Genomic DNA, 63797 nt, shown 5'->3' on the forward strand with positions numbered 1-63797 from the left:
ATTCCTTTGAAGAAAGAAGAAAGTTCAGAAATCATCAGCAGCAGAGTTATGGCTCAGAACAGAGCAGAGTTGGGACTCACTAAAACATATAGCTAATCTGCAGAGCAATAAGACAAGAATTCTAGACCAAAGGAGAGTTTATAGTTCTGTCACTTTGAATCAACAAATTTTTAAAATTAGCTAATAAAAGTAGAATCCAGAAGCTATCTATTCTGGCACATATCCAAATCCAGATTAGGAACTTACAGAGTTCAGACCAGAGGATAACCATCAAACTTTGCACTGGATTATGCAACAGTGGGAGCATTGAAAGTTTACATGTTTCTAACCTATCCCTGAGATCCTAGAATAACATTCAAAATACCAAAAAGGCAGCAACAGAACCAGTTTCCCTCCAGAAGTATGGCAAATTATTTCTAATGTTAAGTCTGAAGTCAGGAAGTAGACTGGAAGAATGGGGAAGCAAACCAAGAGCAGCAGTAAAAACACTGACAACAAACAAAAAAACAAAAACCTACCATAAAGAGCTATTTGGGTGGCAGGGATGCTCAAGGCACAAAAGGAGAAGAGAATAATTCCAAAACAATTATAAACTATGTCTCAGAGAAAAAGACACAAACTCACACTAGAATTTTTAGAAGAGATGAAGTAAAAGTTTTGGGTTCTTTTTCTTTAAGATATATATGCATACATATATTTACATATACATTATATATACATACACACACGAGAAAAAAAAATGGAAAAAATTAAATTGTGAAAGAAAGAATTGGAAAGGGAATTAAGAGTTTGGCACAAGAAGTAAAATACTTTGCCCAACCAAAAAACTCCCTGAAAATTAAAATGGATCAAATAAAAATTAAAGATTTCATGAAGCAACAAGACTAGAAAATAAAATAGAAGACAATAAGATATCTCATGGCAATGACGATTGATTTGGAAAACAGATTGAAGAGAAAAAAAAAAAAGAACCACTGGATTATCTGAAAGCTGTAAGAAAGAGCTTAATCATATTTCATGATATTTTAAAACAATCCAAATTTCTTAGAACTATTACAAACATTATAATCAAAATTCAGAGCTTTCAGGCCAAAGAAAAAAAGACTGCAAAGTGGCAGAGGGAAAAAAAGAATGCAAATACTAGAAACCATAATCAGAATCACACACATGGTTTAGTAGCCACCACTTTAAAAAAAAAAAAAAAGAGAGACCCTCGAATATATTCCAGAAGACAAAATATAGAGTTTATTACAGAGGGAAAAAAAGTGAAACAGAAGACTTCCAAGTATCCTTATGAAAAGACCAGAGCTACTAGAAATTTTGAATTAAAAAAAAAAAAAAAAAAAAAAAAGGAATGTAGAAAAATATGGTAAAGAATTAAATAAGGATAAATTTCTTATAATATTGGAAGATGATACATGTATCACCTGGGAAGGCTGAGAATGACTTTGTTATGTCCTAATGATTTCAAGGAATGGAAAGAGAGAAAAGAATATGCTGAGGAGAATGGAAAATTATCTTTCATAATCTGGTTGTAGTAATAGACATCTAAACAAACAAGGAAGGAATAGAAGAAGCTTTTAACACTTGAACTTCAATCTCATTTGAACTATTTAATAAAAATTGGTCACAGAAATCCATTTCACTCAATAGAAAATAGGCTAGGAAGGGATTAAGAGGGAGGAAGAATTAGAGAGAAGATAAAGAAAAGGATTAATTCTAATCAAAGCAAATTCTTAAGGATACACAAAAGCATTTGTACCTCTTTTTTAGGGAGCAAAGAATGGGAATCTGAGAGAATGTCCATAAATTGGGAAATGAATGAACAGATTGTGATATTTAAATGTGACAGAATATTTTTGTGTTGATTTATATCAGACAACCAAGGTCTCACAATTTGGGAATAATCATAGCAGAATTTGGATTTAAGCCTTTCTGAATCTCAAATCTAGCACTCTATTATAGAGATTAATGTTATCCAACCTACATTAGAGACTGAGGCAGAACTCCCAGTCACCTTATTAAGGGGTCCATGATCCCCTCCAAATGATGTGAACCTTAGATCTTTCTCATGATCTGAGATGCCTCCTCCTTCCAGGGTCCTATTGTTATAGGACTAGATGTGCCCAGTCATTCTGGAACAGCTACACCAAATACAAAATCATTCCACTGAATAAGCAGATTTACAACTGGATAAAGCAAGATGGACAGGTTTCTCTTTAGGTTAGGTAGGAGGAAATGGTACAAGCTATCAATAACTTAAGTGGTCATAAAATGGTAATCTTTTCCTTTTGGACAAGGCATTGGTCTGGACATACAAATAAACTTTGGGGGACTTTCCATATAGTTGTCATCTCTGCCATATTGGGCTTAGTCATGGCAAAATAAAACAAGGATGAAGGGCCTTTAGCTAACTTCCTATAGTTAAGTAAGTGAATTTATAATCTGCATCTCACAGTTCTGGAACAGAACTTTAATATGATTTTATCAAATTGATTAATATTGATTGGAATAGAGTAGGGGTTCCAAATGAATTATTTCTCTCACTATCCAGAATGCCTGCTGTTGCATGATTCAGGGACTGCTATTTTTTTTTTTTTTTTTACTTTCGGGGTACTAATTTTAGAAGAAAAAATTCTTTTCTCTGGTTATTTTTTTTAGTCAAATTCTGATAATTTATTAATAACAGTCTCTGCAGTTTAATGTTGGCTAAGTGGAATTGCAATAGATCCCAGCAATTTTTTAGATTTGTTGTAGTTGTTTTTGTGAGTCATTTTCAGTCATGTTCAACTTTTTTTTTTTCTCCTGAGGCCATATTTGAACTCAAATCTTCCTGATTCCAGGCCTAGTGCTCTACTTATTCCACCACCTAGTTGTCCCAAGGTCTCATACTGCATCCAAGACCATCTCCAGTCATCTTAATCTATATCTAATGTCCACTGGACCCAGATGGCTCCAGAGGAGAAAGTGAGGCTAGTAACAAAAAAAAATAATAATAACATTTTATAGTAATCAAGACATAAAAAGCAAATTTCCACAGAAATATTTATACAAGATTACTAAACTTTGATAATGGTTTTTTATTTACAAAACAGAACCATAAAAATGCTCATGTTGGGCACACTCCTTGGAAAAATATCTTTCCCTTTCCCCTCCTTTTATTCCCTGTTTAACCACTGCCTGTAAATATTCTTCTTTCATTCTGGTCAAAGACCAGAATCAAACAATTAAACAAAGACACTTTCACTCTTTTTTTAGGTAAAGGGTGAGCAGATTACCTTCTAGATTTGGTTCTCAATAAACTGAACAATACTTCCTCTATGTAACAGAGGAACTTTCACTCTTTAATTTCAAGAAGCTGTTAAGATCTCTTCTTTGAACTTTAGGTTTTCTATTATAAATAATTTCTATTATTATATTGTGTTTTTTGATTTCAGTGAAACTAAGGATTTTAGATCAGGTCACTGTCATATTTTTTTCTCAATATTTTAAATCTTATGCCTTTCAAGTATTACATAACATAAAACTCAGTAAATGTTTGATTTGAAAATCTATTTTGTGTACCTATATACCTGAGGTCATATAAAAATTTCTCTGGCAAAAGGGGGTCATAAATGGAAAAAGTTTAAGAAGCTCTGCCCTATACCAATGAAATTAAAAGTTCAGTACTATTCTTAACATTTTACAGCACAAAAGAGATCTTAATGAATAATGATAGTCAAAAATTTAGATAACTTTAAGGCTTACAAAGAATTTATTTGATGCTCAAACAACCTTCCCTGTAGACTATGTGTTATTGTTAATACAATTTTACAGATATGAAAACTGAGCCTGAGAGAGATTGGTTGGCTTGCCCAGGGCCACACAGCTAATAAGTATAAGAGGAATGATTCAAGCTAAGGACTTCTTGACTTCTATCTAACTTTTCAGGCTATTTGCCATTATTCCCCTTTGGATACCCTCACCTGAAGCTAAAAAGGCCAACTGTCTCCTGAACAGAATTTTCACTTTTGTATACAACTCCTTTTTCCCCAGGAACAAAGTTCTTTCCCACTAGTTTAAATTCTATACATGCTTCAAGACCCAATTCAAATTCCATTTCCCAGAGAAGGACTTTTCTAAATAGACCTGCAAGGTTAACAGCTTCTTCAGTCTATCTCTCTTTGTCCTGAAAAACTATGCCATAAATGCATTGTTTCTTTTTTTTTTCTTTTCTACTTTAATATTTCCATTCATCATTTATTTAGCACATTGCATGATACTTGACTTGACTAACTAGCATTTCATCTGTTTATATTTTGTTTACTCATCTCCATTGGTATTCCCAGTTCCATTCAATATTTGAACCTTGAAAGCCATATTGTATTTAATACTTCTTAAAGCCCCCATAACGTTCTAAATACCATCCCTTGCAAATAGTAGGTGTTATGGAGGGTAAAAGATAAAATGACTGAGGAAAACAAAGGTTCCATTTTCTCTTACCTCTCTCTCTCTCTCTCTCTCTCTCTCTCTCTCTCTCTCTCTCTCTCTCTCTTTCTCTCTCTCTCTGTCTCTCTGTCTCTCTCTGTCTCTGTCTCTCTCTGTCTCTCTGTCTCTCTCTCTCTCTCTCTCTCTCTCTCTCTCTCTCTCTCTCTCTCTCTCTCTCCTTTCTCTCTCTCTCTGTCTCTCTCCTTTCTCTCTCTCTCTCTCTCTCTCTCTCTCTCTCTCTCTCTCTCTCTCTCTCTCTCTCTCTCTCTCTCTCTCTTTCCATGTATCTTATATACTTGTGGTTATGTAAACATTTCTCAAGTAAAAAAGGGGTCACAAATAGGAAAAGTTTAAGAAGCTCTGCTCTATACCAATGAAATTAAAAGTTTCTGTGTATACAGAGAGAGAAAGAGAGAGAGAAGGAGGGAAGCAGGAAGAGACAGATATTTTTGTAATAGGAAAGAGAATTAACTTTATGAAAGAAAAATCCATTTAGCAAAAATAATACTGAATATTCAATTTTCTTCAATTGAAGACATGAGAACCATTATTAGAGGTTGATAGATACTATAGATGCAATAGAGTATTAGATATGGAGTTCTTCCAAAGTGATATGATCTTAGGAGAAGTGTGTTTAGTACTCTTCTGGAATGTGAATGATCATTATCACTTTTTAAAAATTATTATAGCTCTTTATTTACAAATTATATGCATCAGTAATTTTTCCACATTGACCCTTGCAAAATCTTCTTTTCCAACTCTTCCCCTCTTTCCCTTCTGCCCCTAGATGGCAGGTAGTCCAATACATGTTAAATATGTTAAAGTATATGTGAAATCCAATATATGTATACATATTTCTTGCTGCACAAGAAAAATCGGATCTAGAAAGAAAGAAAAAAAACCCAGAAAAAAATCAAAAATGCAAGCAAACAATAACAGAAAAAGTGGAAATGCTATGTTGTGGTCCACACTCATTTCTCATAGTTCTCTCTCTGGCTGTAGCTGACCCTCTTCATTACTAAACAATTGAAACTAGTTTGAATCATCTCATTGTTGAAGAGAGCCACGTCCATCAGAATTGATCAGCATATATTATTGTTGTTGAAGTATATATAATGATCTCCTGGTTCTGCTCATTTCACTTAGCATCAATTCATGTAAGTCTCTCCAGGCCTCTCTGAAATCATCCTATTGGTCATTTTTTACAGAACAATAATGTTCCATAACATTCATATACCACAATTTATTCAGCCATTCTCCAATTAATGGGCATCCACTCAGTTTCCAGTTTCTAGTCACTATGAAAAGGGCTGCCACAGACATTTTTGCACATATGGATCCCTTTCCCTTCTTTAAGATCTCTTTGGAATATAAGTCCAGTAGTAACACTGCTGGGTCAAAGGGTATGCACAGTTTAATAACTTTTTGAGCATAGTTCCAAATTGATTGGATTCATTCACAATTCCATCAACAATATATCAGTGTCCCAATTTTCCCACATCCTCTCCAACATTCGTCATTATCTTTTCCGGTCTTCTTAGCCAATATGAGAGGTGCATAGTGGTATCTCACAGTGGTCTTAATTCACATTTCTCTGATCAATAGTTATTTGGAGCATCTTTTCATATGACATATTTTTCATCTGAAAATTGTCTGTTCATATCCTTTGATCTTTTATCAATTGGATAAATTGACTTCTTATTAATTTGAGTCAATTCTCTATATAATTTGGAAATGAGGTCTTTATCAGAACCTTTTAATATAAAAGTTTTCCCAATTTATTGCTTCCCTTCTAATCTTGTTTGCATTAGTTTTGTTTGTACAAAAACTTTTTAAGTTAATATAATAAAAATTATTGATTTTGTAATAAATAATGATCTATAGTTCTTTTTTGGTCACATATTCCTTCTTCTTCCTCAGATCTGAGAGGAAAACTATCCTATGTTCTTCTAATTTATTTATAATCTCATTCTTGATATTTAGATCATTAACCCATTTTGACCTTATCTTGGTATATGGTGTTAAGTGTGGGTCAGTGTCTTGTTTCTGCTATACTAATTTTCTATTTTCTTAGCAGTTTTTGTCAAATAGTGAGTTCTTATCCCAAAAGCTAGTGTCTTTGGGTTTGTCAAACACTAGATTCCTATAATTATTGACAATTTGTCCTGTGAACCTAACCTATTCCACTGATCAGCTAGTCTATTTCTTAGCTAGTACCAACTGGTTTTGATGACTGCTGCTTTATAATATAGTTTTAAATCTAGTACAACTAGGTCACCTTCATTTGATTTTTTTTTCATTAGTTCCCTTGAAATTCTTGACCTTTGGTTCTTCTAGATGAATTTTGTTGTTATTTTTCTAGGTCAGTAAAATAGTTTCTTGGGAGTTTGATTGGTATATCACTAAATAAATATATTGGTTTAGGTAGCATTGTCATCTTTATTATATTTGCTCAACCTATCCTGAGCACTTGATATTTTTCCACTTGTTTAGTTCTGACTTTATTTGTGTGGAAAGTGTTTTGTAGTTTTGCTCATATAGTTCCTGACTTTCTCTTGGAAGATAAATTCCCAAATATTTCATACTATCAATGGTTATTTTAAATGGAATTTCTCTTTGTATCTCTTGCTATTGGATTTGGTTAGTGATGTATAAAAATGCTGATGATTTATGTGGATTTATTTTGTATCCTGCAACTTTGCTAAAGTTGGGGATTATTTCTAATAGCTTTTAAGTTGATTCCCTGGCATTCTCTATGTATAGTATCATATCATCTGTAAAAGTGATAATTTGGTTTCCTCATTACTTACTCTAGTTCCTTTAATCTCTTTTTCATCTCTTATTGCCAAAGCTAGCATTTATAATACAATATTGAATAGCAATGGTGATAATGGGTGACCTTGTTTCACTCCTGATCTTACTGGGAGAGGTTCCAGTTTATCCTTATTACATATGATGCTTACTGATGGTTTTAAATGTATGCTACTGACTATTTTAAAGAACAGTCCATTTATTCCTATATTATCTAGTGTTTTTAATAGAAATGGGTTTTGAATTTTATCCAATGCTTTTTCTGCATCTATTGAGATGATCATGTGGTTTTTGTTAATTTGGTTATTGATATAGTCGATTATGCTAATAGTTTTCCTAATATTGAACCAGTCCTGCATGCCTAGGTATGTATTATCCTAGGGATGATTTTCTGTAATTTCTTTACTAATATTTTATTTAAAATTTTTGCATTAATATTCATTAGGGAGATTGATCTATAATTTTCTTTCTCTGTTTTCATCCTACCTGGTTTAGGTATCAGTACCCTGTCTGTGTCATAAAAGGAATTTGGTAGAAATCCTTCATTCCCTATTTTTTCAAATAGTTTATATAGTATTGGAGTTAATTGTTCTTTAAATGTTTGGTAGAATTCACATATAAATCCATCTGGTCCTGGGGATTTTTTTCTTAGGGAGTTGATTAATAGCTTGTTCTATTTTTTTTTTTCTTCTAAAATGGGGTTATTTAAGCTATTTACTTTCTCCTCTGTTAATCTGGGCAACCTATATTTTTGAAGGTATTGATCCATTTCACTTAGGTTATCAAATTTATTGACATAAAATTGGACAAAGTAACTCCTAATTATTGCTCTAATTTCCTTTTCATTATTAGTGGAAAGTTCTCCCTTTTTAATTTTTAAGACTAACAATTTGATTTTCCTCTTTCCTTTTCCAAATTAAATTTACCAAAGATTTATCTATTTTGTTGTTGTTGTTGTTGTTTTTTCATAAAACCAACTCTTAGTTTTATTTATCAATTCAATAGTTTTTTTTTTTTTTTTTTTTTTTACTTTCAATCTTATTAATCTCTCCTTTTAATTTTAGAATTTCACGTTTAGTATTTGATTGGGGATTTTAAATTTACTCTTTTTCTAGCTTTTTTAATTTCAAGCCCAATTCATTGATCTTCTTTTTCTCTGTTTTATGCAAGTAAGCCTCTAGAAATATAAAATTTCCCCTTATTACCGCTTTGGCTGCATCCCACAAATTTTGGTATGTTGTCTCATTATTGTCATTCTCTTGAATGAAATTATTGTGTCTATGATTTGCTGTTTCACTCATTCATCCTTTAGGATGTGATTATTTAGTTTCTAATTGCCTTTTGGTCTATTTTCCCCTGGCTTTTTATTGAATGTAGTTTTTATTGCATGGTCATCTGAAAAGAATGCATTTACTATTTCTGCCTTTCTGCCTTTGATTTTGAGGTCATTATGTCCTAATATATGGCCAATTTTTGTATAGATTCCATGAACGGCCAAGAAGAATATGTACTCCTTTCTGCTCCATTTGGTTTTCTCCAAAGATCTATCATACCTAACTTTTCTGGTATTCTATTCACCTCTTTAACTTCTTTCTTATTTATTTTGTGGTTTGATTTATCTAGTTCTGAGAGTGCAAGGTTGAGTTCTCCTACTATTTTTTCTGTCTATTTCTTCTTGCAACTCTCTTAAATTCTCCTTAAAAATTTCCATGGAATACCACTTGGTGCATACATTTGTTTCAAACAGCCTTCCCCCCTTTCTTACACTTTTTTCCAAGTATTATTATATTCCCCTCTATTTAGCCTTCTCCTTCCTTTTTTTCACTTTTCCCCTCCCACTTTTCAATAAGATGAGAGAATTTTCTCTATAAACCAAATTGTCTAATATTTTCTCTTTGAGCCAAATCTGATGAGAGTAAGATTTACACAATGTTCATCTTCCTCCCTCCTTTCCCTCAAATACAATAGGGATTTGTCTTTTGTTGACATGTAATTTCCCTTTTTTACCTCCACTTTTCCCTTTTTCTGGTACAATCCTCTTTCCATCTCTAGTTCCTTTTTATAACATTAAAATCAAAGTATACACTTTCTCTCTATGTATATCCATAACAGAAATATAGTTCTCAAGATTTCTTTTTACCTTTTTATGCTTCTCTGGAGTCCTGTGTTTGGAGGTCAAATTTTTAATTTAGCTCTGGATTTTTCCAGTAAATGGAATTCACCTGTTTCACTAAAAACCTATCTTCTTCCCTGGAAGAAAATGCTCAGTTTACCAAGGTAGTTTATTCTTGGCTGCATTCCAAGTTCCTTTGCCTTTTGGAATATCATATTCCAGGCACTTCGATCCTTTAATGTGGAAGCTGCTAAATCCTGAGTAATCTTTATTGTGGCTCCTTGGTATTTGAATTGTTTCTTTCTGACCGAATGTAATATTTTTTCCTTAGTCTGATAGTTCTGAAATTAGCCACAATATTCCTTGAAGTTTTAATTTTTGGGGTCTCTTTCAGGAGGTGTTCAGTGAATTCTTTCAATGGGTAGTTTACCTTCTGATTCTATGACATCTGGGAAGTTCTCTTGGTGTTTTCCTGAAAAATAGTATCTAGGCTCTTTTTTTCATTATGGTTTTCAGGGAGTCCTCAGATAATCCTCAGGTTCTCTCTCCTAGATCTGTTTTCCAGGTCTATCATTTTCCCAAGTTTAATTTTTAATTGAAGTTTTAATTTAACATTATTTTCTATTTTTTCTTTTTCTTTTTTCTTTTTTTGATTTTGCTTAACTGCTTCTTGATGTCTCATCTTCATTAATTTCCATTTGTTCAATTCTAATTTTTAATTATTTTCTTCATTTACTTTTTTTTTTTACTTCTTTTTATAGTTGTATAATTAAGTTTTTAAAGGACTTGTTTTGTTCTATGAATTTTTTTTTCCATTTCACAATTTTTTTTTTTTCCTAAGGAGTTTTCTTTTTCCAATTCACAAATTCTGTTTTCCTTTTCCATTTCACATATTTTGTTTTTCAGAGAGTTATTTCCTTTTTCCACTTTGTCTTTTAATGAGTTATATGCCTTTTCCAAATCCTCTTACAAAGTTTTCCTTTCCTTTCCCCATTCTTCTTCTAACTCTCTTTTAAGATACTTTTAAATTTCTTCTAGGAGAGCCTTGTGCTGAGGACCAGATCATATCCCTCTTTGGGGCTTTATCTGGAAACAATCTACTTTTAATCTCCTCAGGGTTTGAAATCTGTTCTTCTCTTTCACTATAGAAACTATCTATAATTAGAGTTTGCTTTGCCTTTTAATTCAAATTTGTTTAAAAATTTGGAATCTGCTTTTAGGGGAAGGAAGGCTTTCCAGGCCTCCTCTACAGGCACCAGGAAGTGGCAGTGGCTCTGTTGGGATTGCACTGAGTTAATCCAGGTGCTGGGTGGGTGTGGCCAGGTCCTGTGAGACTCTGATACTTTGGGGTTGTTCTTTACCTCTTGCATTTGTGTTGGAAGTTTTATAATTCCTCTGCTGATCTGCTGGCTTGCAACCAGGGCAGAGCAACCTTCACTATGATAGAGAGCTCCCCGTAGATTGTCAGCAGCATAGAGTCTGTATCATCCTATGGAGACTGCACCCCGTGGCCTGTGCTGGCCTCAATGCTCTGCCTCCCCTCAATGCTCCCTGGCCTCCTCCTTCATGTCACCAAAACAGACCTTTTTTGGCGATCTTCAAAATTATTTTCTGCTAGAAATTTGCTGCACTTCCAATATTCGTAGGTTCTGCCGGTCCAGCATTATTTCAGAGGCTGAATTTTGTACTTAGTGTGTGTCCTCTCTGCCATCTTGGCTCTGCCCCACCCTGAGCATTTTTTTTCTGCCCTGAAACTGTGAAGAGGGTCTCTGTTCCACTGTGACCACAATCTCTGGTGTTCTAGGGCTTCTTCTTACCCTGGACTGCATTCCAGGGCTGTGATCCAGATCCAAGTATGGGCCCCAGTTATAACAAAGAAATCCCTGTAATCTTCTCACCAGTTGTTCAATCCTTTTATTCTCTGTGGCTGAGATCTCTGGAAGAAACTACTGCTGCTGCCTAATTCAGTGGTCCTTAAGGTCCACTCTTGGTTTGCTGAGGCTAGGGCTGTGCTAGCTGAGCGTGTGGTGGAGATTCTCACTGAGGTGCAACAAGTCTTTGCTGTCAACCTTTTAAGTTGTTTTTGGCATCTTGGAGCTGAGAGGTCTGGAAACCATTACTGTTGCTGATGATTCAGGTGTCTCTAAGCTAAACACAGTTACACATTAGTCATGTTCTGAAAGAAGGATCAGAATAAAAGATAAAACCAATGAAAAAAAAAAAAAGTGAAAATATTATGCTTTGACCTGCATTCAGACTTCATAAGTCTTTCTCTGGATGTGGATAGCATTTTCTATCACAAGTCTTTAGGATTTTCTTGGATTTTTGTATTGTTAAAAAGACCTAAATTATTCACAGGTGATCATTGCACAGTTTTGCTGTTACTGTGTATATTGTTCTCCTGGTTCTACTGACTTCATTCAGCATAAGTTCATATAAATCCATTTGAAATTCATCTATTCATCATTTCTTTTTCATCTTTTTAATTTTTTTTCCTTTTTGCAGTTTTAATTTTTATTTACTACTTATCCAGCTTTAGTAGAAGATTGAGGCAACCTAGGATACATGTAGTAAACTAGCACCTGAATACTGTTTGCAGATTGTTTCTACATCTTCTGTTGGACAAGGTATAACATTTTTTAAAAATCAAAATTAAATGAAGAGAAGTCATCAATGGAAAAGCAGATTATCATTTCTTATTGTTTAATAGAAAGGAAGTTTTTTCTTTATGTCTAATTTAAATTTACTTCTTTCTACAACCTAAGATAATGGCCAGAGGCTATGGAATTATGTAAGTAATTTGAATGTCTTTTCAACAGTAGCTTAAGTAGAATATATTAATAACAATAATAAAAATAGCTATGAGAAATTAGGCAGCTAGTAGCACAGTGGAGAGAGAGCACTGGGCTCTCAGGAAAACTCATATCTTCCAGAATTTGAATCTGGCCTCAGTACTTACTGTGAGATTCTGAGTAAATCACTTAACCCTGTTCTTTTTCTGAAAATGAGCTAGAGAAGGAAATGGCAAACTGTTGTGGTATCTTTGCCAAGAAAATCCCTAAAAAGGATCACAAAGAGTTGGATATAACTGAAAAAATAAACAAAACAAAAACAAAAAAACTAAACCACAACATTTATATAGCATAGTATGATATAGTAAGCTATGTGTCTGGATCTATGCTAAACACTTAATAATTATTTTTGTATTTGACACTCATAATAACTTTGGGAGGTAGGTGCCATTTTGCAGATGAGCAAACTTAACCAAACAGAAGTTAAATGACTTGTTCAGTTTCACATAGCTAGCAACTGTCTAAGGCTGGGTTTGAACTAAGGTTTTCCTGACTCTAAGTTCAGTGCTCTATTCAATGCAACATCCAGCTGTCCCTGCTATATTATTTATTATTAAATAAAATAGTGGTAATGCTCATTTATTTATGAGAAAGCAATTTTTCATACCTCCTTCCATTTTTTAATATTAGACAAAGTCCCCAACCAACCTCCCCTTGATAATGTAATAGTGTTGAAAAGGACTCTGAGTAGGTCGAATTTATTTATGATTTGAGAGGTGCTGTCACCTAGCCCATAAATCTCACTCCCCAGCTTGTCAATATGAGTGAACTCTATGAGTAAAAATTTATGGGATAATTGAGCTCAGTCTTTCAGATTTCAACTTTTTCATTCTTCATTCACTAGCTGAGAGACCTTGTATAAGTTATCTAACCTATGCTCTAATATCCTCGCCTGTATTTGTATTATCTACCTTACAACACTGGGTAAGAAGAAGATCCTTTAAGGAAGCAAATGAGAGCTGTTATTAGTACGGTTGTAACCTCCTTAAAATTCAAATACTTCCTAGAAATTGAAATAGCAATGCCTTGCCATTATTAACTAATACCTCATCCAGCTTCGTTTATCAGCTCCTTGTAGTAGATTACTGAGAGACTATTGAAAGCAAAGCCAACAGAAACAGAGCATAAAGTAGTTTACAAGAACTGGAGGAAGAACAACCTACCATAGAAGTGAGTTGAAAAGGGTGATGAGAGGGGGTCTAAAAAGAAATTTCACTTTATTCACATCTCCTTGGAGCAACTCAGTGATTATGTGACTGTCAAGTACCTGATGGCCTTCCTCATCACCTTAAAACCCCCAAATCTAAACCCCTATTTCTGGTTGTTAAAGATGCTACAATGTCTATCTTAATGTCCAAATTCCATTTCTATTCAGTGGAACTGTATTTAGGTTTCAGGACTGCCATCTAATGGACATTACAATAACTGTGCAGTCTTGAGCAAAATAAAGAAAACTTTCCAAAATCTGCATGTATTCAAATCTATATTTGTTAGGTACCTAAAACAGACAAAATACTGTGCTTTGGGAGATATAAGAAGATCAAGTAAGATTAATTTTCTTCCCTAGTAGCTCTTACAGATTAGTAGGAATTGTAAGATATTAACAAACTTTTTTTTTTTCCCTTAGTAGAAGGAGATAAACTAAATTCCCACCTAAGTTGGGAATTCTTAGATGAAATTTATTTCAATGTCAAATTGCAGATATCCATCTCTTCTGCACCTTATAAATTTACAGTTGTCTGAGGCTTTGAACTACCTGGGATCACACAGCTAGTATGCATCTGGAGTTCTTGATCTTCTCTTCCTGATTTCAATAATTTTCAGTTTTGTCCAATTCTAAATGACCCTATTTGTAATACTTGCCAGAGATCCTGGAGCAGTTTGCCATTGTCTTCTCTGTATCATTTACAGATGAGGAAACTGAGGCAAACAAGGTTAAGTGACTTGCCCACGATCATAGTAAATGTCTGAGGCCAGATTTGGACTCAGGAAGATAAGTTTTCCTTACTCTAAGGGCAACCTAAGGCTGCCCCAGATTTCTTTTTTTTTTCTTTTTTTTTTTTTAATTTTTAAATGGCTTTTCATTAGCAAAATATATGCAAGAATAGTTTTCAACATTCTTGCAAAACCTTGTGTTCTGAATTTTTCTCCCTTCCTCCCCACCCCACCCCTAGACAGCAAGCAATCCAATATATGATTAACATTAATTTCTTTAAAAATTTGAGTCTCAGATTCTCTCCTTCCTTTCCTTGCCTCCACACTTCTTATTTTATTTTTTTTTATTTGGAATTTTTTTTCACAGTATATATGCATGAGTAATTTTTTTTTTAATAATATTATCCCTTGTATTCATTTTTCCAAATTATCCCCCCCTCCCTCTATTCCCTCCCCCCGATGACAGGCAATCCCATACATTTTACATGTGTTACAGTAAAACCTAGATACAATATATGTGTGTAAATACCATTTTCCTGTTGCACATTAAGTATTAGATTCCGAAGGTATAAGTAACCTGGGTAGATAGACAGTAGTGTTAACAATTTACATTCGTTTCCCAGTGTTCCATCTCTGGGTGTAGTTATTTCTGTCCATCATTGATCAACTGGAAGTGAGTTGAATCTTCTTTATGTTGAAAATATCCACTTCCATCATAATATATCTTCATACAGCATTGAAGTGTACAGCAATCTTCTGGTTCCATTCATTTCACTCAGCATCAGTTGATGTAAGTCTCTCCAAGCCTCTCTGTATTCCTCCTGCTGGTCATTTCTTACAGAACAATAGTATTCCATAACCTTCATATAACATAATTTACCCAACCATTCTCCAGTTGATGGGCTGCCCCAGATTTCAAATCTCACCATCTATTTATTTTGTGCCCTACCTTTTAAAAAAATGACTATACAGAAAATAAGGCGCTAGGCCTAAAAGACGTAGAAATCAAGTATTTATGAAGGAAATGTTTTCAATGACAGGTTAGATCAGGAAAAAAATTCATGGGAGACATAGGCTTTGAATTGGTCTTTAAATGATAAATGAAATATTGGAAGGAGGGAAAGGATGGCATCCCGTGCTTCACAAGTTCTCTTAATTCAGAATAGCTGATAGATGAACTTTTTCCTTGCTTATAGGGCATGATGTTTTTGCCCCTGGTTCCATCTACTTCTGGCTTGGATTAAACAGGTCAGTTCTAAGGTTTGGCTTTTCATAGGGTTTGGTTGCTAGAAAACTGCTGATTTTCCCAAAATTTAAAAACTCACAAAGTCATTTAATCTCCAGTACTCTACCTAACATAGGAGAGGATAAAAACAGCAAGAAAAAAAGAAACTTATAGGGCCAAGTGTTGACAAACACCATGGGAGGTTAGGCTACATCAAAGCTGAAGGCTTCTCTCCCCATCCTGTAATTTACAGTATGATGTCAAATTCAAATAGAAACAGATCCCTCTGAGCTACATATTGACTTGGAAAACCACAAAATATCATTATCCATGTTATATTATAGTTTTATTTATTTTGATAAATATTTTCTAATTACATTTTAATTTGCTTCTACTCTGCTCTTGGGAATGGGGTGGGAATTTGGCAACTTTGGTTTAAAGGTTTTCCCATAGATAGCCACTGTGAAAGAAAAAGAGAGAAAGCTCCTCAGAACTCTTTGTACTCATAGTTCTGGATTGGTAGACAATTCAAAAGCTTTTCTTTGCCCTGAAATAAGCAGGTATCAAATAGTCTAACAATCAGATAAGTGATCTAAATCAAGAAAAGTACACTTCCAAGTGGTTTGCAATTGGCAGAACCTTTTAAGAATATCAACCCAATAATGTCCCAATTAAATATAGAAAAACTAGTGATTTACATATGCTTATTTTGTGTCTCCCTACTTTTCCGAAATAATTAATTGTTTTGGTTAATTTCAGTTGAATTTCAAGAATCCTCTAAATAGACAAGTATTAGATACAAAAAATGTCTTGGAGTTCTTATTTCTTCTCTTAAAAAAGCCATAATTTGTTTTATATCTGTTCTCTCTCCTTTGCCTCCCCCCATCAATTCAGAAAGCAAGAAAATAAAACCTCAATTTAAAACATCTCTGATTTGTTGTTGTATTTGACTATAAAGTGTGTGTCATATTCAAAAAATACACTTCAAGGGACATAGTGAAACAGAAGTATCCTGAAAACCTTGAATTAGAAGGAATAAAAAAAAACCCAAGAAATGTTGGAAGTAGAGAAGCTAAAGTTTATCTAATCCAACTCATTCCAACCCCAAAAAGTGAAATAACTTACCTAAAGCCATAGTAAATTATCTGATGATAATTTTGAAGATCCCTAATCAAATTATCAGCAATTACTCAGTTTATTGAAGTAGAAGTTAGTTATGTATGTCAATGCTGTTAGGATAAAACCAAATAACCTCTTCTAGTATTAGTCATATTGATATTATGTATTATCATTGTAGATTATGTGATATCATCATAGATTATAAATATCATTGTAGATTACAGAATAAAATCATGTGGCTCTGTTTTAGGGTAGCAGAAGACATTTGATCCTGAAGCTCATTCTAGTAGCATCAACACCCTTTACTTTTTGAATCACCTATCATTGCTCCATTATAATCTTTCCTTTCATACCACTTCTTAACTTCTAGAACACAGTAGGCCAGAAAAGCAGGTGTTTTAATTCCTAGGAAAACTTTTACTGAGGTACCAAGTGGAATGCCTTTATTGAGAAAAACTCTGCAGTTAGGGATTCAAAAGTTTGTTGACAAAGTTGTTATGATTGATGGACTTGTCCCTCCACCAATAATATCAATTCCCCTCCCTCCTGCTTCTGGGGTTAATCAATTACGAAATTATACTATTATATTTTATTTTTAATGCTTTCCTAAATCTATTAAAGTATCTAACATCCCGTTGAGGAGGGAACCCTGATCATAAAGAAGACATTGGACCCAATTAATTAGAGACCCCTTGGACTCCCTATTAAATTAAAAATACTTGAAGTGCCTCAGTTTCCCTTTATTGCATATTGAATTGGAATTTGAAGGCCCTAGTTAGGAGGAAAGCTAAAATTAAATCCAGGATTTCCCCCATTAATCCTCCTTGAGAGTTAGGATTTTTGAAAATAACTTTTTTACATGTCTAGCATATCATAAGCTGTTGAGACCCTGCATATCTTAGAATCAGCTGGAGTCAGGATAAGCAAAAGTCTTTATTCTTGGTATTTTGGGGTTGCTGTGAGGGGATTAGATATAGGAATCTCCACACCTCCTTCCTCTCTCTTCACAGCCAAAGAATGATCCTGCTTGTCCTACTCCACCCTCTAGATCTTTCTTCCCCTTCTATGTCCACATCCACAGATTGAGCCAGCACAGAATAGTTAAGTAGGGTCATCCCCCAAGCATATATATGTTAATAGAGAATTGTCCAATTGGTAATTAGCCTTAAGTGCTAGGTTATCTTATGTTAAGTGCATCTGCTCAGTTTTAGCCCTTTACAATAAGCAATTAATAAATTCTTGTTGACAAACTGGGAAGCTATATAATTTTCCCAATATTCCTCAAGTCCTTTTTATGACTTACTTTGTCTTGGGAGTATGCTATTCAGATTCAAACTAATACAAAGTATCTTTCTTCTCAGATCTTACCCAGAATGCTAGATATGGGTTTGGATTTCAGAAGACTTTTCAGTTCAATAAATAAATATAATTGAGACCTCAGTCAAGTTATAATTACTCAGGATAGGAACTAGTTGTTAATAATGAACACCTGACAGGTCAAAAGAAAAAAGGCTTAAACAGAGTAGATGATTTTAATAAAGAGTAAGATAAAATTTTATCACAGATTCACCATGCAATTGATTATATTAGTATGCAAATAACTGGGCTTTATTTTTCTCCTATGCTTGCCAAATGAATGATTTGATAGATAGATATAGATGAAAAATCTATATTAATAACTGAATTAATGTGTTCCCTTTCTAAGTTTCATTCATTTCTTCATCCATTTTGGGGGGGAGATAGAAAACAAAATAGAAGAATGTGTTATTTTTTTGGGTTTTTTTTGTTGTTTGTTTTATTTTGTTTTAAATTTTAATAGTTTTTATTACCAGATATATGCATGGGTAATTTTACAACATTGACAATTGCCAAGCCTTTTGTTCTAATTTTTCCCCTCCTCTCCTCCCCCCAGATGGCAGGTTGACCAATAGATGTTAAATATGTTAGAGTATAAATTAAATACAATATATGTATACATGTCCAAACAGTTATTTTGCTGTACAAAAATAATCGGACTTTGAAATAGTGTACAATTAGCTTGTGAAGGAAACCCAAAATGCAGGCAGACAACATTAGAGGGATTGGGAATTCTATGTAGTGGTTCATAATCATCTCCTAGAGTTCTTTTGCTGGGTGTAGCTGGTTCAGTTCATTACTGCTCTATTGGAACTGATTTGGTTCATCTCATTGTTGAAAATAGCCACAGATTTGGTCATCATATAGTATTGTTGTTGAAGTATACAACAATTTCCTGGTCCTGCTCATTTCACTCAGCTTACATCATGTAAGTCTCTCCAGGTCTCTCTGAAATCATCCTGTTGGTCATTTCTTACAGAACAATAATATTCCATAATATTCATATACCACAATTTATTCAGCCAATCTCCAATTTATGGGCATCCATGTAGTTTCCAGTTTCTAGCCACCAAGAAGAATGTGTTTTGATATCATTTCAAGGTTTGATTATCATCATACCTCCAATAGCAAACCAGGAAAATTCTCATGATTAAAAACTCCACAGTAAATTTTCTGTGAAGAGCATCCCACAAAAGTTCCATTCAGATGAAGAAAATTCAGAAGGCACACTTGACAAATACTGTAGATATTGACAAATGCAATCATTTTGGGTAATGACACGGCTTCCATTAACCAAATTATTCCTTAACTCTGGTATCTGCTGGATTTCCATCAATAGTCTTATGTAATACATTTCACATTTTGATTGATTAAGTGAATAAATTCTTAAAGATAAAATAGCCCAAATTAAAAAGTCAGAAATCCAATTAGAGTCTTTTACACCATTAGAGAATGTTCAAATAAAAATAAAAGTTAAGAAATGAAATGTGCCTACTACAGTAGAAACCAAGGGTTATGTTAGAGAAAGGCAATTACAAAAATCTTTGTAACTTAAGTCATGTTGATGCACAATAAATCTAGACTTGACGAAGAGGAAGTCTCTCAAACTTCCTATGCCTACTTCTCCTTGACCCATATCCAAACTTCCACAAAGATTTTAAAACACAGACCAAATGATAATTGATAATTATAATATTTACAGCTATACCTGATAACTAGTATTTTAAAAAAAAAAACTTTTTATTGATGCCTTTTGTCTTTACATTCGTCAGTTCTTAAAAAAAATTCTACTTATTTGGAATCTTCCTTTTTGACAAAGAAAAGTAATTAAGTAAAACCATTTGAATCTGACAATAGATATACAGCAACTACTATAATAGCCATAGTGCCTGGCTTGTTCATCTTGATTAACTGTGCTTAATCATCTGCTCTGTGAGACCTCCATTGGTTCAGCTTGCTTAGGTGATCTTTTCATTTTATTGTTAGAGTCATTCTTTGGGCTGATTTTTTTTTTTTTTTATTAGTTTGTATATGTGTGTGTGTGTAATATATTTTTCTCTTTTTTTTCTAGTGTATTAGTGGAGGTAGTAGGGAGAGAAAACAAATTCTTATTAAATTAAAAATAAAAACAAAACAAGAGAAAAAGAGAAGCATCAAGGATGATATAAAATTACTTTAGATAAGTATTCTCATTCACCTTTGGGAAAGTCACTTAATTTCTCTGAGCCTAATTTTCCTCATCAGTAAGATGAATGAGTTGGATTAAATGGTCTCTAACATTTATTCTAATTCTAAATTCTATTATCTTTTTTTCTTGCTCTCATATATTGTTCCTACATAGGTTTTCTTTCTAGAATTATATTTTACCTTTTCACTGTGTTTTATTTGTTTAATTATTCTTTTATTTGCTGAGACAAGAGGACCAATAGATACCTTCCAATTGTCCTTCCCTTTTACTTTATTAGTCTTAATTCACTTCATAGACTGTGAAATCTATGTTTTAAAATAATTTTAAAAATGCATTAGGGCATATAATGAAACAATTCTTTTCAGCAAGCCTTAATTAAGAGTCTTCTAAGTGCAACAAATTACATTACATATCAATGATAATGAAATATGACTCTAATATTCAAAGAATTTACATTCCTTTAGAATAAACTTTTAATTAAGTACAGAAAAACAAAGAATTGTATTAAATACAGAGATCTATAATTTTTTAGGCATGTCTTTTTAAAAATGTATGATGATTCATATATCTGATCAAAATGGAATGTCCATTTTCTCTAAACTTAGTTTCCATGCTTTTCAAAGGTTCCTTCTGGTACTGGACTGACTACCTTTCCTATCTGGTACATTCAGATTATTACAACCTTCAGAATCTTGGGAAACTTTGACAGCTTCACAAATTAACAATGAGACTCAATATATTATTCTCTGTGGTCAAATCAGTCTTATTAGATAGTAATAGTCATTTTTTTTTGCTTTAAAGCAGAAATAAATACACACAGACAGAATATGAAGTTGTATTTTTATTGTTAAATTCAAGAAACATCTATAAAGCACTTACTCTGTGAAGGCACTCTGGTAAGTACAACTCTTTTCAAGTAAATATACCAAAAAACATCCAAAAACACAGTAAGGCAAGGGTAGCAAGATGAGAAAAAAAAAATTAAATAATACTACTATGACTGTTAGAAAAGCTGGGTGCTAGGTTTTTTTTTTTTGTTTGTTTGTTTGTTTTTGTTTTTGTTTTTGTTTTTGTTTTTGCTTTAAGTATTTGATTTTGAACAATTCATTCAAACTTTCTGGGCTCAATTGCCCAGGATTATAGGGATTAATTTTTTCTAAGATCATTTGATAATATAAAATGTTTTGATTTGATGACTTCTAAAATGTAAAAGTCAGCATAGTGCACTGAATAGAGAACTGAAAGTATAGTTAGGAAAATTTGGGTTCAAGTTCAATTTCTGAAACATGCTGGCTTTGCATATCTTTTCCTGCATATACTATGTGACACTGGGCAAATCATTTAACCTTTCAGTGTTCCAGGCATTTTTTAAAGATTAGGTTTCAAAGAAGGTGTTGGCCTGCATTAGTAGAAGGGGTTTGTTTTTCCAAGAGTTTTTACATCAATGTAGTCACTTAAATTATATGGAAGTTGTCTTTATGAATATTTCATGCTAAGGAATAGAAGCCATACCTCAGATATGCATATTATATATTTCTTAATAGAGCATTATACATATATAGACTCTCAAATATTTATCCATAAGGAATGCAGTATGGCTTAGTAGAAAGGATGCTAGATTGGATTTCAGAGAGGCTGGCTTCTTAAGCCATGGATCTTTGTTAAATGAAAAATAAAAAGTATCCCTCAAAGCCATCTAGTCCTACACCTTAATTTTACCAATGAGAAAACTGAGAGAAATTTAAATGACTTGTCCAATGTTCAAACAAAGTAAAATAGATTTGCTCTCAAGTCCTCTGACTCTGGAGCTAAACCTCTTTCTAACTTCCATTCTGCTAATTTTCTACTTATATGAACTTGAGCAAGTCACCTACCTTTTTTGAATCTGTTTTTTCCATCTATTAAATGAGAGGGTTGGAATAGATGATTAATAAGCTTTTTTGGACTCCAAATCTATGAATTCATATCCTGTTTTGTTTAAATGGACCTTAGATCTAACCTAGGGAAAAAAAATTTAGGATACTACAGATACTAGCAGAACTGCTGAGATATTAAATTATGGTGTTTCAATAAAATCTCTCTACCAATCTGTCATATGAATCTTCCCTGAAATAATTAAATTTATTGGATGCCAGTATGTCCTTCCTGACTTCCCCTCAAGGGTAAAATATGCAGTCATACTTACAGTTCTTACTCAGTAGCATGGTCATTTTGTGACAATTGTTTTATTGTTATCAGATGGAAGTCTGGAAAAGTTATTTAAAAAAAAAAGATCCAGAAAGATTCAAGTATTTCATTCTGTCTGCCAAAGTTTTTTCCTATAACATAAAGGTTTCATTTCCTTGTATCTAGAACCAAGGACGGTTACAAACTTTGCCTTAGACAGAAAGGTTTTTATCTTTAAAGTTAACTATAGAGAGATGGGGAAGGCAAGTGGAAGGAAGGAGACAAGTCACAAAATAACAGAAAGATGTATAGTAGTTGGTAATATACAGTGCTTAGTAGTTAAATAGTATACACTAGTATTCTATCATCCAAGGAATGTAGATTATGAAAGATGTGGGAAGGGAAGGGAAAGAAGAGAACCAACTTTTATTAAGTGCTTTCTGTTTGCCAGGCACAGACTTAGTTAAGTGCTAAATGCTTAACAAATTTAGCACTTGACCTTCATAATAATCCCCTGAGATAAGTGTTATTATTATCCCTATTTTATTGTTGAGGAAAGCTAGTCAGAGTCACACAACTAGTATCTGAGGTTAGATCTAAAATCCAATCTTCTTGATTCTACACTCAGCATTCTATTTACTGAAATTAGGAATTAACTCTTAGAGACAAAAAGGTGAGTCCCAATAAGATAAAGGAAATGGGAAAGTAAAGATTAATACATATAAAGCTGAGTCAAAAGTAATGGAAAGAAAAATATGGGGATTAATATAGGGAGGCCAAAGTGTTAAAGAGTTGTTAATAACCTGGATTATACCAAGTGAGCTGTAGCCAAATGTTTATATGTCAAGTCTTTTATTCTGAGATGTTAGCCTTTGTCATGCATGCTAAGAAAGGGCTGCTGACTCCCACATTAGCCTATCCATTAAAAGTAGAATATGGAATTGCCTGAACTGAATACCAGAATGGCAGACATATATACTTTTTTGGTAGCTTCTGAACTTTTAGTTACTTCCAAATGGGCCTGGGAAGAATTGAATCATGATCTTCTGATCCTTCATGTTTTATTTTGTGTTTCCCCCCCCCCCCCCTCCCCAGGACAACATTGGGACTCTCATACTTCCATTTCAATTCCTTCTTCCATTGCAGGAAAGGTAATATTGAATAGGTAGAAAAAGTAGAAAGAATATCAATTCTGCTTTAGGGATATATCTATCTAGGCAGATAAAGCTTTAGGCGTGAGGATAAGTCTATGAAAACGGCAAGGTAAAAAACGAGCATTAAGACTTTCAAGAAGACTTATTGATGCTGTGTTATCATCTAGGACATTGCCTTGACTTGGGAATCCTCGGCTTTGGAGTTTCCTGGCCAGTGTAATAGCCACCAGTCGGCTATAGCCTTTCCTACGGTGCTCTGGCAAGGTGTAACCATGAATCATTGTGGAAAATTGGTCTGTAAGACCCCAAGAAACTGGTTTTCCATTTTCATCTCGGACACACACACTAGGAAAGCAGTAGATGAGGTTCGCAAGGTACTGGTGACACTGTTCATTTCCACCCCGGGACCAAGTTCTGTTTAGCAGACCAGCTTCAGCAACACTCAGGTAAGATAATCGAGGTGAAGACGCCACTCTAAAGAAATACATGGCATGTTAGATAGAATTTAGTCATAGAATTAGAAATATTTCTATCTATTTCTGTCTTTCAGGTAAATTCATTTTTGACAAGAATAGTGTCAAGCTAGTGAAGTACTTAAATGATTTATAAATAGATTCCATACTTCTCTGTACCATCCCTTTAAGTAATTTAAAATATTCTGATTACCAGTAAGTTTGTCCTTATGTCTAATTGAAATCCTTTGTTCTTCAACATAATTGTATTTATTCTTTTTAAAATTAAATTAAATTTATTAAATGAAATAACATCTCATATAGCATAGTACACTAAAAAAGATAATTGTACATAAACAAAATCTACTATTTCCTTCAAACATAAAAGAAACTTATCATGCAAACTTCTTTTTCCTTTTCTATTCCCACCCTCCCACAGTCATCCCATGGCTGTTTTAGAGATGGCTTAGAGACAAATATATATATATATATATATATATATATATGTAAAATTGTTTTATATATACTTCTATTTATCAGTTCTTTCTCTGGATTCAAATATAGCCTTTCTTCACATACTATTTGCAGCTAATTTGGGAATTTAGAATTATGTATTTGCTCAAAGTTGTTCTTAAAACAATATTGCTATTAGTAATACAAATTAAGGACTACTCAGTATGGTATAAATAATAATCCTTTTTAAAGTTTTATCATGTAACATATAAACTTTAGCTAAAACTTTTATCAGTGGAGAAAGTTCCTATGCCAGGAATAGTCTATTCTGATAAAGTTAACAGATCTTCCTTGATTACATTTAGTATTTTTGCAAATTCTCTATATCTTATAACATTAAAATAGAGAAATAAAATAGAAAAAAAGAGAACTTACACCAAAAAGTTATAATAATTAGAATTAAGTGGAAGTGGACTATACCTAAATCCTGGATAAGAAGACTGTTTTGACAGAAGAACTTACAAAAAGAATAATATCAATAAAGTTATCATTTGCCATACTGTACTAGTAATAGACACCATTTAGATAGGGATGCATTTTCTAATTCAAATGTGTCTAGCTGTCCTGTGATTTTTTTATAGGTTTTTTTCTTATAGGTTTCAGATTGATAAGCATAAAGTCATCTTAGACAAAAAAAAATGACAATTGCCTTGTAAAGAAACAAATTCTATAGTTCTCTGTGGCATCCCTTTGGGGCACCTTAAAAACTTTTGACCATCAGTTAGTTTCAGTACTGAATTTACAGCTTTCTCCCTAGTGTTAAAATTGACTTTATCAGCCAGTTAGCTATTTAATTATGAAACAAGAAAACAATCTATCCTTTGGCTTAATTTAAAAGTCTTTGGCTTTAATTCATTCTTCAAAATTATAACCAAAAGAAACCAGAAGACATGAATTCCAATAATCTCAAAGTTGCCAATGGGGACATGGTAAACTACAGAAAATGTTCTGTAACTATAAAATGTTAAAAGATCAATTGATCCTCCAGGTAGCAGTAATTAAGTGGGATGCCATATCCCAGTTTTTGTTTCTTTTGCTTAGTGATTAGAACATTAAACAATTAATGGATGACTGGGGTCACTGGGCTGGTTACCATTGTTAACTGGTCTAACTCTTTTTCAGAAGACTTTACCTCCCAAGTCAATGTTTAGTGTAAGAGTAAAACAAGATTTTGATGAATAGGCCTTAGTGATTATTGTAATAATCATAATGATAATATTAATAATAATATATTCTGCTTAATTGAAATAAAAAATAAGAATGAGATAATGATTATAATGAGCACTACTCATATTTACAATTTAATTTTTATTTATAATTTTGTCTAAGTTATTGTTATACTAATGTCCAGAGCTGCTACCAGTATTTTTCATTCCTGGCAAGATTCAAAAAATACACTCTGGAAAGCAACATGAAATATACCCTCAATTCCAACTTTTTAAAAAGACAAATTGAGTGGAAGTTTTGCTGAATGGAGTCAGGGTAGGATAGCAACTTATCTGAGATACAGAAGCCTCAGGAAGGACATATCTGGCAGCATTTTATTTAAACCAATTATTCTTTTTTATTTGTTTAGTTTTTTTGTTTTGCTGAGGCAATTGGGGTTAAGTGATTTGTCCAGGATCACACAGCTAGAAAATATTAAGTGTCTGAGATCACATTCAAATTCAGGTCCTCCTCACTTCAGGGCTTGTGCTTTATCCACTACAACATCTAGCTGCTCCTAAATCAGTTATTCTTGCTAAATAAATGCTAACTTTCTTTAGTTGACTTACAAATTCTAAACTGGGTAAGGAGAATACAAATGTGATTTGAAGTTCACCACAGACAATGAAGAATCTATTCAGACTTATTATTTAGAGAAAAATGAAGAACTTCTTTATTGTATACTTTGTATGTATGTGTGGGTGTGGGGAAGAAATGCAATAGCCTTAATTTACTGACTTCAACTTCACTACTCCAAAAAAATGTCAAAATTGCATTTCAGTTCTAAGACCAATTTTAGTGCCTAATCATTAATTATTTGTGAAGAAAAGTTTGGATGTATTGATACTTACTGCATGTATATTCTTAATGTTAATCCTTCCCTAAACAAAGAAAATTGACTTAACCCACCCGGAATTGGCATCTGGCATAGGGAGGGGAGAAAATTCGACTGCCTTAAAAGATGTCAAATTTACATCCAACTGTTTCGAGTTTGCAACAGCCTTGGAAACTTCATATATCCCATCCTGGAGTCCTATGAAGAAATAATTTTTTTAAAAAGATAATGAAAATGAGTATTTTATTTGAGAAATAAAGGCAACTGTTCATTCATCATAGAATTGTTATAATAATTAGAGCATACACTAAATAATTATCAACATGTAGGATACAGCAGGAAGAAAACTTGGCTTAAAGCCCCCAAAAATTGTTTACCAGGATTTTGGGTGAGAGCAACTCTTTTCATATCTCAATTATGGCACTTATTAGCTTCATGACCTTATATAAGCCAGTTTATGTCTGTGTTGCAATTGCCTTATCTGAAAAACAAGAAATCCTTGACTTGTAAACTTTAAGATTTCTTCTTGTTCTACATCTGTGATTCTGTGACTGTAATTTCAAATTCTGGCTCAGTCATCTAGTAGGGGAGAGACCTCAAGTGTCAATTGATTTCTCTGAGGCTTTTCAAGATTTTCTTCATTGGCTAGTTGTGAGGAACAAATTAAGTAATGTATGAAAGTATACATAGTATATAGTAAAATTAAGTAGGAAATATTTTGCAGAAAAAAGAATAAAATAATACATTCTAATTTCTAATGTGATTTTGTGTGTGTGTGTGTGTGTGTGTGTGTGTGTGTGTGTGTGTGTATTATATTCCACATAAATGAGGGGAAGGAGGAGGAGCTACTCAATTACTTTTAAGGAACCTTGAAAGCAAAATGTTTGTGAATTGGTATCTTAAAGTAATAATTGAGTTCCTAGAACAAGAAATAGCAGGAGTCATGAAAATAATAAAAAGGACAACTAAATTCTGCCCTAATCATTTTGCTTTTGTTTTTAATACTGAATCTCCTTATTTCTCACAAGATAGAAAAGCAATAAAGATTGCTTTTGGAACAATATTACTATTGATCTATACAGAAACTTTGACCTATTCTGTTTCTGACCTGGGCTGGTTCACCCATCTTTAGGTAGTTTGGCTATTTTTCCTTCCTAAGAGCCCCTCATGTTGGTGTTGTATTTAATGTGAATACCCAATCATCTTTAGCTCTAGTGGTGCTCAGAACAGAAGACTCAGTTTCTCCCAGTGGCAGAGATTACAGGTACTTATAACCATGCCCTGCTTTAATTTTTTTTATTTATAAGTGATTTTTGATAAAGGGTTAAATAAATTAATTTCATTTTAATCTTATGTTTATTGATATATTTTGCTTCTTTCATTTACACATATTTATTTTTCTCCTCTAATAACTAGCAAGCCATACCTTATGAAAAAGTTTTTTTGGGAAAAAAGTCAGGGGGGGGACAGTTTGTAAAATCAACAAATCCATTGTATCTGGAAGTATATACAAATTCCACATATATTCTCCCACCTATGCAAGGGGAAAAAAAGACATGCAGTTTTTTTTTTTCCATTTTTATCCAAGGTCAAACTTAAGCATTATAATTACTTAGTATTCATGGTTTTTCTTCCCTTTATATTTATATTACACATATTCTTGTAGCCAATGTGTATAGTATTTTAATTGTTTATCCTATTTGTATCATTTCATGTGTCCTTTTACTCTTCTCCAAATTTATATTCATTATTTCTTGAAGTGTAATAATATTTCTTCATATCTATCCCTGTATCATAATTTGTTTAGTTATTTCCCAAGTCAATGAGTATATATTTCATTTTTATGCCTTTGTAACTTTGAAAAGTAATACTACTAATATTTCTGTGTACATGAAACCTTTTTCTGTCTTTGAGCTTTTAAGGATAATTTCCTAGCAATGTAATTTCTAGGATAAAGGGTAAGGATATTTTAGCCATCTATGCATCAATCAATCAGACTATCATCTATTATATAGAGCTATATATAATCTATTATCTGTTTTTACAATTTACACAATATTTGGACCAATTCATAGCTCCATAAACAACTAAATCTGATTATATGCCTTCAAGTAAATTATCATTCTGCTGATTAGGAATTAAGAACAAAAGGAGAGAAGGAAGATATGTTGGTAAATAAATATGAGTTGGGTCAATGTAAATATGGAGAACCAAAGGTTTCTCATAGATTTAATGATTTCTAAAAACAACTTATAAGGCAAATAATTTTAAAATGAACATCATTAAGATTATAATAATTTGTTCTACCATGTTTGTTTGGCATATATTTTTGTTGAAAGAAAAAAGGAGATTGTGACCACATAATAAAAGAATTGGAATGCTATTATTCTTTCTAGTTGTTTGCAGAATATAAAATTTCCCTCTATATCAATCTTATTTCAAAATACTGAGAAGAACTATAGTAGGATTATATATAGGAAAATGGAAAAGGAATAATACATATAGCCATCTTTTGAAAGCACCTCTGGAAATCTATAAGAGGTGTTATAAAAATTAAAATAAATTACAACAAAAAAGTCTTCTTTTAACTCTTCTTGAGTTAAATTTTCACATCACAAAGAAACATACTCATACTTTTGCTGAGGCAATTGGAGTTGTGACTTGCCCAGAGTCACACAGGTAGGGAGTGTTAAGTGTCTGAGATCAGATTTGAACTCACATCCTCCTTGACTTCAGGACTGGTGCTCTATCCACTGCACCACCTAACTGCTCCGAAGAAACATACTTTCAAAAATAAATATTAACCACAACCAAAATAAAAACAAGCAAACAAAACAAAACAAGAGAGCCATGAATAAAATTAGGGGGGAGTCCATAGCTACCTTGTATCTGAAAGACTTGCTTCCAGTTAATAACATCAGGCTCCTCTAGAAGCTTATGATAAGCCCTGAAATCCTTATAGAAGACTGCATAGGCATTGGTATAATGGTCCAGGTCATCTGTCTTAGCCTAGAAAGAAGTATATGGTCATGGAATTAACAAAAACCTATATATGGGAGATCCAAATGTTGAAGGTCTGTGTCCTGACCTGCTCAACTATAAATTCTTAAAGAGAATGTATCCTTTATAGCAGTTATTTCCAAAATATATTACGATTTTTGAATGTGTATAAATGTATTTATGATGGCTACACTCATTTTCCTGAGTTTCAATTTAACTTTAGATACTTTCTAGCTGTATAACTATGGACAAGTCATTTAATTCTGCTTACTTTATCTGCCTCAATTCCTCATCTGAAAAAAATTAAGCTGGAGAAGGGAATAGCAAAGCATTTCAGTATTTTTGGCAAGAAAACCTCAAAAAGGATTATAAGAAGTCAGACATTATTGAAAAACAACTGAACTGAATTCAGATAATATATGTGCATATTTTGACATTTATAAATGTATATATAGGTGCATGTATGCATTGATACACATATGTTTCTCTCCTTATTCTCATGGCAATCTGCCCTGAAATCATGTGCTATTTTGACTTAAGCCATTACAACTACACTGAAATGCCCCATTATCCATGAAGAAGCAGATGGACACCTCAACAATGATTCAGACTTAAGTTGATTAAGGATTAAAATGATTCTTCATTACTGGATACAGAAGAATAGTACTTCTATTTCATAGTTAGTCAGGCACTGAGATTTTGGTCTCTACCCTTCCACATGCAACCTTGAATATACTGTTCCTAAAGTGTTGGTTTCTTGAAGACTATACTTAATTCTGTTCTGTATCATCACAACAATATCCATGTAAGTGAGACCTTTATTAATTCTAAACCCCTAAACCAACAATTACTTCTTTCTGTTCTATCACTGGCCCTGGGAAAATAGAGTATGTTACTTTTTTTTTAATCTTTAAAAAAAAAAGAACATAACATCCAGAAGCAGAGAAATGATAGTTCTTTTGTTCTCTCTCCTAGTTAAAATACCTAGGCAAAATATTGACAAACTGGAGAACATCCACAGAAGGGTGACCAGGATCACATGGGCCTAAAGATCATACATATGAGGATTGTTTTAAACTAAGGTTACCAAGGGAGTGTTGTAACTATCTTCAAGTACTTGAAAAATTGTCATGTAAAAGAACCATTAAATATAAAAACAATTTTATTAACCAAAATAAAGTTTAACCAAGTTTTGTAGAATAAAAATAAATTGACTGAAAATATATACTTTTTGCTATGACTATATTCAGTTTGCGCAGAACTGAACTCAATATTTAAGTAGTTTAATTAATTCTGAATGTATTTTATGTTATTTGTATTGTCTGTAAAAGTATACACTTGGATTACTTGGATTGATGTTTGAAATTTGAGAAAGAAAATCAAAATACACATTCAGAAAACAACAAAGTCAAAATTCTTGCATCCAAAGTTTCAAAAAAAGAATGTGAATTAGTCTTACGCCATGGAAAAGCTCAAAAAGGATTGTAAAAATCAAATAAGGGAGGTAGAGGAAATATTGGGAAGAGAAATGGGAGTGATTCAAGAAAATCATGAGAAAAAAGGTCAACAGCTTGGTAAAAAAATATATGAATATATGTCTGGGGAGAGTCACACAAGTAAAAAGTCCTATATTACTAAACTAATTAGTATATTAATAGTGTAGTTCTAATAACATAGCCATAAATTGGGTGGGTCAGCTATGACCTTTCATCTGAAGTACTTCCTCCAAGTGAAAATCTTCCTGTCCATTGGCCCTAAAGGATACTACCTCTCTTACAGAATCTGTTTTTCTTCAGTTGATTCTTTTTTTTTTTTTTTTTTTGTGGGTTATGGTTCTAGGATCCCAGACCATGCAAGGTAGAAGATTAATGGTTGACTCTAAGCAGGCTTCCAGCCCAATTACATCTAACTAGAGTAGACTAGCTCTTTCTTGTGTTTGCTCTTCCTTTTCTTGCCCAAATCATTCCCAACCTCTACAGATGACTTCGACCAAGGTCCCAGAATTTCTATTTACAGTTCCTAGTAATAATAGACGATAACAATTTATTAAAAGTCCAAGAGGCATTAGTTATGTGTTATTTTATATGATAAATATTTCATTTAAAGTATGTAAAATTGTCCTGGCTATTGCTTCTATTCCTTTCCTCCTGGATGAATTCTAATACCTATTTTTCTCCTCCTCCAAAATGTCAGTTATCCCCTATTACTACACTCCTCTTTGGTTGACACAATTTTAAACTAATTTTCAATTTCAGTAGATACCTGTTTCTGGCGCCGAGTGATTACAGTTTTAAAGTTTGGCCATGAATCCACTACAACTTCCTTCCGAAAGGGATTTCCACGATTCATGTTCATTACGGCTCCATAAACCTAAGTCAACAAATCCAGAAAAAAAGATAAATAAGAATTCAACCATTAATGACTCATATGGTAATCTTCATTTTCTACTGAACAATGACAGCAATCTTAGCACTGAGATAACTAGGAGAAAAATGAAAAGGAAACATATTCTCATGCTTTCTCTGGCTATTTTATTGGTATCCCTCCCCCCCCCACCCGCAAAAAGTTGCCAGATCTATGTAATCCTATGTGCCTGCACCCAAATTTCAATTAATAAACAAACATTCATTGAACTCCTATGGTCTAAATATTGAGAATAAATACAAAAGAACAAAAATAAACAAACAACAACAGAACTCCGAAAAAAACAAACAATAACAAAATGAAGTACTATCTATCCTCAAGTAATCCTATTGTCTGTATATATGTAAATATATACAGAATAAATGCAAACTAATTTAGGGTGGACACATAGTTGGGGATAAAGATACAGAAACTGGTGCTTGATATGGGTGAATATAATATAGGAATGTCAAATACCTTCATGAGGGACACTTGGTATATATATACAAATACATTTTTATCATTCAATTAAGACTTTCAAAAAAAAATAAGGTAGGGTATAAGCAGAAAGACCATTATTTTGTGCATATTTACATCAATTCACTTTACAAAATTTACTTGGCAGCTAGCTAGCCCAGTGGATAGAGCATGAGACTTGGGGCCAGGAAGACCTATAATTCAAATCCTGCTTCAAACACATACTGGTTGTGTGACCCTGGGCAAATCACTTAAGCTCTGTTTGCCTCTGTTTTCTCTTCTTTTAAGTGGGAATAATAATAGTATTTATTTCATGAAGGTTGTTGTAAGGATCAAAGGTGATTAATAAAGATCTTTTTAAACCTCAAAGCACTATATAAATGCTAGCTATTATTCAGTAACAATGTATATTATATTTTAATACTTTTTTTGTATTGGCTGTAAAATCTTTGATATTAGGGATTATTTCACCCTTTCTACTTGTATTCCTAATGCCTAGCATAATACTTGACACATAGTATGCATTTAAGTGTTTATTAAGCAATTCATTCATTTGTGAGACATAAAAGTTACTATGTAGAAATGCATGAAAAAGTTTATTAATAAGTTTATTAACTTATTCAGACAAAGTTCTGAGAATCCAGTAAAATCATATTTCAAATGACTTAATAATTATAGATAGCCAGGTACAGTGCCTGGCTATATTAAGTACTATATATAAACATTAAATATATAAAGTACTTTACAAACTTTAAAATGGTTTATATATATTTGTATATACATATGATATATATGTATATATATTATACATACATGTATATGTTTGCATATGTGCGTGAGATAATATTAGCATTTTCTTTGGGGGAATGTTGAGTAGATAAAAATTTTAAAAATTTTGTATATCAATGAAGGATACAATAAATTTATACTTTTGAGACATTTAAAATTCCAAATACTCCAATAGATACTCTCTTCACTAGTGTAGATCCTCTTTTTCTGTATCCTCTCACAAAAATTCACCAGTAGATTCATCTAAGACGCTAGAGGCCTTTCTTTAATTCTTTAAACATTTCATGAGTATCAATGCAGCTGTCCATCTGCCCATCTTTTGACATTTACTCTTTCACTGTTCTCAGTTAATTTTCTTTTCAGACATTTCCAATTACATAGTTTATCCAAGGTTTCACTTTATTACATCAATTAAAGTGTTCTCTTCTCTTGTTCCCTTTACATCCAAAATGTAAACTTCCATTAAACATTTTTTTGTGAGTTTCATGGCATTGGACACAGATAGTTCAGAGGGTAATTAACCCAACCTGCTTTTGGTTCCTTGAATAACTTTTTTTTTTTTTTTTTTTTTTTTTTTCTCCAGTGAATGTGGCTTTCTGAGTTGTTTTGTGTGCCTGGAGAATCAAAGCTCTATTTATGAGGCAGCATAGAGAATGGAGCTGAATCCTGACAGGGCTGCATTTGAGCCCCCCTTCTGTCATTTGCAAGCTATGTGGCTTTTAGCAAATCATCTTCTGTCTTTAGAACTTGATTTCCTATTCTGCAAAATGAGGGGCTCTGACTTGATGAATACTAATGTCCCTTCCAACTCTAAATTTATGAGCCTGTGATCTTTCTTTTTGTTAATACTCTCATTAAGTCCATTTTATTGAGGAAGCCTTCCCAACTTGGAATGATTTCTATTAATAAGAAAGGAGTGTGAATCTACTTTAAATTCATGGAATTCTAGTAGACTGGATATATTATATGTGTCAAAAAGAGTAATAAATTATAGCTATTTGATAAGTATCACAATGCTAATTTATATTTTACACAATCATAGGATTGATGAGTAGAAAGAAACTCAGAGAATATTTACATTAAGTCCTTCCAGAGACAAAATTCCTAAAATATCTTCAACAAGTGGTCATCCAGTCTGCTGTTGAAATTATCCAAATGTTGAAGTATTCTTTACCATTTTGAAAAATTAATCCATTGAATTCTTTGACAACCCTACTTGTTATTAAATTTTTCTTTATGTGGAGCTAAAAAACTTCTTCCTTGTAATTCTTTTCCTTTAGTTTTAGATGTCTACTATTTAATATAGTTTTCTTTATGTTCTAAATGTTGAATTAAGAGTTATGAAGTTAAAAAAGTAACCTCTTTCAAAACTCAAGTTTAGATGAAAACAGAGAAAAGTGACTAACCTCAAGATTAGAAGATAAAACTTTAAAGTCTGTGAGGAGTCATGCTTCAGTAACAGTCATTATTTGAACATTAAGTATTCCCTTTTTAGGGAGTGACAAAGAAACTAGAGAACTAAAGAGTTATAGAAGCATGATTGTGAATTAATTATATGTAACATGATTCATTAAAAAGTGTATGTAAAATTAATATGCAAGTATAACTTGAAAAAATAAAATAAGATAATAAAAAGGAATTAATTATATTTAATTATGTAACTATTCAACTTCCTAATTATAATAATCACTAGTTTTTGTTGTTGTTATTCAGTTGTTTCAGTTCAGACTCTTAGTCATTCCATTTGGGGTTTTCTTGGAAAAAATATAGGAGTGGTTTGCTATTTCTTCTTTTACAGATGCAAAAACTGAGGCAGTGTTAAGTGACTTGCCTAGGTTCACACAGCTAGTAAGTGCCTGAGACTGGATTTGAACTCAAGAAAATGAGTATTCCTGAATCCATGCCTATCCTCTGTACCAGTAAATATTTGTATAGCCTATAGGTTCCCTGTGGTTTATCTAAACTTGTCTCTTCTAGCAACTAACATTGTGCACTTAAATTTTTAATATTTTCTCTTAATAAATGTCTTTTTGTATTAGTTAATGAGTTAAACATAATAGAATCCTAACAAGAATCTCTGACAAAATGAAGAGAGAATTCCTGCTATATGTTTATATGTATATGTGATGATATTTATTGAGAAACAATATGTCATAACATGAATTCAAGAACTACCTCTGAAATCTGTTGGCTAAATAACCATAGATACGTTAATTGAGCTCTCAGTCATTTAGAATCCCTAAAATTGTAATTTGTAGAGTAGAGCTGGCTTGCATTGGTAAAAGTTTTCTCACTTGAGAGTTGCCTATACTAGTGAGAATACAAGCACAGTCTCTATCTTAAAACGTAGCTATTTAACCAATATTTATAGAATTTTACCAATTATATTTTTTGATAGAAATGCATGTATAACTTGAACAAATGTTTTATATTTTGAATGATAATTCCTCGAATAAATTTGTCTTCTGGGTTATTTTCATCCTGCTGCTAGCTACCCAAATTGCATGTATGATGCCAAGAAAATTAACAAGCCTTGAAGACTTAAAACCATGTTAACTGTAGCAAATATCATGAATGCATTTTTAACATCTCTATGTCTTATTTTCTTCATTTGGAAATGAAACTATATTCCTTGATTATGTTCATTAAAGTTTAAATATCAAGGAAAGTAGCCTCATTTTCAAATGAAGAAAATAAGACAGAGAGATGTCAAAAATTTAGACATACTCATATAGCAATATGTTCTCTCAGGAATTTGGTATCACTACTTCTTAACAAGAAAAGGTATATGATACCTTGAGTGATTCAGGAAAGTTATTACGCAGCATTTGCTCTAGCATCTGAAGTTTGGTGGAACAATTAAGTAATATCATCTTCTCCAGAAATCTTAGGAACAACACAGCTTCTAATTTAAAATAAAAAGGTTTACTTTAAACATGACTTTAAAAAAAGAAACAGTATTTTATTTTTCCAAATATTTAAATATTACATATAAAGATGAATTTTAGCATTCATTTTTATAAAAATTTGAATTCCAATTCCCCCCTTCCTCATTCCTCTTCCTTTCCTAAAATGTTAAGCAATTTGATATAGATTACATTTGTGCTATTATATAAAACACATTTTCATATTAGTCATGGTTGTGAAAGAAGAAACAGAAAAAAATGAAAATAACCTTTCTCTGGATATAAATAGTGGTTTTCATCATGACACCTTTGTAATTATCTTGGTTCATTGTATTGCTGATAAGAGCTAAGACATTCTTAGCTGATCATCACAATATGTTGCTGTTGCTGTATATAATGTTTTCCTGACTCTGCTCATTTCACTTTATATTAATTCATATATGTCTTTCCAGGTTTTTCCACAGTCTGCCAGCTCATCATATCTTATTGCACAATATTATTCCATTATATTCATATATCACAATTTGTTCATTCATTCTCCAAGTGATAGGCATTCCCTCAATTTACAAAAAAAAATTGCCACTGCAAAAAGAATTGTTATAACTATTTTTATACATTTAGGTTATTTTCTCTTTTTATAATCTCTTTGGGATATAGACCTAGTAAGTGGCATTGCTGAATCAAAGGGTTTGATTGACTTTTGGGCATAGTTCCAAATTGCTTTCCAGAACGGTTGAATCACAAAATAAACACACTCTCCCTAAAACATAATACCTTAGAAAAGTCAAAAACTTACAGATCTCCAGAACCTCTGAAAACACAACTGCACAAAAAACTTGAATCTTGAGACAGTAGTCCATCAATTTGGGAAGTGGAGCCCCACTTTAGCATAGAGTTAAAATTCAAGAAATAAGCTAGAAATGAGCAAACAAAAATGAAAAAAAAATTCTGACCACTGACAGATACTGTGGTGACAAAGAAAATCAAAACACACATTCAGAAAATAACAAAATCAAAATTCCTGAATCCAAAGTCTCAAAAAAACAATATGAATTAGGCCATAGAAGAGCTCAAAAAGAATTGTAAAAATCAAGTAAGGGAGTTAGAGGAAATATTGGGAAGAGAAATTGGAGTGATTCAAGAAAATCATGGAAAAAAAAAAAGGTCAACAGCTTGGTAAAAAAAAAAGAAAAAGACAAAAAAATACTGAAGAAAATAACACCTTAAAAAACAGTATTGGGGGGGGGCAGTTTGATGGTGCATTGGATAGAGCACAAGCCGGGGAAGTCAGGAGGACCTGAATTCAAATGTGGTCTCAGATATTTAACACTTTTTAGCTGTGTGACCCTGGGAAAATCATTTAACCCCAATTACCTCAACAACAATAAAAATAAAAGAAAAAAAAGTATGGGTCAAATAGTAAAAGAGGAACAAAAATCAGCTCTCAAAAAACAAAACAAAAAACAAAAACAAACAAAACAAAACAAAAACAATTCAAGTATCTTGAAGCCACAGTCAGGATAACTCAAGATTTAGCAACTTCTATATTAAAGAACTGGAGGACTTCTAATATAATCTTCCAAAGGGCAAAAGAGCTAGGATTATAACCAAATCTACCCAGAAAAAAAGTTGAGTATAATTTTTAGAGGGAAAAATGCATATTTAATGAAATAGAAGACTTCAAGCATTTCTGATGAAAAGACCAGAGGCAAATAGAAAATTTAACTTTCAAAAACAAGATGCAAAAAAGATATGAAAAGGTGAATAAGAAAGAGAAATCATAAGAGATTCAATAAAGTTAAAGTATATTCCTACATGGGAAAATTATATTTATAATTCCTAAAAACTTTTAAGGCAGCTAAAAATAGTAAATATAGAAAATAAATGTATGAGTTGAATGGGAAGGTATGATTATTATTTTTTTTTAATTAAATTAAAACATGAAAAAGTAGCATGCCCTGGGAAAAGGGGTGAGGAAGAAGATATAATAGGGTAAAGTATCTGCTATTAAAAAAAGTCTGAAAGTGATTGGGGAAAATAAGGAGGGGAGTACCTGAACTTTATCTCATCAGAATTGGCTGAATAGAAACTTATCTTACCACAAAGGAAAGTAGGGAAGGAAGGCTATAAGGAGTGCAGAGGGAAGGAACTTAAAGAAAGGAAAATAGTTTAGGGGAAGCAAAAGTCAGAAGCAAACCGCTATTGTGAATGAATAGGGTAAAAGGAGAGAAAGAGTGGAATAAACAAGGGGAAAGAGAATAGAAGGAAATACATAGTCGATAATCATTACTGTGAAACTTTTTTTTTATAAGTTTCTCTTATAAAGACTTCATTTCTCAAACATAAAGAAGAGTCAAATTTATAGAAATAAGAGCCATTCCTCAATTGATAAATGATCAAAGGATATGAACAAAATGTTCCCAAAGTAATTAAAGCTACCTGCAGTCATATATAAAAAGGAGAAAGGGAGAGAATTTAGAACTCAATTTTTTAAAAAAAGGTTATAATTGTTTTTACATGTAACAAGGAAAAATAAAATATTAAATAAGATTAAAAACAAAACAAAACAAGCAACCAAACAAAAAGAATGGTTGAATTAGAGCATTAATGTCCCAATTTTCCCACACCATTTCTAGCATTTATAATTTTCCTTTTTTTTTTTTTTTATAACATTAGCCAATTTGTTAGATGTGAGGTGGTGCCTCAGTTATTTTAATTTTCATTTCTCTACTCAAAAAGATTCTCTAATTTTCATGTAACAATAGTTACCTTTAATTTCTTTATCTTAAAACTGCCTGTTCTCTTGCCCTCTGGATTATCATATTCCAAGCCCTCTAGTCCTTTAATGTAGAAGCTGCGGCTACATAATATTTAAATTTTTTCCTATTTGACTGCTTGTAGTATTTTCTCCTTGATCTGAGATATCAGAAATTTGAGTATGATATTCATGGAGGTTTTCAATTGGGAATCTCTTTGAGGGAATGTTAACTTTGATTTTTTTTTCTGTCTCAGATTTCCTCAATGTCCTGGGCCTCTATACATCTTGTTGCAAAGTCATAAGGTAGGCTGTTCTTAAAGGCATCAGAATTTAAAAAATCGAAGATCTTGTGTTTGGGAGTTGATATATTGACCAAGTGGAGTTCATCATGGTTGAATCAAGCAAAGGTATAAAATAAATTGTTAATGGATTTCTGGGCTGTAGCTTTAGAAATCATTAAACCCAATCCCCTTATTTTATAAATGAGGAAACCAAGCCCCAGAAAAGCAAGTGATTTGACCAAGACCACACAAACAGGGTTTCAAATCCAGTTTTTCTTTCTACAAATATAATACTAAAAAAAAACAAAAACAAAAAAAACTAAAGCTTTTTAAATTTCAAAATATATGAAGGGATAATTTTTCAACATTAATCCTTGCAAAATCTTGTGTTTCAATTCCCTCCCTTTCCCCCACCCCTCCCCTAGATAGCAAGTAAACTAATATATGTTAAACATGTTAAGTATATGCTAAATCCAATATATGCATACATATTTATACAATTATCTTGATGCACAAGAAAAATCAAATAAAAAAAGCAAAAAAAAAATCAGAAAGAAAATAAAATGCAAGCAAACAAACAAAAAGAGTGAAAATACTATATTGTGATCCATACTCAGTTCCCACATTCCTCTCTCTGGGTGTAAATGGCTCTCTTCATCAAAAGATAATTGAAACTGGTCTAACCCTCTGCTTCTATACTACTACAGCTAAAAAAGTTAATACATTTGGAAGTACTCAACTAGAATTTTGTTATAGGTATATTTTGGAGAAACAAATTGGAATGGTAAAAGAGAAAAAATCTTTTCTTCTTCATATTCATAATGACATAGAACTAGAATCTTTCTGAATTCAACAAAGGAATCAAGTCCAGACAAACCAAAGTGTCACAGAAAATTCTTGCATCTCTTCTATCTAGGCACTAAAGAAAACTAAAAGTTCTCCATTAGAGATTTATTCCTTTGATTTCTCCTAATTGTTTTTAGGATCATAACTCTAGGGCTAAAAGGACCTCACAGGCTTTCCAGCCCAATTTCATTTTTATAGAGGGGAAAGCTGAGGTTGGGATTCATTTGGTTTTAAAACATAGTCACTCTTAGGAAAGAACAAGTAGCAACATCATGATAGTTTGTGTTTATATAGCCTTCCATATTTTCTCTACAATTCTGTGAAATATTTAAAATGATTATTATTAGACCTAGTTTATAAATGAGGAAAATGAGAGTGCAATAGGATTAAATGATTTGCCCATGAATGTATGGCTACAAAGTAGCAACTCCAGGGTTTAAACCCATGTTCCCTGATTCCAGGACTACTTTTCCATTCAATTATACTTTGTCCCTTCACTAAGATGTTTGTGACTGACATTTTGGAGAGGAAATCAGCAGAGAACATGATGTTGAGAAAGAGGAATGAGAGGGCATAATTGTGGAAGGTAAATTGTTTTTTTCCCCAGAGTCCCATTTAGACAAACCTATATGAGTTTTAATTCTCCTGGGAGTTGAAGGGCAACAGTGCTGTATAATCTCTTTAATTCTGGATTTGCTGACCCTATATCTTAGAATTTTACTGTTCTGCTTGGCAAAAAAATGATATATTTTCTAAATTTGAACATATTATTTAGAATATACAATGTATATCCTTTATTTTTATTCCTAATTTAAAAGTTAGATTTTAAAGCTATTTTCCTATTTAAAAGAGATTTTGATGAATGAAATCAAGACATGATTTGAAAGGGTGCCTTTGAAATGTGAGTTAACATAATGAAATGTTTAGGATCACTTCCTTGGTATGAAATGGTTCTCATGACACACACTTTGCTCACACACTTATTACAAAGATACTTACAGAGAGATAGCAGTATAAAAAGATAAGAAGGCTGACTATGAAGTCAGTAATACCTTACTAAAAACCTAGATGTTTACTCTGAATTTTACTCTGAATTCTGTGATCCCTTGGGCTTCTGGGAGAAGGAGCACTTGAAACTTCTGAGACCTCTAAGAAATGCTATACCAAGATACATATGCGAGTAGAGACCAATATAATTCAATGGAGAGTTTATTGAAAGCTTGATATTGCTGGGGAAAACACCCAAATCAGACAGTCCTGAACAGTAGAAGGTAGGGGTTTATAAAGGCTAAAACTACTAAGAGGAGGGGATTCTATAGCATTAAGGGAATAATAGAAACAAAAAGTAGAGTTTTCTATAATTATAATTTTCTATTTTTCCTCTAACTGCAATTAAGTGCAGTTGAAAAAATTGTTTTATAATATTAACTCATAACTTTTTTTTATACTTAAAGTTTATGTTGGCTATTCTTATACTAAATCAATTAAAATTAGCTTAACACTTTTTTTTTTTAGAATTTGAATATAAAATATGCACCTAAACAAGTGTTCTGTTTAGGAAAAGCAAAATAATAACACGTGAAATGAAGTACATTAATAATAGAAAATAAATCTCTTCTTTTCAACCACCAGATAGTATTCCTAAGATTCTTTTGATAAACAGGGCAGTGAAACATTCAATTCATACTCTTTTTTCTCATATTTTCTAAAATGATCTACTTACACAGAGAAAAATATTACTCATCTTACCTTTTTATCTGAGAGGAAATTTCGGTGTTATCTCTTTTCTTTATTTACACTGTATGCATATTGTATATATGCTTCCTGCTTTGCAATTATGTGCAAAAAAACCTTAATATCATAGCAGGATAGGTGGTTGAAGACACAATTTGTAATGTCTGGGCTCTTCTTTGTGTCTGTGTCTGAGACCGAGCTCAAGCGTACACCACACACTCGAGTCTGCTTATTTCAAGTCCTCTCACCCCTTAAATGCCATAGTACAATTATATCACTAGAGAACACTGAGCATGTGCCAACTGTAGAACCATTACATCATACTAAGTACTAAGTATATATGAAGTAGAAAACCATTATCTCATCAATCACACCGAGTAAACACTCTGTTGTAAATATCTTTGTTTCAGGTGTACTTTTCCAGAGTTCCCCAATATCTGTAGTACTCTACATCTCCCACTTTCTTTTGTTTTAGAACACAGGTAGTCACACCCCTCCTGACTTCTCAGGAAGGGAGGTGGACATCAAAGGGAAATGAGGAGCCAAGCCAGATATTGTTAGCAGGTTTCCTCTGGACTGAAGGGTCTAACTTGAAAAAAGGTATACATAAATCCATTAGTATGGGAGGTATTATACAAGCACATAGTAATATAACATAGCCTAGTAATGATGTAACAAATAATATATGAATCAACATGAGGAATTATACATGTCTAACAGTCCTAGAAGGAGGGTATTTATAAATAACATTCACTTCCTTCAGCAGCCAAGAGATAGTCCAAAACCAATCTATTGCCCAATACTTCATGTGTCAGGGAATTTAATGATTCCTGCAAGTTTTGAAGTTCTGTAACAGTCTCAACAACAATTGTTGATGTTCATGAGTCAATTGCCATAGTCATAGGGTTAACAGTCATGCTTTTTTCAGGGGCACATATAGTCAGAGATGGAACCATCTGATGTTTCTTTTTTCCTTTTTTCCGAGGGTCTTCTATTTTTCTCTCCAATGGACAAGGAAAATATAGCTCATGGGCACCCATCTGATTCCTTGTCCATCTTTAGAGATACAAGCAAATCCTGTCCTCCAAACAACTAATCTATTTGGTTCCTTCCATTCACCACTTTTTGGATCTCTCCACATCACTTAGTGATTATCTAAAGATAGGAGATCTGCTCTCAGTAGGTACTGCCCTTCTGGTGGGTTATAAAACCCATCTGCTAGAGCCAGTGCATTTTTATCAAAAATCAAAAAGTTAATAGTATAAAGAGCTGAATTTAAAAGTTCTCTAGAGTTACCTATGGCTCTCCCTTTTTTTTTTTTTTTTGTTTTTAGAGGAGTGTCTTGATGTTTCTGTTTCTCCTCTCTGTCCTTGAATATTAAAAGGTATGCCTATGTGGTCCTCTACAATAATTGACTAAATAATAAAAAATAAATAATATAATACATAAATTATAAATAAATAAAATAATGATAATCTCATTTATTTGACAATTAAGGTTTATAAAATTTATATTATATTTTTGATCTTCAAAAATTTTGATCCTGTGAAGTATGTCTTATAATTTGCACATTTTTTAATAGATAGGGGGTGTAGCAGATAGAGTCCTGTCCCTGGAAACAGGGGAATCTGAGTTCAGATCTCAGCCTCAGACACTTATTAACTGTGTGATCCTGGACAAGTCATTTAATTTCAATTGTCTCCAAAAACAATTCTTCCCTGAAATTTTGTGAATAAAAAAACTGAGACTTAGAGGGTATTAATGTCTTCTCTAACATCTGAGGTAAGATTTGAAGCTAGGTTCTCTGGCCTTTAATCCCAATACCCTATTCACAGTGGAATTCTACTTCTCACTATTTCTCCTCCCTCTTTCAGTCAGAAAACGACTATCCTAGTATTTACTAATGTGGCCCAGAACTCAATATTTTCTTGGCTCTTAGGCTCCTTCTTGGTTGACTTACAGGAATGGAAATTAAAGGAAAAATGATTAATGAATTGAGAATCAGTAAGAGAAAATATGAGAGTGATTATGGATTGTGTTAACTACTATGCAAAGATTATATATTTAGAGTTAGAAGAGATCTTAATGGTTATTTAAATTACCCACCTCCACTCCCAATCATTTTAGAATTCAAGAATCTGAGTTAAGTGATGTGTCTAATACCACATCATGGGGGAACCAGTACTCAAATCTACTCTGTGTGGGGTCTTCTCTTTACTCCTTCATTCTTGTTCAATGCCTCTTAGCTGCATTCTGACTTGCCTACCATATACACACATCTTCTTAGCTCCCATGGTCCTCTCTATCTCTTGTTCAATCATGAACCTTTCTCTGTCCATGAATATGACAAATAATTTTTTTCACCCTTTAGGTATGAATCATAGACTCATTCTGTGCTCATCTTGCTTTTGACTACTAGCACTTTTAATTTAATTTATTTTCCCTATAATAAATAATTCCTTCATTTCTCTAAATCTCTTCTCTTCCTACTTTCCTATTGGGCAAAATTAATTTCTATATCTAAATGTCTGTGTATTTATACTTTTAACTCCTTGAACTAATTCAGATGAAAATGAGCTTTTAGTATTGTTCATTTCCCACCTCATTACTTCCTCCATTGTGAAAACTCTTTCTCCATTTCTTTTGTTAGGTAACTTTCCCTATTCTTTAATTCCCTTATCTTCTAAACTACTCCTCTTTTATTCTACTTTTGAGATCATTTCAAAATAATTGAACCTCATCCAGCCCTCTACTTAAGTAAAGTCCTTCCAACTTCCCTAATGATGATAATGTTCTTAATGATTATATATTTATATATATATATATATATATATATATATATATATATATATATATATATATATATATATCACCCTTTCATATAGGAATTTGAGCTGTTTATTCTTGTTAAGTTATTATGATTTTTCACTCGTATTTACTTTTTATGTTTCTTTTGAATCTTGTATTTGAATGTCAAATTTTCTATTCAGCTCTGGTCTTTTCATCAGGAATTCTTGCTAATCTTCTATTTTACTAATTGTCCATTCCCCTTCCCATTGCCATCATCTCCTCATCACCATTAGAATTATATTCAATTTTTTGTGTTAGATTATTCTTGGTTGTAATTTCAGATTCTTTGCATTTTGGAAAATTATATTTCAAACCTTCTACTCCTTTACATGGGTAGCTACTAAATCTTGTATGTGTTCTTGATGTGTCTCCATGAGTTTGAATTATTTTTTTTTCTGACTGCTTGCCATATTTTCTCTGATATATAAACTCTAGATTTAGGCTATAATATTTTGTGGAATTTTAACTTGACAGTTACTTTCAGAAAACAATTGATAGATTTTTTTTTTCAAATTCTACTTTGCACTCTAATTATAATATATCTACACTTTATAATTTCATGTAAGATGGTATATAGGGTCTTTTTTTTTTTTTTAATCACGGTTTTCAGGTAATCCAGTAATTCCTATGCTATTTCTTCTTTACTTATTTTTAGGTCAATTGTTTACCCTATGAAATACTCCACATTTTCTTCTGTTTTATTTTTCCTTGATATCTCATAGAGACATTGCCTTCCATATTACCAATTCCACTTTTGAAGGCGTTTTTTCTCTTCAGTGAGGTTTTGTACCTTGCTGAGAAATTGACCAATTATGATTTTTAAGGAATTTTTTTTCTTCAAAATTTTTGTGCTTCTTTTACTAAACTGTTAATTTTTTTTATAACTTTGTTGTATCAGTCTCATTTATTTTCTCAATTTTTGCTTTACTGCTCTTATTTGATTGAAAAACATTATTCCTTTCTTGGTCTCTTTCTTTAGTTGTTGTTGTTTGTTCATTTTTTAAACCTACTACTTGACATTAGAGCTGGACTCTGGTCATCTCTTAGAGCAAGAGAAAGATGACTGGCAATTGTGACTTTTCATTGTGCTATCTTCCACTTTGCAGACATAAAGCACTATATAAATGCTAGCTATTACTATTATCACAATAATTTTTGTTTATTCCTTTGGAATTTACTTCTTGGAAATATCCCATTGCTTTTCAGTCAACTTGAAATTTGAAATATAAAATTCTACATATTCTTCCATCACTTGTCTTCATTTTCTGAATTCTTTAAAAACCATTATCTCAAAGTTTAGGCCAGTGGTATCAAACTCAAGTCAAAAGAAGGGCTACTCAATTATACACAAGGATCCTAGTAGACACTTATTAACCCCCACAAATACACATATAACCAATGTTTTATTTTATTTTTGTTTATGTTGTGAAAAACTTCCCAATTACATTTTAATCTATTTTGGTTGTAGTTGGGAGCAATAGGGGTCATAGCATATTTGACACCTCTGGCTCAGGGTATATATATCACTTATTTGTAGTATTTAATATCATCACAAAAATTTACTTTTCATCACAAAATATAAGATCACCTTGAAATTTCTTCTCAAGATTTGCCTCTGGGCTTTATATTCATGGTGTCCTGCAACAGAGTAGGTGCTTAGTGAGTGTTTCTTAAACAGAATTAAATTGAATTCTAGTCTCCGCTCTTCCAAACATTGCTAACAAACTAGCAAATCCTTTTTCTCATAGGCTAAGTTCATAAAATAACAAATATAAAATTGTAAATAATAATAACTAACACTTATATTGCTAGGCACTTGATAAATGCTTTACAATTATGCCTTAAAAAAAGACCTCAGAGGTGATCTGGTTCAAATCATTCATTTTACAAGTGAGGAAACTAGCATAGAGAAGTTGTGATAGTAAGGAAACTGATATTTGGTCAGAAAGAGATATCAGTTGACTACTATTCTGACACTGGATGCAGGATCAGGCACCATACTGGTAGCTCTGTTGACCATTACTTTTTACTTTTATCACATTCTCTAGGTTGAAATTATCATTAAGAAAAATCAGAAATTTCTCAAAGATTGACTGTTTTTTGGCAAACTGACAAAAAAACTACAAGTAAACATTAAAATTCAGAAGTACTTTTAGAGATCATTTAAAAATCCCATTTCAGAGGACAACTATCTATATATCTTTGGGTAAGTTCTACTTTCCTATGCCTCAGTTTCCTCATTTGTATAATAAGAAGTTTGGACTAAATAATCTCTGAGGGTTTTTGTTGTTGTTGTTGTTTTGTTTTGTTTTTGTATTTGTAATAGCTTTTTAGTTTTCAAATACATGCAAAGATACTTTTCAACATTTACCCTTGAAAAATCCTGTGTTTCTCTCTCTCTCTCTCTCTCTCTCTCTCTCTCTCTCTCTCTCTCTCTCTCTCTCTCTCTCTCTCTCTCTCTCTTTCTCTCTCTCCCCATCTTCCCCCTTGCATTGGACAGCAAGTAATTGAATATAGGTTAAACATTTGCAATTCTTTTATACATATTTCCACATTTATCATGCTGCATAAGAAAATCTACTTACAATGAGAAAAATGAGAGAAAAAGAAACAAGCAAACAACAAAAATGATGAAAATACTATATTGTGACCCACATTAAACTCCCATAATTCTCTTTCTGGATGCAGATGGCTCTCTTCATCACAAGTCTATTGGAATTGATCTGAATCATGAAGTCTTTTCTTAAAGTAATATTTTCTTATTATTTTTTATTTGTGTGATATATGTGATATAATTATCACAGCATCTGACACATATTAATGGTAGTTATTATTATTATTATTTACAGTTTTATATTTGTTATTTTATTAATCTAGCTTATGGGAAAGGGATTTGCCCAAGATTACATAGTTAGTTTGTTAGCAGCGATTGGAAGAGTCAAGACTAGGCTTCAACTTAATTCTATTTAAATGCTCACCAAGCAGCCACTCTGTTGTAGGACACCATGCTAGACTAATGAACATAAAACATAGAGACAAAAATGCAATGGCCCTTGACTTCAAGGAGCTTACATTCTTTACATCATTATTCTCTTTTCATTCTATTATATATACTATTACTTTTATCTTGTTTGTTTAATCTAGACTGCTTTTCTCTCCTTGCCAAAACTATACCACATTGGTTTTTATGGTGACTATCAGTATTAAGTCAAAGTAGTGAACATAAATGCTACAAATTGAGAGAAAGAAGAGAGAGACATTTTCTCAAAAGGTAGTCTTTGCTCAGGGATCTAGGATTGGCATTTGAAAGGATACTTGAAAACAATCAAGTTCATTTGTAGTTTAGTGCTGCCAGAAGTAATAGTTTTGCTTAGTGAAACTCATTTATCTTTAGTCACAGTTCATCTTGATTTACAATCACTTCCTAGTTTTATGCAAAAGTCTGTACATTTGCATTTTTCCTACACACACACACACACACACACACACACACACACACATATATATATTATATATATATATATATATATGAAATTAGGCCTTTTTCAGAGGTCTTGGATATAATTTTTTTCTTCAGTTTTCTGCTTCCTTTTTAATCTTGGCTGCATTTAGTCTTTTTTTTTTTTTTTTTTTTTTTTTTTTTAATAAACCAAAAGATTCCAGCTATTGAGGCAAGAGCTCATTATTTTCTTTTCTGGTTATACATGTACATTTTTTTCAACACATTCCTTATGAGCTATGTTGGGTACATTTACCACTTTCATCACCTATATCTATCAAAGTTTGTCAGACTGTGGTGTTTGGACTTTTAGTCCTTAAAAACATAATTTAGTCCTTAAAAACATAATTGGCCAAATGCAAAAAAAAAATCCATTGAAGAAATCAATTCCTTAAAAAACACAATTGGTCAAATGCAAAAAAAATCCACTGAAGAAAACAATAAAGTAGAATTGAAAAGTAGAATTAATCAAATGGAAAAAAAAGAGATACAAAAGCTAACTGAAGAAAACCACATATTAAAAACTAGAATGGGGCAAATGAAAGCTAATGACTCTATCAAACATCAAGAATCAATCAGACAAATTAAAATAAATGAAAAATAGAAGAAAAATAAAACATCTTAGAAAAATTAGAAAAAAGAACTGACTTGAAAAATACATTCAGGAAAAACAATTTTAAAATTATTTTTCTATCTGAAGACCATGACCAAAAAAAAAAAAAAAAAAAAAAAAAAGAACTGGATAGCATTCTTCAAGAGATCATCAAGGGAAACTGCCCTGATTTCCCAGAACCAGAGAGCAAAATAGTCATTGAAAGAAACCACAAATCACTTGTAAAAAGAGATCCCACAGGAAAAAGCCCTAGAAACATTGCTGTGAAACTCCATGGCTATTATGTCAAGAAAAAAATGCCACAAACTGCTAGGGTGGAAATAACCAATACAAATATCAAGGATCAATAGTCAGGATTACCCAGTATCTGGCAGCTTCTGAAAAAAAAAAAAAAAAAAAAAGGATCTGAGGACTTGGAATAACATATTCTAGAAAACAAAGTCCCTGGGATTACAACCAAGAATTAACTACCCAGTGAGGCTGAGTGTCAACTTTCAGGGGAGGAGATAGATCTTCAATGAAATAAGAGACATTTAAACATTTCTATTGAACAAACAAACAAACAAACAAATACTAAGCAAAAAATTTGATCTTCAAACACAGGATGCAAAAGAAGCATAGAAGGGTAAGCAGGGGGAAAATACATATTTTTTAAAAAAATATTAAACTGTTTATATCTCTAGATAGGAAAATGATACTTGTAACTCTTGAGAACTATATCTTTTATTGGGGAAGTTGGAGGAGACATACATGGCTAGAGAGTGTGAGTATGAATTAAATGTGATATGATGATACCAAAGAAAAAGTCATTAAGGAATAGAAAAGGAATGTCTTAGGAGAAAAGGAAAGGAGAGGTAAAATGAAATAAATTAGATTACATTAAGAGGCACAAAAGACATATTACAATAAAGAGTTAGTAGGGAGTTGTATGAGCATTGTCTAAAGCTTAATCTTATCAGTTTTGGTGCAAAGAGAGAATAACATGTTCACTAATTTGGATATAGAAATCTATCTTACCTTATAAGGAAGTAGGAGGAGAAGAAGGAAAGAAAAGGAAGGGATTGGATAAAAGGGAGGGCAGAAACATTAGGAAAAAGAGATAAGAGAAAAGAGAAGGAGAGATAGAAGGAGGGCAGGTTGAGGATGGGGTAATTTAGAAACAAAACACTACTAAGGAGAGATAAGGTGGGAAGAGAGAACAAATATATATATATATATATATATATATATATATATATGAGAGAAAATAGGATGCAAGGAAAAACACAATTGGTAATTATAACTGTGAATGTGAATGGAATGAACTCTCACATAAAATGGCAAATAGCAGCATGAATTAAAAATCAGAATCCTGCAATATTTTTTATACAAGAAACACTTTTGAAACAGAGATACATACAGAATAAGGGTAAAAGGCTGGAACAGAATTTATTATGCTTCAGCTGAAATTTAAAAAAAAGCAGGGATAGTAATTCTCATGTGAGATAAAGCAAAAGTGAAAATGAATCTAATTAAAAGACCTGAGGAAGGAAACTACATCTTGTTAAAGGGTATCATAGAGAATGAAGTAGTATCAATACTAAATGTATATGCACCAAGTGGTAGAGCATCCAAATTCTTAGAGAAAATGTTAAACCAGTTACAGGAAAAAATAGACAGCAAAACTATACTAATGAGGGATCACAACATCCCTCTCTCAGAATTGGATAAATCTAACACAAATCAACAAGAAAGAAACTAGAGAGAAAAACCTAATAGGGATAGGAAGGAATATCTCTTTTCCTCAGCAGTAAAAAGCACATACACAAAAATTGTCCATGGATTGCTGTATAAAAACCTCACAATCAAGTATAGAAAGGCAGAAATAGTAAATACTTCCTTTTCAGAGCACAATGTAATGAAAATTACACTCAATAAAGGGCCAAGGAAAGATAGACCAAAAAGTAATTGGGATTAAATAATTAAATCTTAAAAAATGAATGGATCAAACAACAAATCATAGAAACAATCAATAATTTCATTCAAGAGAATGTCAATTATAAGAAAACATACCAAAACTTATGGGAAGCAATAAAAGCAGTTCATAGGAGAAATTTTATATCAATAGATGCTTACATAAATAAGAGAAAGAGAAGATCAATAAATTGGGTATGCAAATAAAAAAGCTACATGAACAAATTTAAAATCCCCAATTACATACCAAATTCAAAGGAGATTAATAAAATTAAAAGTAAGAAAAATATTGAACCAAATATAAACAAAACTAATCATAGGTTTCATGGAAAAAAAATAGATCAACCTTTGGTTAATTTGATTAGAAAAAGGAAAGAAGAAAACCAAATTATCATAATCAAAAATAAAAAGGGTGAACTTATCACCAATGAAGAGAAAATTAAAGCAATAATTAGGAGCTGTTTTGCCCAATTGTATGCTAACAAATCTGATAATCTAAGTGAAATGGATAAAATATGGATTGCCCAGATTAACATAGCAGGAAATACTTAAGTAGTCCCATTATAGAAAAAAAAAAAAATTGAAGAAGCCATTAATGAATTCCCTAAGGAAAAATCTAAAGGATAAAATGGATTTACAAGTGAATTCTACCAGACCAGTAAAGAACAATTAATTCCAATTCTATATAAACTAATTGGAAAAATAGAGAAAGAAGAAGTGCAACTAAATTACTTTTATGACACAGATATGGTGCTGATATCTAAACTGGGATAGACCAAAACAAAGAAAGAAAATTATAGATTAATTTCACTAATGAATGTTGATGCAAAAATCTTAAATAAAATGGTGGCAAAGAGACTACAGGAACTTATCTTTAGGATAATACACTATGATCAACTAAGATTTATAATAGGAATGCAGAACTATTCAATATCAGGAAAACTATCCGTATAATTGACCATATCAATAATTAAACTAACAGAAATCATGATTATCACAATAGATACAGAAAGAAATTTGACAAAATACAACATTTATTCTTATCAAAAACACTAGAGAGCATAGGAATAAATGGAGTTTTTCTTAAAATGATAAGTATCATCTATCTAAAATCATCAGTAAGCATTACATATAAAATGGATTAACTAGAAGCACTCTCAAAAAGATAAGGGATGAAACAAGGTTGCCAATTATCACCACTACTATTCAGTATTGTACTAGAAATGTTAACTCTTACAATGAGAAGAAAAAGAAATTGAAGAAATTAGAGTAGCTAATGAGGAAACAAAATTATCACTCTTTGCAGATGGTATATTTAAGAGAATCCTAAAGAATCAACTAAAAACTACTAGAAACAATTAACTTTAGCAAAGTTGTAGCATATAAAATAAACCTACATAAAGCAGCAACATGTCTACATGTTACCAATGAAGCCCAGCGCCAAAAGATAGAAAGAGGAAATCTCATTTAAAATAACTGTAGATAATGTAACATATATGGGTGTCTACTTGCCAAGAGAAAGTCAAGAACTATATGAACACAATTTCAAGACACTATTTTTTTGGTCTCAGTACATTTATTCAAGATAATGCCATGGCCACATGTTTCTATTCAATTCTATTCAATTAAAAAAAATCATTTATCTAGCATCCTTGGGTAGGGAATATTCTAGGTCCTGGAAAAATTAAAAATGAAATCAGTTACTGTCATCTTGCTACCGATATTTAGAAGTCAACTAATAATTTTTAATGTCTTATCTAACACATTGTGCACAATAGGATCCTTATGATACTACTCATAATAACCTTCCTCATTCTTCCAACCAAATTCATTTTTTTGCTTATTTCTAGAAAGAGAAAAAAGGATTACTTCTGTGAATTGGCCTTTAATTACTTTTATAACTAACAAGTTCTTTTTTGTCAATGTTAGGGCCTTCTGTGGAATAAATACAGAGTGACTTTAAATCAAGAGCTTTTATAAGGGTTTTATTGGTTTAGTTTTGGTGTATTATTCAATTCTGTGAAAATAGAACCTAGTCAGAGATGGCAAATTCCTATATAGGTGTGGCAAAGCTGTAGCCCTGTGTTTTCATGTTAGTTACCTTAAAGTTACTGTGTGCTATTAGTTTGATTTAATGCACATTATCAAAAAATAAATATATCTACTTTTGCCAAATAGATTTAAAATTAAAATTAAATTAAAATAAATTAAATTAAAAAATGAAAAAAGGTGTTTAAAATAAAAAATATTTGAGATTGTGCATGGCAGAAAGAGAGAGAAAGTATACTCTAAGGTTTAGGGGAGCAACTTGGACAAAGCATAAAAATGGAAGATGGAATGCCATGTATGAGAAAAAAAATGTAAAAAACCATTAGGTTCAAACTTAAAGTATGGGCTAAATAAGCTAAAGTTAGTTTGTGGAGGGATTTAAATATAAGAGAAAATTATATTTTATTCTAAAGGCAATAGGGAATCCTGAACCTTATCCTTTTAAAATATCTCTGGCGACTGTAAAGAATGTGGCATGGAAAGGAAAAACTAGTGGCAGGGACATAAGTTTGCATGTTATTATAATAGTTCAGGTAGGATTTTATGAGAACCTAAAGTTGGGGAGTTTATGAGTTAAAAAAAGAGGATGGATGTGAGAGACATCATGGAGTTAAAATCAATAAAACCTGCCAATTAAGAGGATATGCTATGATGAAGAGGGAAAATTGAAGATGATTCAGCTTATAGACAAGGATGACTAGAAGCATGATAATCGTCCCCTTCACAGAAATAAGGAATTTTGGGGAAATCTTTGAAGGCAGAGATTAGTTTTCTGTTGGATAAATTCTAATATGCTTAAAGAAGTCAAGTTGCATATACCAATAGGTCTATATGTGATTAGAACTAAAGAGAATAGGATTGAATGTATAGCTCTAGGAAAAATCCAGATAGAGAGAGTAATTGAGTTTAGGAATTTAGAGAAAGAGGAGTCATATTCCATACTTTGTTTAGTAAATCCTCAAAATTCTGTTTCCATTCTTTTGTTTTATTTTTATTGCTGTTGTTTTTCTTTATTTTTAATTATCTCAAGAAGTGTTGCTATGGCTTCCTCCCTCCCTCCCTTTGTTCCTTCATTCCTTCATTCCTTCCTTTGTTCCTTCCTCTCTTACTCTCTCCCTCCTTCCCTATACTGTTCTTAAACTGGGTTCAGAAATTGGGTTTCTGTAGTTCTCTGGGGCAGCCTTCTTTTCAGCAGAGAGTAATCACCACAAGAATAGCCAGGTGTTAAAGTCCAAAAGTCTTTAATGTCTCCTTAGTTGGTGCTCAGCTAGTTTTCTGGAGGCCTTCAGAGGGGATTTGGTTTCAGTGGAGAAAGTGCAGGAGGCCAAGCCAGCCACCAGGCACCTGAGCGAAGATGGAATTGTATCTTTCTGAGTCCCCTCTGGCTTATATGCTCTATTCTAAGTATAAACCAATCATTATATCACTAGGAAACCATTATTTGTTGTAAGATTAAATCAATCATACTGAATTTAGAGAGCTATTAAGCACCATGATAAACTAGATAACCACTGTCTCATCAATTCCACTGACAACATCTTGTAAGAATCCTTGTTTCAGGTTCTGCTCCATAACACTTCCCTTCCTTCCTTCCTCCCTTTCTTCCTCCCTCCTTTTTCCCCTTCCTCCCTTCCTGCTTCCCTCCTTTTTCTCCCTCCTTCCTTTATATCTTCTCTCCTTTCTCTTTTTTTAAGACAATGGGATTAATTGACTATTTTTTTAAGATATAAGAACTTTTTATTCTGTTATTGATATGTCTAAGGGACATGGCTAATAGTAGAATTGTCAGTCAAAGGGTATGAACAATTAAATTCTATAATTTTAAATATATATATACACACACACAACAGAGAATTGCTTCATTCGATTGACATCTACATATAGTCTACCCTGACTTCATATTCTTATCTCATCCCCTAACATGTAAATATGCAATACACTGAAATTTCTCTTACTTTTAGGAAAGTACAGTTCTACTGAATATGATTTTTCTTTACAATATGAGTATCAAAATTCAATATTTTATTTTTTCTAATTTTTCAATTGTCTTTGTAGTAAAGTTACATAGACATGCAAAGCTTCATCCAGTATCAAAATCAGTAAAGAAAAGGAATTTTGTGATAGCAAGATATTTTGAGCTAATGTTCACCCAAATTTAATCTCTCTCTTGCTCTCAATTTCTCGCTCTAACTATATCCACATATAATAAATATCAATTTTAATGTTATTTCTCCAACAGTAATGTTGTCTTGGTTTGAATAATTTGAAAATGGATTTGTGTGTGTGTCTGTGCATGTATGTGTGTCTTTATGTGTATGTATACATGCAAGACATGGAAGGGACCACAGGTCATCTTGTTCAGGCTAAAAGTATAGAATTTCTGTTACTTGATAAATGGTCATCCAGTCTTTACTTGGAGGTTTCTGGTAAAAAGGGACTCATTTCTACTTTGCCACTTAATTTTTTTTTTGTATATTATCTTATTGTTGTAATTTTCTTTGATGTAATCATGTATTATTTCTATGAGTTGTTCTCTGATCTACCAATTCTTTAGAATTAAGTTACTTAGTCTTGGTTTAGTTCAAATCTTTTCTTTAACCTCCCATTGATGTTTATAATTTTTACAGTCTTGAGGTCAGTAAAGATTTGTTTAATAGCCTATTCCAGGTCCTACTACCCAAAATGTTGCTATAAACATTTTGGGATATTTGGGAATTTTCTTTTCTCATTGACCTCTTTGGAGTATATCTCTATCAATCCAGTTTCTTTATATAGATAGTTTAGTCTTTTTATCTATCTATCTATCTATCTATCTATCTATCTATCTATCTATGGCAATTGGGGGCAAGTAACTTGCCTAAGGTCAAACAGCTAGGAAGTGTTGAGTGTCTGAGGGCAGATTTTAACTTAGGTCCTATTGACTTCAGGGCTGGTGTTCTATCCATTGTGACACCTAGCTGTCCTAGTCTTTTTGTTTTTTATTGCAGGGGGTGCTATTATCTAATATGTTAAATATTTGTCCTAATTTTGTGTCATATCCAAATTTAATAAGAATGCCAAGTAATTGATCTTTTTTAAAAAAAGTATTGATTAACACAAAACCACAAACCCCTGTGACACAGTATTAGAGAATTCTCTCCAAGTTAACATCAAATCATTAATGACTGCTTTTAAAGTTGGGTCTCCAATTATTTCTGAACTCATATAAATAAACTTTTAATTAATCCAAATCTATCCTGCATACAAGAAAAGCATGATAGGATTTGTCAAATATTTAAATACTATCTAGGTGACTATAGGCCATTCCCATAATCTATTTGTCAAAAGAGGAAATAAGATTAAATTCATATTCCATGTTTGGCTGATGATGTGCTAGTACTTTGTGCTTACTGGTTCCTTTTCTAAATGGTTACTAACTATTCCTTTATATTCTAGAATTCTGACATTATCACAAGTTGGTTTTACTGATCTTTAGTTTAACAGGGCCTTCTCTCTTCTAATTTTGCTTTTTAAAAATAATTTTAGTTCCAATTTTCTTCCTTCCATTATGCATCTGAAGTCATGCAAAACAAATTTCCACATTAGTCTTGTTGCAGAAAATAAAAGAAAGAAAAAAAAATTCTTCAGTCTGTACTTTGAGTCCATTAGTTCCCTATGTGGGAATGAGTAGCACTTTTTACCATGAATCCTTTGCAACTATCATAGATCACTGTAGAATTGCTGTCTTTCACAGTTGATTATCCCTACAATATTGCTGTTACTATGTACATTGTTCACTTTACATTAGTTCATATATGTCTTCCCAGAATTTTTTGATACTATCCCCTTCATCATTTATTATATCATCAATAATATCCCATCCTAATTATGTACCAAAACTTGTTGAACCATTCCTCAATTGATGGGTAACCTCATAGTCCGTAATTCTGTCACTACAAAAAACAAAACAACAACAAAAACTGCTATAAATTATTTTTGTACACATGGATTCTTCTTTTTCCTTGTTCTCTTTGGAATATAGACCTCATAGTGGTATTGTTGTGTCAAAGGGTATGCATAGTTTTTATATCCTTTTGGTTCTAAATTGTTCCCCAAAATAGTTGGATTAATAGAGTTCCATCAATTATGTACCTATTTTTCACATTCTCTCCAACATTTGTAACTTTCTTTTTCTGTCATATGGTACCTTAGAGTTGTTTAAATTTTCATTTTTCTAGTTAATTTGCATTTTTCATATGACTGGTTGATATTAGCATTGATTTCTTTTGAAAAAAAACTATTTGTTCTTATCCTTTGATCATTTATCAGTTAGGAAATGGTTCATATTTTTTTAGGAATTTGGCTCAGTTCCTCATACAGTTGAGAAATTAGATCTTCATCAGAGAAATTCTGTAAAAGTTTTTCTAGTTTTTCTGTTTTTCTTCTCATTTTGACTGCATTGATTTTGATTGTGGAAAAACAAGTTTATCAAAGTTATCCATTTTATTTCCTATGAATCTCACTATTTCTTTTTTGATTATGAACATTTTCCCCTATTCATGATGACAGGTAATTTTCCCCCTGCTCTTCTAATTTGCTATGTTACCTTTTATATATAAATCATGTATCTCCTTTGAGCTTATCTTGGTATAAGAGGTTGATTTATGCCTAGTTTCTGCCAGACTACTTTTCTCATCAGTTTTTGTCATATAATTAGTTCTTGCTGGATTCCTTGGGTTTATCAAACACAAAGTTACTGTGCTCATTTGCTTCTACATTTATTTCAATTTATTCCATTGTTCAACTCCTTTATTTCTTTTTCAATATCAAATTCCTTGATAATTAACATTTTGTAGTATAGTTTAAAAACCATTAATACTGCTAGATCCCCTTCATTCACATTTTTTATTGATTCTCTTGATATTCTTGACTTTTTGAATGATTTTAAAAAATTCTATAAAACTCTTTTCCATTAAAAAAAACAGTATAATATTTGCTCAAATTTAGTTTTGTGGCAGCTCTTCCATTTTCCATCACTGGTTCACCAATAGTAATTTAGTCAAATTGTTAGGTGCCATGGTATATAGATCATTTGGGCTAGGCCAATTAAGAGCTTTCTTCATTTAACCCAGGTTTCAATACTCTACCAGACTTTTTTCCTCTGGATTTTTGAATGCAAAAATTATACTCAAAAAAAGAAAAAGAAACAAAATAAAAGTTGAATGGTTCAGTATACTCTGTCATTTATTATTTTTAATATAGTTTTAAGCAAGCAAAATTCAAAACATAAACAAAAGAAAAAAAAAAAAACCTTTTTTTCTTGGCCTTAGCTTTCCTTTCCTAACTTTAGGAACTTTAGTTTAGATTTTTTTTTCTGAAATCATTCATACAGGACCATGCCACATTTTTCAATTCATATTCTGCTCCTATCTGTTTCTTTGTTTTTGTCTCTCCCCTCTCCTACCTACCAGTGTACATTGTGCTATTGGTTATATTTATTTTATTCTATTATTAATTGATACAAATCTTTTTAAACTTTTTTGAATTCTTTATATATAATTTTTTTCTTTTTAATCATATTCCATTACACTCATATGAAACAATTTCCTGAGCTATTCCAATCAATGGGCACTTTTTTTCATTTTTTTATTTCCACTAAAAAATGCCGCTAAAACATTTTGGAATATTGTACATCATTTTTCTTATGTCTCCCTTAATTTTTTTCTCTCTAAGACTGAAGAGCATAGACTTCAGATAATCTTTATGATCCCTTCAAACTTTAAATCCATACCTCTTTTCAATTTTTCTGTTCTTTCTTGGAAATTCATACCTGGGAGCTTTCTATCTTGTAGGTCTTTAAGTGTTTTAAAAACTTTTAAATATAACATAAATGTGGGTAAATTATAATTTTCATTATTGATCTAGAATAATATTACTTTTAACACATAAAATTTTACATACTTTGCCTTCAAAATATCAACTCATAAAATTTTATTCCTTTAATCTAACCTTTGAAAACTCAATTTAATAAAAAATTCATTAAAGAGTAGGCATAAAGATAAAAATCTTTCTTCTTTTTCCCTCTCCTCCAAATCAAGCAAACAACAACTATTTGATATATAAGAAAAAAAAAATCTTCAGCCATACCTCCCTCCAACCCACTTCAGTTTTTGTTTTTGTATTTTCTTTTTTGGTGTTTTTTTTTTTTTTTTTTTGCCTAGTCACTTTTAGCATGTAAACAAATTGGCAAGAGGAAGGATAATGTTCTTTTTGTAATGTGTTCTTTAAGCACACATACGATTAAGTTCTTAATTAGAATTAGATGATTTTCACTCAACCTATTTTCAATTATTTTGAGAGGATTAATGTAACCTATTGAGTTTCAAGTTCAAATGGTGTTTTTCCTTAAGGTATCATATTTGGCAAATCTACTCTGATTTTATTTTATTTTATTTTATTTTAAGACAACCAAATAAGAAAAAGAAAATATACTATTTTATATGGAAATTTTCACCTCATAGAAGGGAATGAGATTTCTGACACATTTAAGAATGTAGTCGGAATGATATTAACAAATTAAAATGACAAGTGCAAGCTGATCTGGAAGAGTATACTTTCCTCCCAAAACTTGAGCAGACACAATTTGCATCTAGGGACTAGAATTGTTACTGATGCATTGACTAAATTGACTTTAATAACAGAACCCCTAATTTAAAGAACGTGCCAAGAAAAATAATTATGCCTACATAGCTTTTAGGGATTTCTGTTTCTCTGGAGCGTTTGTCTCCACCAGGGTGCAACAAATGCTTAAAATATTTCATTAATTAATGTGTATTGTATACCTATATACAATGTGTATTGTATGCAATACAGAAACATAGTAGATGTTTTCACAGTAGCACATGGAAAAATATATCCCTTACAACAAAATGAGAGAGATTATAACCATAAATATAAATACTTTTTCAATGCCATATTATCAATTTTCTGTAAATACAGACTTTGAGCTTTCAAAAGTCAATAACCCATATGTTTTCCTGGTCAAGCCTCTATTCAAATAAAAACAATTTTATACTTTGTGAAATTCACTTTTTAAAATAATAAAAAGTAAAAAATATCTTTCACATTGATACATATGTTTATAAGACTATGGCTTTTTATGTAGGGGACAATTATCATTTTTCCTTTTAAAATTCTTCCTCCCATTGTCACTTTTTCAATCCTTATAAATGAAATATTTCCTACCTGTTATTGATAGTTCACTTTGATATTGAGGAAGTAACAGCAATATCTCAGTTCTGTGGGTTTGAAGACTGATAAAGGACAAGAGAGCTTATAGGATTTGCATCTATTATAGTCCTTGGAAGGAGAGGGAGGAGAAAAATGTACACACCTCTAGAAGAGGAGGGGTTTATGATGATGACTAAAGGGAAATCAATTTAAGTCCCTTGTTCTTTTATTGAAACACTTCTCTACTTCTCTCTTTATCTCTTTAATACAAAATTCATCTTCCTGGTATTTCTGCCAACTTGTGATAAACATTATGAAATCTAAAACAAGATTAACATTGGTAATTAGTACTGGATCTATGATTTCACTGGCATAGAGAATTCCCAAATGCAGAATCTTTTAAGAATAAAGGTCTGCTCCTTCTGTGCAAATGGATATGGCATGATTAATATTGACCATTATGACAGGACATTTTGTCTCTGTCTCTCTCTCTCTGTCTCTCTCTCTGTCTCTCTCTCTGTTTCTCTGTTTTTCTGTTTCTCCGTCTCCAAAACACTACCTCTACCAGAAGATAATTAACATTACACAAATCTCTGAGGTCCATGAGATTGCCTCAATTCAGAAAGATATTCACAAGGGAAAATATTGTTTTCCTTCTTACATGGGTCTTGATATGGAGTGGCAGATTTCTAGAGGTTTTAGCCTTTATTAACTAATGGAGAGAAAGAGTTAGGACATCCTTCAAATGATGTCACAGGGTGAAAACATCCAAGGTGTATTGTATCTAAAACTTGGAAAGATCTGGAAATTACACAGCCTTTTATATGTGAGCATATTGAAGATCTTTTTAATTCTACTGAAAATATTAAGAATATTCCTCTAGTCTAAAGTCCCTTCAAGATTTTTACATTTATAAAAATATGTCAAGAATGGTATGTTGAAAGGTCAAGACTGATAGCTAAGACCCAGGAAAATGGATTAAAAGTGGTAACCGAAGCTAGAAAGAACCGCATTTTACAATTAGTTAAGATCATTGCTTTCTTCCTTTCCTAGAATAAGATTAATGACTCTTTTAAACGCAATCCCTTTTTTCCCCATTAGAGAAATTTTTGATTACTTTAATTACTTCAGGTTATTTTTGACAAGCTGTGGAGGCAGAGCTCTTGAAGTGAATACTCAAAGAGGGATAAGTGATTTTTAGAAGGTTAGTTTTCCAGGAATATTTTCTAAAGATTAAGGAATCATTTTTCTATTAGATTGAATAGAATGTTAACCGAAAAATAATCATTTTTTTTCATTTTCTTGTTTAAGATTCCTATTTTTACTTCAAATTTCTCAAATTGTCTTTATAGAGTGATATCAGAAAGCATGGGAGATAGTGAAGAAGAGTCCATATCATTGTAGATAACGTCTTTTAAGCTAAAACTGTTTGGATTTTGAATAGTTCTAATAAATAAAACTGTTTCTGGCAGATTTGTACCTAAAACACAGAGTGCAATATTAATATTATTTTATTCAACAAACATATGCCATTCATTTAACAACAAAAGGAAGATTGGTTATTTTTCTAATTGGATGCTTGTTGAATGAACTAATATGTGACCTTGTATAAGTCAATACCTCTATTAATTTTAGTTTTTTCATCTGCAAAATAGGGAGGTTGGATCATATGGTCTCTGAAGTCCCTTATATTTCTAGCTTTATGATACCATCATCCTATGAATCTACAAATAAATGAATGAATGATTATCCTTAACATTGCAAGAGAATGCCTTAGAGCTTGACTTCTTCCCCCACTAAGTGTGGTTAAAAGATTAAGTAAGTCCTTTCCCACACCAAGAATACGGAGGTGATTGTTTTTGGGTTTTTGAACATACTTATTACCCATAGTCTTTTCTGACATATCATTTAAATTTATATTCTCTATACATACACATAGATGTGTGTTTATGTATGTATACATATATGTATATATATGTATATACATATATATGAAAATATATGAAAAAAACACACACACACACATATATATATATATATATATATACATATATATGTATTATAGATAAGTATGTTATACACCTACATTTTGTAGAATATAAATTTCCTGTGCTTGGGGGAACTACTTAAGGAGGAAAGAAAAAATTTACATGATAAACATTTAAAATAATGTAAAATACATTATTATATATATTTAAAAGGAATAGCAAGTTGTACATAATAGATTTGCAATTTCATATACAATCATCCATTTTAAAATTATACTCTGTTGTGGAAATGCTTGTTTTGTTCCACAAATTAAAAATAAAATAAAATTTAAAAATTAAGAAGAGGGAGAGACAGGGACAGAGACAGAGAGAGTAAGAGAGAGAGAGACACAGAGAAAGAGAAAGAGACACAGAGAGAGAGTGTTATGGTATGCCAAAGAAATAGATGGGACTTACAAAAGTTATTTTATGAATCCTATTTCTAGGTAGGCTGACATCTAGCTATTTAAGACAGATAATGCTAGTTTTTTTCTTAAAGTACTTATACAAATCGCAAATTTTAACTAGTAAGCTCATTGATGTTCTAGGTCAAACTTACACTCTAGAATCTCAACTATCTTCTATTTCCATGTAGTATAGTGGATACAGAAATGGTTTAAAAGCTAAGACAACTTGGTTCAGGTTCTACTCCTGACAATCCTGCTTGTATAACCTCAACAAAGTCACTTACCCTGTCAGGGAGCTAACTCTTAAAATTATTGCAGAAAAGGTGATAATGCATATTGGTACATGGAGTTTCCTCCATCAGGAGTTATTTATGCCTATGAAATCATAGTTCTAATCCTCAGTCATAATTTTATCATATTTATCCTATATGTAACCATTTCAGATTGAATTGAACTACACTGATGCTTGATTAGCAAAATGGGATATTAAGAGGGGGAAAAATAGATGTAAAAGGGTATATTATTCTTCATAGTAAATTAATTTGGAGCTATAACATTGGAAGTTTTAGGCAAAACTGAATTTTAAGTATTTAAGTTAATAAATTAGCCATTCACTAATACTTGTCCACAACAGCTTTATCAGAAACAATGCTTATCATCTATAAATAAAATTTAATAAATGCATGTGCATTTCAATACTTAGGTATTAGCACTATTTATAGAGAAACAAGATCATTATGATATCTGAGACTTTATAGACAATAGGATTAAACCTTTAGCGTCCCTATTTCCTGATCTCTTATTTAAGTCACTACTAGTCATACCTACTCATTTGTGATAGTTTTTCAACAATGTTCATAGTGGTCAAGGTTTGAACAGTTTGAGATAGTGGCTCCTGGGACTCATGAGTTCCAAGACCCTTAGGGTGGAAGGCTACAGAGTTATGATGTTTCTTCAAATACAAATGTGCAATAATCATTTTTATCTCATGACTCAATATAATAAAAAAGCATAATTTCAGTACACTGAATAAATTATCTTTTTCTATATATGTATTCATAATAATACTATGATTATTTTTCAATTGTATATAGTTTTTGTTATGATTAAGACAAAACACATTTAATCAAGCACATTAATGTTTGTCCTTATACTCTATTGAAACCAAACAGTATAATTAGCATTATAATAACTAATATTTGTGCAATGTATATGTTTTGCAATGTAGTTTACATGTTATTACATTTGATCTTCACAACAGAACTGTAAGTGAAACCTGACCAGAAAGAGTTTGTTTTTGCTAGTGATTTAAAAAATGAAATATATTAATTTTTAAAATGCTTTCAAATTATTTCATCTAATTAGAAAAAGGTCCTCTTCAACATTTTCATTGCTTTAATACAATAATTATACAAGGTCTAATTCCACAGAGTATATAGAACAGAATAAGTGATGTGTTTTCATCATTAAAGGGCTCTCTAACAAGTAAGCAGTGGAAGTAACCATTAACTAGAATAGTTAATTAAAAAACAGAAAGGTGACTCAAATAGTCATCTAGAAGATGTTGAAGCCCACAGGGAAATCTGAATTTCTTCCTTCTTTCC

General features: G+C 32.0%; 1 protein-coding gene across 2 annotated transcripts; it reads right to left on the minus strand.

Annotated features, from left to right (window-relative positions):
* Nucleotides 1-23073: 23073 nt before the first annotated feature.
* GLYATL3 (glycine-N-acyltransferase like 3) lies at nt 23074-59856 on the minus strand. 2 transcript variants are annotated; one of them, XM_074310683.1, is made up of 6 exons: nt 59775-59856; nt 35857-35966; nt 31655-31762; nt 29275-29401; nt 26467-26590; nt 23074-23860 (listed from the first exon to the last, which is right to left on the minus strand). In XM_074310683.1, exons 2-6 carry the CDS (start codon nt 35932-35934, stop codon nt 23446-23448), a joined length of 852 nt encoding a protein of 283 aa, XP_074166784.1. In that variant the 5' UTR covers nt 35935-35966; nt 59775-59856; the 3' UTR covers nt 23074-23445. The 2 variants fall into 2 exon arrangements, with proteins under 2 accessions (XP_074166784.1, XP_074166786.1); XM_074310685.1 differs by lacking the exon at nt 35857-35966 and having other exon boundaries at nt 59775-59852.
* Nucleotides 59857-63797: the final 3941 nt, after the last annotated feature.

The sequence above is a fragment of the Sminthopsis crassicaudata genome, chromosome 4 (genome assembly GCF_048593235.1).
Source record: "Sminthopsis crassicaudata isolate SCR6 chromosome 4, ASM4859323v1, whole genome shotgun sequence".
NCBI lineage: Eukaryota > Metazoa > Chordata > Mammalia > Dasyuromorphia > Dasyuridae > Sminthopsis > Sminthopsis crassicaudata.

Bases quoted from the DNA above. Each gene is read 5' to 3' on its own strand.
- GLYATL3 (XM_074310683.1), bottom strand. From the start codon at position 35,934: ATGATATTACTTAATTGTTCCACCAAACTTCAGATGCTAGAGCAAATG. The intron at 29,402-31,654 runs GTATCTACTGAA...ACTTCTTTCTAG, and splicing joins TCACTCGGCGCCAGAAACAG to GCTAAGACAGATGACCTGGA. The intron at 26,591-29,274 runs GTAGCTATGGAC...ATTTCTTCATAG, and splicing joins GCAAGTCTTTCAGATACAAG to GACTCCAGGATGGGATATAT.